This window comes from Ochotona princeps, chromosome 19 (assembly GCF_030435755.1).
Source record: "Ochotona princeps isolate mOchPri1 chromosome 19, mOchPri1.hap1, whole genome shotgun sequence".
Lineage (NCBI taxonomy): Eukaryota > Metazoa > Chordata > Mammalia > Lagomorpha > Ochotonidae > Ochotona > Ochotona princeps.
The window spans coordinates 3,283,677-3,355,267 of NC_080850.1; positions in this window are offsets into that span (position 1 = coordinate 3,283,677).

Genomic DNA, 71,591 nt, shown 5'->3' on the forward strand with positions numbered 1-71,591 from the left:
GGAGCAGCACGAGGACTCCCCCATGCCCCTTAGAAGGCCGAAGGCCCTGTGACAGCCGTGCCTTTGTGGTGATATAGCTGGGACGCCTGGGATACTCGGCTTGTGTGTTTGTCATGCCAGTGTCTTTTGGGCTGTTACTCTGTGCCTCACTCCAGGGATGAGCACCACTGGGGGGGCCCTTCCCTGGGGGATGCTCACGATGACGTCACCACGGCCCAAAGACAAGATGCTCTGAAGAATGTGATACCAATAAGGCAATAGAGGGGAGGAGGCGAGAGAAGAGGGCAGGCGAACTTTTTGCCTGACGGGACAAATCTGCCGTGCAGTAGGAGAGACAGGTGCAAAGGCCCTGCGGGCAGGAATGAATCTTGGTACTTTGGCACAATGGAAGGCCAGTGGGGCCGGTGTGACGTGGGGAGCAATACAGTGAACACCCAGGAAATGGGCGGAGAGAGGCTGTGTGGGGCTGTCGTGCCGCCCCCAAGTTGTGAGTCCCGTGGTCATGGATAGTGGGTTTCAGACCTAGAATAGTGGCTTCATGTACGGTTGCAAGCTGGGGAGGGAAGGTTTCTGCTCTGCTGGTGGCCCCCCCGCCCCTCTGCAGGGTGGCTGTGAAGCCAGAGTGAGGGTGAAGTATTGGCTGCAGGCCTCCTGGAGTCAGGATCCAGCCTGCCTAGGTTTCCTTGTTAGAGCTTCTCCAGGGCCGAGGGGCAGCCAGCAGCCCGACGACTCTGTGCTAGGGCTACTCTGGGGTCTTCCGAGCACCCAGGGGGCTGCTGCATGGAAATCTGCTTTCTGACAGTACAATCCAGCCCTCCACATTGACGATGGTGCCACCTGATCCTCCACACCACATTCTATACAATCTGTGCCTTTCCCTTCTTGGCCAGGGTCTTGTGTTTTGGTTTATACAAACACTCTCCTTTTAAAATCCACGCATATGATTCTGGCTTCACAGTGTCGCTTTCTGTTCCCCGCAGTAGAGCAAGCTTGTTCCAGCTGGAGGGCCTTTGTACCTGCTGTCCCCTTCCTCCTGGGTGTCCCCGGGCTGGCAGGACAAATGCCGACCACTTCCTCAGAGAGGCCTTCTCTGATTTTCCCACCCAGCAAGCCATTCTCTGAGACACACTTAAACATATCTGTGTGTGCTAGCTGTAAGGATGAAACAACCAACTTGACGCGCCCAAAACTGCCTTTGTCTGGAGCTTAAGAACCTTATCCTACAGACCGAAAGTGTTGGGTTGTGCCAGGGTCAGGAGGATGGGGAGGGTTGCTTCTGGCGGGGCACACTTCTACCTTCCAGGATGCAGCCAGACAACCGTGGGGCAGGAGGGATGAAGGGAAGTCTCAGAGGGGGCTATTGGAGAGCCCTCCAAACTTTGCTTCCATGGGGACCCCCTCATTCTGGCTTTTACAGCCTGGGTCCCCCAGCACTCCCACTAGCTAGTAGGGACCTCCTCTCCACGGCGCCCACTTCCTCCCTAGTTGGTAGGGCCCAAACAGAGGCGCAAACTGCCCATGTTAGAAGGACTGCACGGCCCTCTGACCTTGGCTCACATGGAGTGTGACCTTGGGCTCCACCTGCTGCCTCATTAGCCTTTATAGGTGAGACCTGACCTCTCTGTCCCCAGGGGAAGGAAGGATTGGGGTTCCTGTGCTCTGGGACCCCCAAAGCACAGGAAGACATGAAGATTTTCTTTTCAAAGGCATGAGCAGGCAGGAGTCCTGAGTGTGCTGTGGCGGGGGTATGTTGTGAAATTGTGAACTTGGACGACGTTAACACAATAAACACACGTGTGGGCATCTATGTGTGTGTGCACAGGTGTGCCAGGTGACTCGTGTCTATCTGGGTGTGTGCAGGACCATGAGCACACACCCACGTGCCCACTTGGCTCTGTGTACTGTGAATGTGAGTGTGTGTGCCATCTCACATGCTAGGCACAGGCACGTGTGAGTGCAGGGGTGAGGGAACACACTAGATGCTCCAGGGGCCCACAGTCAGCACCTGGGGACCTTGCGGCTGTCAGAGGGATGTGTCTGCACCTTGGTGCTGCCCCCAGGCTCCCAGGAGGAATGGGGGATGGAGACGGAGGGAGATGTGGAGGATACTGGGGGCGGGGCTGGCGCCCGACCTGTTGGTCCCTGTGTGGCTGACTCAGAGACGGGCTGCCAGACACTGGGGCCGTGCCCTCCGCCCGGCCGAGGGCCCTCCCCGTTGCCGGCTGGTTGATCCTGCAAGGCTGGCTGACTCATCTGGCTGGGCCCCAGGTTCTGTAAAGCTGCTCTTAATCCTTGCACAGCCTGCAGGCAGGCGGGTGTGAGCTGGGTGATGCTGCAGCTCCAGATCTCTGAGCTGAGGGAGGCAGAGAGGGTCTGCAGCTCCTTGGCTGCGGGGGAGTCTCATTGTGGCGCAGAGCCAGGGTCATGGCTGGCAATGTTGTCACCAGTTGGCTGTGTGGCCAGAGGTTCTCAGCAGGCAGTGACCTGCCGACACCCACAGGTGCAGGCCGGGGCTGGGGGTCCTTTTCCTATAGCTACCTCGCAGATGTAGGTGAGTAGGAAGGCAAAGGAGCTGGTTGGAGCTGGAGAAGGAGGTTGGGGGTGAGGAGGGCCAGGTCACCCTTCCAGAATGTTCAGGTCACAAGGACACAGTGTGGCTTCCCTGGGAACACAGTGGGAAAAGGCACAGTCAGGTAGAAGGGAGTGCAGGGAGACTGCTTCACGCCTGCCTGCTCCCGTCTCTGTGACCTTGGGCGGGTCACGCCCCCGTTGCTGACTGACTTTTCTGCAAGAAGTGCTAATAACAGCTTCTTTACCACATTATTGGAGCACCGATTCATTAAGCAGGAACACGTGTGGAAGGCGGCTGGCAACGCAGGTGCTTGGGAAGGCTCGCCATTGGCAGTGGTTAAGAGGACTGTTCCCAAGGGTGCCAGGAGAGCGGCTGTTCTCTACAGAAATGTGGCCCGAGCCCTGTCCCTGCCAGGTGGTGTTGGCCCTCACTGCCCTGGATAGGCTACTTTGTGGCTGCCTCCTCTCCTGGGGTTCCACAGGGCCCAGTAGCTCTCTCCTTCATAACCAGTGTGTGCTGGAGCAGCCTGCTTGGACCATTCGTCATCTCTGCAAGTGCCCAAGCTCCTGACTGAATCTGTCTGCTTGTCCATGAGTACTGAAGGGTAAGGTCAAGGGCAATACAGCCAACCCATACGCGCTCAGTTCTCATTATCAGGTCTGGCCCTTTAGAATCATTTCTTGCTAAACCCCATTTTGCAAATAAGACAGTTGAGGCTCAGAGAGAACAGCCTTGCCCCTGGCTGGGCAGGAGTGCAGCTGGGACTCCCCAGCCAGTTATGCCAGCCTAGTCCAGAGGGGAGAGCAACTGCTTGGGCTGTGGGTCTCAGTATCCTAGCCATCCCATGTGCCTGAGCGCCTTGGAGGAGGGGATCCCACATCCTTGCTGAGCTGTGACCTTGATCTTCTGGAGACGGTGGCGTGGAGGAGGCTTGGGGGTTCCTATGTGCAGCAATCCGCTTTAGGGATCCCGCCAGTCACAGGAACACGGGTCCTGGAGCAAGCACTGCTCTGTTTCCACACTGCAGGGATGTCTCCATTGGGAGCTCCCAGGTGTGCACTCCCGACGTGCATGCCCCACTCCCTGGGGGCTCTTTGTGCCTCGCTGCATGCTCAGGCTCACATAAGTCCACCCACTCAGTTGCCCACTATTAGGGGTTGCTGTTACACCTGCTGGGAGTTTGTTCAGGGGAAACCTCGGGGCTGCTCATTGTTCTGACTCTGGGCTTGCATCCCTGTATGAGTTTGTAAGGGTTGGCATGTGTGTGAGTAAGGGTGGGGGTGTGCGAGAAGCTGGGATACACTGGGAGGTGGCCTGAGAAGCTGCCACACTCGCCTTCCCTTAAAGCTCTCTGCTTCTGGGACCAGTACTGTGACACAGGAGGCTAAGCCTCTGCCTTTGGTGTTAGCATTCCATATGGGCACTGGCTCAAGTCTTGGTGGTTCCACTTCTGGTTCAGCTCTCTGCTGATGGCCTGGGAAAGCAGTGGAGGAGGGCCTAAGTGCTTGGGCTTTTGAACCCACATAGAAGACTCAGAAGGAGCTCCTGGCTCCTGGCTTTGGACCAGCCCAGCTCTGGCTGTTGTGGCCATTTAGGGAGTGAACTAGCAGACAGAGGATTCGTCTCTCTCTTCAAGTCTCCTCTCTGTAATTCAATCTTTTCAATAAAAAAGAAAACAAATCTTTCTTTTAAAAAAGTTCTCTCGGGCCCGGCGGCGTGGCCTAGCGGCTAAAGTCCTCGCCTTGAACGCCCCGGGATCCCATATGGGCGCCGGTTCTAATCCCGGCAGCTCCACTTCCCATCCAGCTCCCTGCTTGTGGCCTGGGAAAGCAGTGGAGGACGGCCCAATGCATTGGGACACTGCACCCGCGTGGGAGACCCGGAAGAGATTCCAGGTTCCCGGCTTCGGATCGGCGCATCGGCCTGTTGCGGCTCACTTGGGGAGTGAAACAGCGGATGGAAGATCTTCCTCTCTGTCTCTCCTCCTCTCTGTATATCTGGCTTTCCAATAATAATAAAATCTTTAAAAAAAAAAAAAAGTTCTCTGCTCCTTAAAGAGGCTAGCACTTTCCTGGTGTCTGCCTTAGAACATTCTAGGCAAGACCTTTCACGGGTACAGAATTTTCTGTTCAAATCCCAGGGTTGCCATCTGCTGTGCCGGGGGACTGCTGTGTTCCCTGCTCTCCTGGTTTTCTTGGGCAGAGGGGCAAGATCAGGTGGTGTGGCCCTTCTCCTGTGCCCAGTGGGTTACGGTAAGAGGTCTTGGCTAACATGTGTTCCCCTGCTGGTGTGCCCATGTGCGTAAGGCAGAGGGTGCTTCCTGGACATGCTGGCAAGAAGCCTTCCCTACTTCCTGACTACACTCCCCCGTCTTCGCTGGCACCAACTAACGCAGAGGAGGTGAGACCCTCTCCAACCTGCCACATAACTCGCAATAACCACATGCCTGGGCTCGGCGAGTGGGAATGTGGCTGTGTGGGCCGACTAGGCCCTGTGGTGAGTTCTGCTGATTTTTCACCCTCTGTGGAAGGTGGCACGCGAAGCTCTTCCACTAGGCAGGCAGGCAGGCAGGCAGGCAGGCATCTCTTGTTTTCAAAGTCATGGGATATATCATTTTTTTTTTTGGAAAGTTACAGGGTTGAAGCTGTGAGCTTGTTTTGCCTGCTTCTGGTGGTGGAGTGGCATATTGCAACCCAGCTGTAATGGACCTTGTTAAATACAGAGAAAAGAATGTAAAATTAAAAAAGGGGAAAAGAAACCCGAACAAGTGTCTGCAGAGAGCCACACATGAACAAGCTTGTTGCCTGGGTAGACTTCCTTCCTGTTCTCTGATCAGACAACAGCTCCATTTTACAGCCCCGACCCACTCAGTTGCCCACTATTAGGAGCCAGGGTCTCAATCTTGGTCTCCTAACTTGATTCAGCTATTTCTCTGAAAGAAGTAGAATTCTGTTTTCAGATGATTTTGGTGTGGAAATCAAACAGATGAGAAAATGAGAATGGAGCTAGGGTAACCTTGCTGGTGGTGGGCATGGGGGAGTCCCACCTGCGTGTCCCTAGGGCGCCCCTGACGCCATCGTGGGGCTTCTAAGAGAACAGCTGGCAAACCATGTGGTCATGAAAAAACTTCCCAAGAAAAGGCCAACTCTGTGGTCCAAGTCGGCATAGGAAGCGAGAAGTGACCGACCCAAGAGGGGACACATGGAAGCTGCTAGACGCAGCTGCCTCTTGTCCAGGAATGCAGTGGCAGAAAGCCACCGGCCTTGTGTTCCCCAGAAAGCTTGCAGGCTCTCCCCTATGCATCTCAACAGAGCATCTGCGTTTCTGTCCACCCCTCGGGGGAACATATCTCTAATTTCTAGATACATGTCACAGGAAAAACAGACTCCGCCAACTGGAAGAATGTTTGAGGTGGAACGTGGTTTTAAAAAGACATGGGCAGCTGAAGGTGATAGCTGTGGCGCTGCTGGTGCAGGGGCCTCAAGCAGAGTTGGAAGGGCGCAGTGCCCAAGCACCCGGAAAGGGGAGCCAAGAACTAGTACGTTGGTTACTGGAGAAGTCAGAGATCATGGCTGCTTTTTGCCGGAACAATCCAGCTGGACTTTTAGCTTCTGTGGCAGTCCGCCAACCTGTACTTTTTCGTGTCTATCTGACCTTGCTTATAGACTGGGGTCAACACCTGCACTATGATCTTCAGAAAGGCATTTGGGTTGGATTGGATTCCCAAGATGTGCCGTGGGAGGAGTTGTATGATAGGTTCCAGAACCTTTGTCAGACCGCCACAACTCTGAAAGATGAAGTTCTCACTGCCCTGGAGTCCTGCAAGGTGCAGGATGGAGGGTTTGACGTCCCTGGGCTTAGCATCTGGACTGACCTGCTGGTGGCTCTGCACAGTGATGCATGATGCTGCCTGCGGGTGGAAGGCACCTTTCCGATCTCACCCAGGCCCCAGATCCAAATGGGCCACATCCTGCCACTAATTAGATGTAATAGTTTCCAAGAAGAAAATTTCAGGATTCTCGCCAAGTCCACTATCACCTACATGTGTCCAAAATATCATTGTTTTATTCTTTCAAGTGCTAATTTTGAGTAGTTATAATAATAAATATGTAAACTAATAATAATAATAAAAAAAAGACATGGGCAGGGGCCCGGCGGCGTGGCCTAGCGGCTAAAGTCCTCTCCTTGAAAGCTCCGGGATCCCATATGGGCGCTGGTTCTAATCCCGGCAGCTCCACTTCCCATCCAGCTCCCTGCTTGTGGCCTGGGAAAGTAGTGGAGGACAGCCCAAAGCTTTGGGACTCTGCACCTGTGTGGCAGATCCAGAAAAGTTTCCTGGTTCCCAGCATCGGATTGGCGCGTACCGGCTCGTTGCGGCTCACATGGGGAGTGAATCATCGGATGGAAGATCTTCCTCTCTGTCTCTCCTCCTCTCTGTATATCCGGCTTTCCAATAATAATAAAAATCTTTTTAAAAAAAAAAAGACATGGGCAGAATTTTTTCCTAACAGTCTTCGGATCAGGAGCTGTCATGATCCTGTTTATCTTTTTTTATTTTATTTGTCTCTCTAGCTAGACCGTGAGCTACTCTGGATGCAAGGAGCTTTGTCTAGTTCCAGGTAGAATCCCAATCCCTGGCTCAGCCATGTGGGTGACCCACTGAACCAACACACGACATTCCCATTTTACAGATAGGAAAACCAAGGCTGAGAGAGGCCAACAAGCTGCCCGTGATCAAGCAGCTGGAAGGCAGCCAAGTCAGATTCTGGACCCAACTCCCAGCTTTACCGTTAGCCATAGAGCAATAATGAACTGAATGGATCTGCTTCTTCCTGAAGCCCTCAATCTGGACTTTCTGGTCTACCCCATTTCACTGTGAAAGCCACGGGGCCTATCAGCGGAGTGGGGACACAAAGACAGGGCATCTCTCTGGGGCCTGGGACGGATTAATCAGCAATTAGTGTGCAAAACACTTTCCAGACAAATGTTAAGTATTATTAGTATTTAAATTCAGTTTCATCTTTGCCTGCATCCTGACAAAAGGGAACAGATGGCCCTGGCTCCAGGTGGAAAGGGGGAGGGCGAGGCCCTCCAGGCGCCAAGTGGGGAAGTTTTCAAAGCCCTGGCTTCCAATTAGCCCCAGCCTGATGGGCATGGTGTGCCAGAGCCATCCCTGCAGCCGGCGAGGCGGCCTTTCTTGTAGCAGCCAGGGGGACGCTTGGGGGAAAGCGGGGCCTAAGGGGCTGGTTTCTCCCCCTCCTGGCCCTGTGCCTTTGAGCAGGTCAGGCTCCCCTCATAGTCCCAGTTTGCTGCAGTGGGGACTGAGTGAGACCCAAGGTGGGAAAGCCTTGAGCTAGGTGCCCAGGGACCCTCCCCCCAGGCTCCTTTAGGGGGTCTGAACTTGGGGTCTGGCCGCATCGGAAGAGATGCTCTGAGAACAGCAGACAGATACCCTGAGTGTGGAATCACACAGCTCAGAAGGCAAGCTTTGGTTCCAGTGCCTGTGTGATGACCCCCACCCTGGACTTTTGCTTCCTCATCTGTGAGATGGGCATGGTGCTCCACCTGCTGCACCTGCCATGCAGCGCGAGGATCGGCTGGCAAAGACTGGCAGGAGATGGAAGGCTAGGACTGATGGTAACTAATTTCCTCTTTCTTCTTGGCCCCAGAGAGCCTCTGGGCTGTGCCATGTGGAGGAAGGTAGTCAAAGCGGGAATGTATAAGTGGCCCACCCTGTATGAGCCCCCATTCTGGGCTCCCCCTAGAAGGAGGTCTTCACTGCTCTTGCTGCAGTGGGACACACACCTGGTGTCAAGGTGTCAAGAGCACTGTCCGCTTGAGGCTTGGGCACTGCTCAGAGGTCGGTGGAGCTGGGAGACAGCACAGCTGACTGTCTTAGGCGCCTGGGCCCAGGGTGGCTGGGTTCCAGCAGCCCCAACCAACAAGCCACCACTTTGCATTTGCTTCTCAGGGTGTTTAGAAACCACTTGCTCCCAAGTCCTCTATTGCTAATTTAGCTCCAGCAAATAATTTGATTCTAACAAAACCTTGGGCTTCACCATCAAGAATAGCTCAGACATGAGCACCTGGGAATACGGTAGCAATGTTTGCATTCCGTTTATGAACAGTTTATGAAAAGGTGGGTGTCTGGCTTCCACGTGCGCCTGCCATTTACTTGTAACATCTTTGTCTGGTTTAAGACATAGATCAATGCTGGCCTCCTCAGATGAGCAGGGGAACTTCCCACTCCCTTCTATCTTCTAGAAGACCCCGTGTGCTTCTTCCCAGGACTTCTTCCAAAGTGTTCGGTAGAATTTATCAGAGGAGTGTGATTCAGATTTTTGATGCTATAAATTCCTGGTTATTTTTTTTTTTAAAAAGGAACTGTTTTGCCTGTCTATTCCTGTCTTATGCATTGATTGAACATTTCCCAACGTTTTGTTTCCCAACAGTCTCCCTGGATTCTCGTTTGGAGCTGCAGTAGGCTCCAGTAAAACTGTAATAGGATCTAAATTTATGTGTTATGGTTTTCAGGTTTTCACTCTCTCTTTTTTTTTTTTTTCTTGCAAAAGCAACAAATTGTTTGCAATCTGTTTCAAAGAAATTAGCAGAACGCAGCTGACTTAGAGCTTATCTTGCTGGGCCCCAATTACCTTTGCGTACCCTATCTCCACCCTCGGTGGATTGCCAAACCAGTACTTTGGTAACTGCCTCCCGGCTTTGCGCGCATACTGCCAACTCGCTGGACCACTGCTTCCCTCTGACCCTGCCCTGACTCACTCCCTGGGGAATATCAGCTCCGCATAACTTTGCTGGAATTTTCCAGACTGGGTGAGGGAACTTGCCCTGGTCAATCCACCACACAGCCACCCACAACACGTTATCCTATGGCAGTCATGTATCGCTTAACAACAGGACATGATCTGACATGTGCATTGTCAGGCTGTTTCATCCTAATGTGAACAACCTAGAGCTTACTCAGGCACACTGAGCTGCTGCTGCTCACACACTCATCGTGGCCTCTTGCTGCTCCCAGGAGACGTGGTCCGCGCACAGTGTGTGCGGCTGCCGCCAGCAGAACACAGCGCACTGCTGAACAGTAAACTTTGCTTTTTTTATGAGCAGGAGTATACTCTAAAACAATCATCGGAGACAGGCGTTTGGGGAAGTGGTTACACTGCTGCTTCAAATGCCCCACAGCCCATATCAGAGTGCCTGGTTCCCCTCAGCTAATTCCCAGTATCCTGCTGGTACACATCCCCCAGGAGGCTCCAGGTGATGCGCTCCTATACTCGGCTCTTAGCACCAAGTGTGGAAGACCCGGATAGAGCTCCATGCTCCTCACATTGGTGGGATAGAGGCTTTGGCTGTTGGGGAGGGGATTTGAGAACTGGGAGATGGAAGATTACTCTGCTTTTCAAACAAAATGAAAACACATCAATTAAAATTAAAATTGAAAACAAAAGCAGGTGTTGCAGCATAGTGGTGTAACCCACTGCTTAGACAAAACACTCTCATCCCATGCCATGGTACTTGGTTTGAGTCCCAGTAGCCTCACTCTCAGTCTGATCCTGGCTAGTGTACCTGGGGAAGCAGCGGAAGAGGGCCCAAGGACTAGGGTCCCACTCACCTACGTAGGAGAGTCGAATGGAGTTCTAGGTTCCTTGTTGGCCTGGCCCAGCCCTGTTTGGCAATTGGCGGCCATTTGGGGAGTGGACCAGCGTATGGAAGATCTCTGCGCTCTCTTTTTTTCTGTCATTCTGCTTTTTAAAATCCGTAAATGAATTCCTTAAAAAGTAACATAACAAGTGTATTATAGTAAGTAGATGGAGCGGTGAGGTCGCCATTCATTGTCACTGTCCTCTCTGACTGGTCCACATAGCGACACTCACATATGGCCACTGTGCAGCAGCTGTGGTTTCCCTAGCACTGTCCCCCGCCCTGTCCCCACGCACAGGACAGCACTGGGCCGTGGGAACTTGCCAGCTCCACCATTCTCATATAGGACCACTGACTTGTTGACCACCCAGATCCCTGCTTGTGGGAAAGCAGTGGAGGAAGGCTTACATCCTTGGGAACCTGCACCTGTATGGGAGAGCCCGAAGAAGCTCCTGGATTCAGATTGGCTCAGTTCTGACCCTTGTGGCCATTTGGGGAGTAAATCACCAGATGGGAAATCTTTCTCTCTATATCTGCTGCTCTTTGTAAATCTGTCTTTCCAATAAAAATAAATGAATCCAAAAAAAAAAAAAAAAAAAGGTTCCAGCTCTGAGTCCAGAGCCTGGCTCCGGGTTCTTGATCCATGCTTGCTGTGGGGGTGCACATGTACTTTTTGTTTTGCATTGCTGTCACCACGGTGGTGATCCATCCACGGCTCCATGGCTCTGAAGAGCTCCTCAGCGATGCCTGCTTGCTGCATTGCATTGTCTGTGAGCGGGGTATGTTCCTGTTTCCTTTGCTGTGGACACTGAAGCCCAGGGAGTTGTAGCCACTTGCCAAGCCATGCCAGGGGCAGAGCTGGCTTACCAGGGCTGGCTGTCCTGACTTTACACTCAGGGTCACCTCTACATCTCAGGGAACTGCTAGTTTGGGAACAGAAATGAAATCTTGTAGCAGCCCAGGAGGCTGCCCCAAGCAGGTGTGAACAGCTAATCCCTCCAGCTGGGGCCTGGAGTCAGGTGTCGAAGCTAAGGGCCTCATCAAAGCCTGTGTCCCCAGCTCACCAGGGAAGGGGACGGAGGACAGGAAGACAACGGGGGACACCAAAAGAGCATGACCATGCTGGCCACGGCAGGCAAGAGTGGGACCTAACTGACGTGGGCTATAGGATCAGCTGCCCCCCTCCCTGGCCTCCCATTCCCATCTCACACTCTTGCTGCCCAACTCCTCAGAATACCTTCAGTGGATGAGTCAAACAGGGGCTCCTAGGGTGGAATGTGGACTTCGGGCTGGACATGTGACTCACTGCATGCATTTCCCTCCCACTTCCATTTGCCTAACTCAACCTTGGGTCTCAGCTTAGATACCCCTTCTTCCAAGAAGTCTGCCATGCTTCTTCAGGCTGGAAAAAGGGTGGAGGACGCTGCCTCTCTAAACCCTGCCTGAGCAGCCGGGAGGTTTGCCGCCAATTCACACTTTTTGAGCATAAACCCTTGCAGATGGAGACTGTGCTTTCTCCATCTCCCCATCCCCGGCAACTGGTGCTTGCCATCGGCAAATCAAGGGTTGTGCATCCTAGTCACAGGGGTGGTGATGAGCAGATTCCAGAAAACTCTGAACTTCACGGCTGCCATAGGAATAGGGCAGCAGCTGTCGTACAAGAGGGGCAGCTCTTTCCTCTTGATGGAAGAGGAAGAGGTGAGCGGAGTGCTGAGGGCATCCTGTGTTGGATCCTCCCAGGGCACACTGGCTTCCTGGGGATGCAGTGGCAAGGGGTCCTGGGAGGAGGTGCATTCTGAAAGGTCTGGAAGGTGGAGTAGCCCAGCCACACCTCCTGACTCTTCCTCTCCTTGTCCACTCTGACCTGTTGACCCACCCTGGCTCCTGGTGGTGGATCGCTCATTTTCTTTGAGTCTAACAGCTGGCAACCCCTTTGTTGGCTAGGGCCACCCAGCCGGGCTGTCATTTCCCTCAAAGGAACACAACCGAGAGACGAAGAGACACCTTCGGGCCCACAAGCAACACACACTGTTTCTAGAGCCCATGTTGCTGGCTGAGTGGACAGTCAGCCCAGCTCAACAGACGGAGCCTGGATTCTGAGCCATGTAGACCTGGGCCAGCTCTTACTATGTGCAACCTCTAGCATATAGTTTTGTCTCTGAGACTCAGCTTTATTTTCCAGAAGTGGAACCACCAGTGCTCAGCTGTCTCAACAAGAAGTGATGCGTGCCCAGCCAGGTGTCCAGGAGGCTTCCTTCCTCTTCCCACGGTCTCTTCCATCCCTCTTGGAGCTGAGCACATGGGAAATGAGAAACTGGGCAGATCAAGTAGCATCTCGGGCTAGACCAGGGAGGGGCTGACTCTCTGCAGAACAATGTATCAAGAAATTGATGAAATGTCTGCATGGCTTGCACTCCATGCTCTGAATTCCCTTTCCATGTATGTGTTTGCGTATGTATATGTATGTATATACATATATGTATGGATTTAGTTTGAACTGACAGAGAGAGAGAGAGAGAGAGAGAGAGAGAGAGAGAGAGAGAGAGAATCTTCTATCCACTAGTTCACAACATCCAGAACTGGGCTAGTCCAAAACCAGGAGCTTCCTTCAGGCTTTCCATGTGGGTACAGGGGCCCAAGCACTAGGCCATCCTTCACTGCTTTTCCAGGTACATTAGCAGGAAGCTGGATTGGAAGTGGAGCAGCTGGGACTCAAACCAGTGCCCATATGGGATGCCAACACTGCAAGCAGGCAGAGGCTTAACCTGACGTGCCAATCCCTCACTAGTTTTGTTTGACCCTCTGGGCAGAATCAGTTGCCCTTCTGTCCACGTCTCTGTGGGATTCTGCTTCTGCCACCACCCCTCGGGCATTTTTAACCCTGTATGCCACAGTTTGGGTTACCTGTGCATTCTCTTGCCAGACTGGGGGCTTCCCCTCCTGGGGTCTCTCAGCTCAGCTCGTGGCCCCTCCCCTGACAGCAAAGATTCTCCACCAATCAAAACCTACTCAGCATGAGTAAGTGATGCCTCTTGGCTGGGCACCTCCCTGCTCTCGGCAGCCAATCTGAAACATGCTGGGGTGCTAGGCCTGCCTGGTCGGAAGGAGGGGAGCTGCCATCGGCCTTGGAAACCTGCCGGGAGGACAGGGGGTTCTGAAGCCAATCTGGGGTCAGTCACTCTGCAGCTGGCTGGCTCTGGGAAGCCTTCCTTTTTCTCAGTTGAAAGATGTATGTGCTTATTTGAAAGGTAGAACATCAGAGGTGGGGGTGGGGCAGGGAGAGGAAGATTTTCCACCCACTCATTCACTCCCTGGATGGCCACAATGGCTGGGGTTGCGCCAAGCCAAAGCCAGGAGCCAGGAACTGCATCCGGCTCTCCCACAGGGGTGGCAGGGGTCCAACAATTTGAACCATTTTTGATGCCTTCCCAGGAGCAGAACAGCTGGGGCTTGAACTTGCACTCTGATGTGGGGCTGGCAGCATGTCGCACAGCCACCATGCCAGTGCCTGGGTCATGTCCCCTTTGTTTCTCGGTTTCAGTTTTTCCCTCGGTGCCTCGAGCATCCGGACTGGGTCTTGGAGACAGCCGAGGCTCCTCCTGCCTCTGCAGCTGTGTCTTTTTTCTGTCCTGGATTTCTTGGAGATTGACAGATGGCCATAAACACTCCTGCTCCACACACCTACACATATGCACGCGGTAACAAACAAATTCAGATGTGCCCAGACACATACACGTGCACACACAGGTTCCCAGCAGCATGCCCTGGCTTTCAGGTGACACCGAGATAAGTACACTTCATGCTTGTATAGGACCTGGAGACATGGGGGCTATTATGAGTGCACACACACACACACACACACACACACACACAGAGCTACCCGGCGCCCACAGTGTGTGGGCACACACACACTCCTTAGGGCTTGGTATCTAAGTCCCTTCCTTCAGGTGTATAGCTGGAGTCACTTCAGCCAACCCGCATCGCATCTCTTCCCTGGAAGGTAATGTGCCCCCTCACTCCTGTCCTTCACTCTCAGACCTGGGCCAGATGTGGCAGCTGTGGGGCAGGGTGAGCGCAGCCTCTTGGCACCCTGGGGTGAGGATCTGGGACTTGGGGGTGGGGTGGGAGGAGCCTCATCTCCCAGGTTACTGCCTGTGGATGCTGCATTTTAAAAATAGCTTCCTGCTGCTTCCAGGAAAGCTCTGGGGAATGGCGACTCCAGAGACTGAATTCTACCTGGCCCTGGCCTGCGTCTGGAGCCATGTGCCAGGATCTTCACCAGGAGACCATGAGAGCCCCTGCAGGTGCCCGAGAGGCAGAGGCTGGGGTGGTCCGCATGCCTCCCCACTCCTGGAGGGGAGGCTGCCTCGCTCAGCTTCGGTGCCGGGGTGCATCACGTGCCTGCAGCATACAGTTAAGCTCGGGCTGCGTGGCTTTCTGGCTGTGTGACCTTGGTCAAGTGCTTCCCGCCTCTGATCACCGGTGTTTGCAAGTCAAACATGGACAATTGAATCTAATCTCTGTTGAGTTGTACAAATCCAGGGACACAAGATAGATCCCATCACCAATCGATTAATTGATCGATCAATTGCTTGCCGCTCAGCTGTGCCCTGACCTGGCTGGCCTCTCCAGGCCTGCACCATGGTGGGTCTCCTGTTTGGGTCTCCTCTCCAGCTTCTTCTACCATGCAGCTTGCCTCTACCCTGCCTAAACCAGGCTCCACACCTTCCTGTCTTCAGGATTCGAGAGGGGATAGGGGCACACAGCATCATGTCGGGACAGAGAGACAGAGAGCCCTTCAAGAAGAGATTGGAGCCTGGCTCCTGTCACCAGCAGCTTCGATGGTACAGAAACTGAGCAGTGGGGCTAGCACTGTTGCACAGCACATTAATCCTCTGGCTGTGGCGATGGCATCCCATTTGGGCGCCGGTTCAAGTCCCGGCTGTTTCACTTCCCTTCCAGCTCTCTTGCTAAGGGTCTGGGAAAGCAGTAGAGGATGGGTCAAATCCTTGTGCCCCTGCAGCCACGTGGGAAACCTGGAAGAAGCTCCTGCCCCTGGCTTTGGCCTAGCTCTGGCCATTGTGGTCATTTGGGGAGTGAACCAATAGAGAGAACTTTCTGTTTCTCCCTCTCTCTCCGTGGAACTCTTACATAAACAAAATACACTTAAAAACAAATAACTAAACTGAGCACCAGTGAGCCCAGGTTTCTAAGTGTGTCCCAAGCTGACCTTTGCCCCCCAGGGAGTCCCCAGAAGTGCCCTGGGGAGGAATGATCTGGGGTTCAGAGTCTGGGCCTCACTCATGGTCTCGCACCTATCTGACTATGTGACCTTGGGCAGGGGCAGACCCTCTCTGTGTGTCCCATGGCACCTCAGAGCACACAGCACAGCAGGAGGGTGCTTTATAAGACTGCATGTGGCCAAAACTTCCAACCACCCTGCCCAAATGGAGACCCAGACAGGGGCGAGGAGGCTCGGCATGACAGACCCTGGAAGGTTAGTGGTGGACACACCGGGTCCTTCACTCACAGAAGGGAGGCCCAGAGAGGGCGAGTGACTTCTTCAGAAGGCCCAGCAGAAGTCAGAGGGCAGGCGGAGCTCCAGGTCGGCTGTCTTTTGGCAAGCAGGTAGCGAAGGGATGTGAGGAGCAGCTCTGGCTCTGGCTTACCGATCTGTTTGCAGTGGGGGAGAGTGGCCTCCCTGGGGATTCATCCATGGGACTCAGACATCCGTGGACTTCCTGAGCCTCCTCCCTACAAGCTGAGGGTGGTAATGACTGCTTGAAGCTGCTGGGGGGAGGAGGGGCGCGGAAATCCCCCGGGGAAGGCTGTCCCAGGGCCAGGGGGTCGGGGACCTGGCAGGGGGCAGCGGCCAATTCCCAGAATCCCGTGTGGATCAAGGGCCAAGCAGGGAGGTAGCAGGCAGGTGAGGGCCATGAGGCTGGGTTAGCATGTCGGTGTCCCAGGCATCACGTCCCCATCTGTGAGATGGGGGCTGGGGGGAGGGTCACGAGGCAGTCTCTCCAGGGACAGAAGGAGTTGCCTGGCACCTGCAGATGTGGCGGGATGCCCTGCTCACGCGCTGTGAGCCGCAGCCTGTGAGGCAGACACTGTCTGAGTGGGAATGCCCAAGACAGGACAAAGTGTTTGGCAGAGGAGAAAAGCTCCAGGGATTATCTGGGTCACTGAGACACGGGGGCAAGGCCACACAGCTGAACAGGGACCTAGCCGGAACTATACAAATCTCTTGGTTTGGAAGAGCTGGAAGCTATTTGGTGCAACTTTACACCAAAGAGTCCTGGTTGACACACCCCTCTGTGTGGGGAGCTCACTACCTTACACGACAGCACATGCATTCTGTTGACACTTCTGGTCTTTAAAGAGGACAGTGAAATGGCCCTTCCCAGCCACTATAACCTCTGTCCTGAGTGCCCCATAGAGATCCTTGTTGGCTTCAGAGACCCTAACCCCTGAGTCTTCTCTTGTCCTTTCGCTAATGCTGCAGTTCCCTGTTCTTTTTTAAGATTTATTTTTGTTTGAAAGGCAGGGTTACAGAGATAAGGTGAGAGAGAGAGAGAGAGAGAGAGAGAGAGAGAGAGAGAGAGAGATAGATCGATAGATCTTCTTTGGCTGGTTCAGTCCCCAAATGACTGAAATAGCTGGTGTTGGGTCGATTTGAATGAAAGCTGGAGCCAGGAGCTTCTTCCAGGTCTTGCATGTTACCGGGGTCCAAGCACTTGAGCCATCTTCAGCTGCTTTCCCAGGCTATAAGAAGGGAGCTGGGTGGGAAGTAGAGCAGCTGGGACATGAACCAGCACCCGTATGGGATGCCATTGCTGCAGGTGGGGGTTTAGCCTACTCTGTCACTGGTCCCAGTTCCCTGTTCTAACAGAACACTCCCAAAACCTCACTCTCCCAGCCAGTGAAGAAAGGCCCATGGCACCTTTCAGGACCCAGATCCAGAGAACCAGCCACCTAGCTCCCAGCGTCTCCTTGGGGAGGTTGTCCCCACCATGTCCAGACAACCGGCCTTCTGACTGGCAAAGACAACCCAGACTCAGCAGTCAGGGAGATGTGAAAGGGTTTTTGCAAGGCGTGCGCTCCGCACGAGGCAGTTCATCTAAGAGCAAATGCAAGCATCCCAGTGCCAGGAAAAAAAATTGCAGTGAGATGTATTTTTTCCACAATGAGTCTGACTGCACTAAATTATCGGAGAATTATACCTAAAATAGACTGTGCTCACTGCGCACTCCCTGGGGGCAGGGGCACAGTCCGGGTCTCTCTGTCACCAGCGACAGCCCGAGCTGGCCAGTCGGTCCCTTCTTCTTCTGCCGGGAGAAAGGTCAAGTGCATCTCTGCTCACTCATCTCCTGAACCTTCGGATTGGCTGGAGGAGGCCAGCTGTGACGTCACCCATGGCAGGTGTCACTGGCAGTGATGGGGGCGGGGTGAGGGAAGGAAGGGAAGGACCACCTGGGATGGTCCCAGGTTGCTGCTGAAGAGTCCCCAGGAACGTGGCTTTTGTACCCTGCACGCTCTGTTCCTTTGCTAGCAATCAAGTCAGCCCCTGTTTCTTTTGTGGCAGATGCTGTTCCCCCAGTCTCCTTCCACGTGATTTAGGCCTCGGTTGGGGGAGACCCCTCGTGACTGTGATTCACGCAGGGATGTGCCTGGGCTCCAAGACAGAGGCGGATGAGCCGCAGCCCTGGGAGTTGGCTGGAGCTGGCGGGAAGCCTCCAAGGTGGGGGCTGTTCAGCCAGTGGGAAGAAGCTTGGAGCTGCAGGGGCCAACATGGGACCGACAGAGTGGAAGGCAGCATGGGCACTTTGCAGAGAAACCCAGCTCTGCCTGGTCTAGCTGTGGTGACGACCAGCCATCCCTTGATCCACTGCTCACACCCTCTGAGCCGTTCTTAACTTTGGCTAAGTCAGTTTCAGTTGAATTTCCCTGTCCTTGGAAAGGGTGTGGAATACAAGAAGCAAGCTCTCTCTTCAGTTGGAAGCGGAGCCTGGCGTCTCCAAGCTTCCCTGAGAACCTGCACCTCATTTGGCACTTGAGTAAATAGATCCCTTCTCACTGCGAGCCAGGCAGAGGGGCAGGGAGGGCTGTAACATGGACTGCCCCCCCACAGACCTCCCTTCCTACCTCTTCTCATTGTCACGTCCAGTCAGCCACCAAACCCAGCCCATTCACAGCTGTCCAGTCTCGCTCAGGGCCTGCGTGTTTTCTGTCACTTCTATTTTGGGACATCAGTCATTGTCCTTGTTAACGTCTCCTCTGCAGAGAGGTGACTCTTAAGCCCCTGGCTGACCACTGCTGCTTAAAGCCCAGAGGCCATTTCTGCCAGCAATGTCATTCAAGATCTCTGGCCTTACCTTCCATCCTTGCGCTCCAGCTACAAGCTCCTTAAACTGCTCTTCAACGGCCCCAGCTGTCTGTCTGTAGCTCTCCAAAAATCCCTGCCCGTCCATCTTGTACACATGATCTGAACGTGCTACTCTTTCCCCAGGAGTCTCCTCTTCCTACCTCCCTGTTCTCCTCATGCCAAGGCTGGGCGCTCCTGGAGAGCAGCGCCGGGCTCCAGTCTAGCCCAAGTCCTTAGCACCAACCCACGTTGGCACAGGAGGGTGCCTCCCGGGCCTCTCGCCTATAGTTACTGTCTTACCCACAGTTCGCTTTCCTGCAGCCGCAGTTACCCACAGTCACTTGTCTTCCAAAAATATTAAGTGGAAAATTCCGAAGATAAACAATTCTGAAGTTTCAGCTCATGCATCACTCAGGAGCAGGAGGAAATCGCACGCTGACTTGATCTCTTCTTTCTGGAACAGGAGTCTTCCCGGTAAGCCATGTTCAGTGTGTCCAGACTGGCCTGTCTGTCCATTCTCAGCTCTCAGAATAGTCCTGCCCGTGATGGCCTGGCAGCTCCCATGGAGGGTCCTGATGCTGTGGCACATTGCCTGTGCCTCTCATCTCGCTGCCTCTCATCATGTAGGCACTGGAACCTCTCACAACATCTCCAGACAAATGCTGAGTGCAGCACAATAAGATATTTTGAGAGACAGAGGAAGTGAAAACACATTCACTTTTGTATGTTTTTGCATACGGATTCACATGCTTAACTTTTGTGAGTTTGCATTTTGCTTCTTGTTTCACTTTATTAAACATTATTGCTAACTCTTTGCACCTCATTGGTAAATGAAACCTTACCACGGACATGTACATATGCAAAAATCATAGTCCATTCTTAAGATCTGATACAGTTGGAAGATCACAGGTTGTGGGTATATCCCTCCTCTATGAGGATATTGCTGTACATGGAAATCCCACCCAAGCAACTGTTACAGTGCCCTGTCACCGAGGTAGGGGTGTGTGTGTGTGTGTGTGTTTTAATTTATTCATTTAAAATCATGCCGGGAGGAAGACTGGGAAGTTAGTTATTCAAACTCTACCTAATTCTAGCGGAGGAACATGTGTGGTGAATCCAGCAGGGGCACCCTCTCCACTGTTGGGAGCTGGGGTTTCCTCTGTAACCTCATGAGACATGTCCAGGAGTGTAGAGGGAACTTTGAAACCCAGTCTCTGATCCCACATCAACAAAATTGACCGGGAAGCAGATGGTGGGAGCAAGAGAGCCGTCAGCTGCTGGAAAAGAACCTTTACCCTTGTCTTGGAATCACTGGCCCACAGGAAAACAGTCCACCTTGTTGGTGACAGAGTGAGGTCAAGGCTATTGTCGCCCTGGTCCATGGTCCAGGACACCCTCACAGACACAGATCTCCCTGGCTTCTGTTGGCTTGGAGAATTTTACACAAGGAAGGAGAAGAATGGAGACAGAGAGAATACCATTCGCAAATACAGTGCCCCAGTGGCTGCTTGGGTGGCTCTAACCCCACTGTCTCCTTCATGTCTTCCACCACTGCTCCAGGACCAAGAAGTGCTGCCAGTTCCTCGCTCAGGGAACACAGGACCAGAGAGGTGACGTCACCCACCCCCATGCAGCTCTCAAGTGGGGAGCAGAATGCCACATCTGCTCTGAGGGACCCCTGCCTCCAGCCAAGCCAGACCAGGGAGGGGCTGAGTCTGCCAGAATCATGAGCCTTGACCTCCCAGGCACACGCACAGGTTATGCCAGCCCTGGTGCCTCCTTGAAGCTTGGTGGCAATGACTGCCCTCACCTCTCATGGTGGCTGCATGAAAACAGTGCAGGAGAAGGCGTCCAGTGGGTCTGGTGCAGCGTCAGGGCCCGGTGAAGGTGGCACATTGTCCTGGTTCTCTTTCTTCTGTTCTTGCCTTTTAGGACCCCTGGAGCAGTCTGCCTCCTTGCCAAGTTCTAGCTCGGATGAAAGTGGTGAGGCCAGGCTGGGGACTCCAGATCCCCACTGACCTTGCCTGGGATCCCACCGAAAGTCCAGTGGCCTGCTCTGCGTCTCCCAGTGTCTTCCTCTGAAGAATCAGCGTGTTGGGTGGAATTCCCAGTCCCTAACCTGGGCTGCTTCTATTTCTGGGTTTTGCCAGGGACTGTGACGGGTGGAGGTGGGAAGCGAGAGGGGCATGTTCTGGCTGCGGGGTGGGCCTGACTCAGAAGGCCGTCCTAATTCTTAGCTTTGGGTTGGACTGCGTCTCTTTGTGGCTTCCTCTTGCTGATCAAAGCCCTGACTGGCAGTTAAGTGTCTTTGATTAATAAAAAATGGAGGGTATGAATTAGTCATGACTTAAATGCAGCATGTTTGGGAAACAGAATCTTTAAAAAGTCAAATCCACTGAAACTGGGAGCAAAAATAATAATAATAATAATAAGGTGTCACACAAAGTGAGAGGCCAGTGATGCCAGGGGGAGAGGGGTGGATGTCCAGAGTCCCCCAGGCCTGTGTGGCCACCACAGGGGACCCTGAGAACTGGGTCCCTTTAAGGCTGGTCTCTCCACCCCCCCAACCCCCTCAAGCCCCAGGCCTCTGCAGAGGCAGGCATGCATTATTGAAAGCGCATTTCAATACCTATTCACTCTCCTCCTCCTCCTCCTGTGGGTGGCAATCACAGTTTACATAATCTGCCTCACTGTCCTCCCAGGCAACTGCTCCCTTCTGGCTAAGTGGTTTGAGGAGGGGGAGGGAGGGGAGAAGACAGAGGCATTAACTCCACGTGGCCAGCCTTGCCTTGGAGCCAGGGGATGGGAAGAACGAAGGAAGGAGAGAAGGCTTGGGGGGGTGGGGGGCACACGGTTCCCAGGTTCAAGTGACATGTATGTGCTGTGTGACCTTGGGTGCGCCACTTTGCCTCCTTCTCTGCTTGTTTTGACTAGCACCCATGGCCTTTGTTATAGTCTCCATAGGTGATAGCACCCAGATCTTTATCCAGTTCAGGCCTTCCCTAACTCTTAGTTGTTCTATCAGCAGCTTGAGGGCAGCTCTGTGTGTCCTCAGACAGCCTGGGCTTAGCATATTGAGAAGTCATCTCATTAATTTTTTCCCATATCATCCATCCACCTATCCATTCACCACCCATTATATCCATTGACCCATCTTTCCATTCATGCACCCACCTATCCATCCAGCCATTTATTGGCCTATCCCTCAACCCTCTTACCATGCAGCTATTCATATACTCAACCTATCCATTATCTATGCACCTAACTGTTCATCCAACCATCCAAACAATCACTTACCCATTCACCATTTACCACACCAGGCATACTGCAACAACCACGGGGTTTGTACTCCAAATAATTAAAACCACGTGAAGGCGACAAATAAGTAAACAGTTTGGGATCAGCATGAAGATAAGGAAGAGTAAGGTGCTGTAGGACCACAGCTGAGGAGATGACACCTGAGTTGTGAGCTAAGAGCTGGGCTGGCATGAGCCTGTTCCTTGCCTTCAGTTCTTGTTTCTCTCAAGCAAAGACACTAATTCCCACTGAATCGGATCATCTTCTTCCTATAATGGTGAACAGGCACCTCTTGGGTGATGGTGGGAGGGGGGACTTACACACACTCCTGGTTTATAGACAGTTTGGGGGAAGGATCACATCATCAGCAGTTCCTGGTGGTGGCAAGTGACCCAAGATAGGCTCTGCGCATGGGTTGGGTAGTCGTAACCTTACTCTTGACCCCAAAGCTTTTCTTGAACCATAGGAAAAACAGAGCTGTAATTTCACCAGAGTTGCCCAGCTAAAGGGGAGAACCTCCCCTGATAATGAGAGCAACACAGAATCCAGTGGCAAGAAGACATGTCTTGAGGTCATCACCCAGATCCCTGGGCTCAGGTCAGAACCTCCTTTCTCCCATTTCAGGGCATGTGGAGTTGGGTCACTTGCAGGCAAGTGAGCCCTGATTAGCCAGAGACAGGCTCATTCACAGCAGGCAACATTTCCATATCCTTTGTCTTGCTTGAGTTTCACAAGGGGTCAGGGAGGTTGCTGATGGGAGAGGAGAGGGTTGAGTCAGTATGCTGAGCCCCAGGTCTGTCAGTCACAGGAACATGAAGAGGTGACGGAGGAAGAATGAACGGGAGGGTGGGCGCCAAAGGGGATTGAAGGCCAAACTCCCAAGTCCTGTCTTCCAGTGTCTGAATGGAGGACAGGAGAATGATGGGGAAGGTGGGGAGATCATTAGGCCGTCAGATCTGAGACTGTGAAATGGCAGAAAGAGAATATTCAAATTCCATACAGTCCATCCAGATGAGTTGGTTGGACACCTAGTTGGCTGCACAGGACCTTGTCCCCCGCATCCTGAGTGTACTGTGTTCGATGGCCATGTTTCAGGCTCTGACTAAACATGCCATTTCCTCCAGGAAGCCCCGGTCCACAGCTCCCATCAATGTCTCTTTTAGAGCACGGGCCATTTCTCACTGCACTGCTTCCGGTGTGTGACTCATCTCCTTCCGGAAGAGTCCACGTCCTGCTCATCTTTGATTAGATCCTAGCTCCTCACTCCCTACCTGCCACTCAGCAGGGGTTCGATGCTTTTTGTATTTGACAAAAATGAATGTCCAGGGAAAAATCAAATTAGGAATATGAAGGAGACAGGTTGGAAAAGAGAGATGAGACAAATTTGGAGAGACCAAATCAGCAAAGAGGTGTAAGACAGAGGCAGGTAAAGGAGGCCTGAGGAAAGACAGAGTCCTGGTGTGCAGCGCAGAGGGGATCCGCTGGCCTTGTCTGAGCTTGACCTTGTCCCTAAGTGTTTTACCGGGAGACCCTCTGAACTGAACTCCTTAGGGCTCCAAAGACAAGTTGATGCAACAAAGAGTTTCTGCAGTTCTCTTCCCAGCCACTAGGGGCAGGAGATGCAAAACACCTGCTAAGGCTGATGGGTGGGGTGGGCGGTGAGGCTGGGGGTTCCTCACCAAGCAGCTGGAGCAGTCAGGAGCCTGCAAGAGCGGCCACAGCCTAGGACACGCCTCTTCCTCTGCAGGGTCTGTTGTGGGACCCTTCCTTTCCAGGTTGACTTGGAAACTCAAAGTGGAGAAGGACACCCCCTTGCAGGCAGTGGCCCTGAGGCTCCGGGCTCTGCTGAGCTATCTCAGCGCCAGCCCACGGTACCTCTTGGACAGAGTTCTCTGCACAATCTCCAGGGTCCTGAGCACCATCTAGTGTGATCCTGCTGACTGTAGCCAGAGGCTTGTTTACCAACCAGCTCTCCTGCAGAGAAACTCAGTGAGGGTAGTCTTTGTGGGTCCCCCAGCGTAGTGCACGTGGACAATGCTTGCCAAATGCCGAGCGGATGAATGAATGGAAGAGAGGCGAGTTGGGGAGTGTGTGTGTGTGTGTGTGTGTGTGTGTGTGTGTGTGTGTGTCAATGGGGAGTGGTGGTGGTAAGGTAGGGTGGCGGGGGTGGGGGAGGGCGTTGCTTGGAGGTGGCATTGATGAAACACTTTACCAAGCAAGGCTCCCAAAATAAAGGCATCTGGGCTCTGAGAAGAGAGCCCTTGAGAAGAACAGGGCCCTTCTGGGGCTAATTGTGTGGCTGTCAGCCCGGGTGCAGACAGCTGCAGGGAGCTGCGCGGAGGAATGCCGGCCCCGCCCCGCCACGCCTGCTCTCTGATGGCGGTGAGAGTCTGAGGTAACAGGGGACCAAAGAAGGCTGACCCTGCTACACAGTGGGAGGGCACCCAGGAAGTGGGGGGGAAAGGGGCCCTCTGGGCCAGCCAGGGAGCCTTGCCCCTCCTGGAAGTGTCTGGGGTGAGGGGAATGGGATGGGAAGGAGTGAACAGGTACCAAGAAAGCCCAGGGCTGCCTTGAATCGGGCACCCCTCTGGGCTCTGCATTCATTCCAACTCAGTCGCTCTTTTTCGTACAGGTTCTGGGTTATTGAAACAGAGTCTGGGCCCGGCGGCGTGGCCTAGCGGTTAAAGTCCTCGCCTTGATCCCATGTGGCTGCTGGTTCTAATCCCAGCAGCTCCACTTCCTCTCTATCTCTCCTCCTCTCAGTATGTCTGACTTTGTAATAAAAATTAAAAAAAATAATTCTTAAAAAAAAAAAAGAAACAGAGTCTGGGCCCGGCGGCGTGGCCTAGCGGTTAAAGTCCTCACCTTGAACGCCCTGGGATCCCATATGGGCGCCGGTTCTAATCCCGGCAGCTCCACTTCCCATCCAGCTCCCTGCTTGTGGCCTGGGGAAGCAGTCAAGGATGGCTCAAGGTCTTGGGACCCTGCACCCGCGTGGGAGACCCGGAAGAGGTTCCTGGTTCCCGGCTTCGGATCGTTGTGGTCACTTGCGGAGTGAATTATCGGATGGAAGATCTTCCTCTCTGTCTCTTCTCCTCTCTGTGTATCTGACTTTGCAGTAAAAATAAATAAATCTTAAAAAAAAAAAGAAAAAGAAAGAAAGAAAAAGAAACAGAGTCTAAGGCTCAGAGAGGTACCGGCACCAGCCCAGGGGCACACAGCAGTCTGCCGTGTCAGAGCCTGGATTGGACTCAAGGTCGTCTAATTTCTTCACAGCTCTGGGTGTATAGAACAGGGTCCCAGTTGGGGCACGGTTCTCAGACGGCTGCCTGTCTGTGCAGGATCTTCTGGTGTGAGGTAGGGAGGCAGGGGAGGGGAAGAAGGAAGAGGGAGGAAGAGAAGGAGAATGTCTTTTGCAAACTCTGCAGGATGATCATGTCCACAGAGCTATTCCTTCGCCTTCCATTCAGCTCCTCCCTGCTCTGCCCTCCATGGGGACTGCCTGGTCCAGGGGAGATGGGAGCGGAAATGGACCCATGGCTCTTGGTCTTGGGGGGATATGAAGGAGAGGAAGTCGATGAAGCCTGGTGCTTATCAGAGAACCCATAGGTATGAGGTTTTTGGGACCCTGTTCCCACAATCCATCACCCTGTGGGCCACTGGACTCCCTAAACTAAAGTGCTGGCCATGTTCTGCCCCTTGTAGGGACCTAGTGGACAATTCATGAAGGAGAGGCTTCCCAAATGGCCAGTAAGCCTATGGAGAGGTATTCAGCCTCATCAGTCATTGGGGAAATGAGCCAATTACACTTCATGCTTACCAGAATGGCTAACATGGAACAGTCAATACCAAGTGTTGGTGAGAAGATGTAGTTTCTGGAACTTAGAACGCTGCAGGAGCAAGTGTCAGTTGGCACTGAAATTTTGGGATAAAACATCTGACATTGTCTGCTAGAGCTGAACCTGCATCTTGGCCGCCCAGCAGCTTTGCCCCTTGGCAGAAAACAAAGAGAAGTGTGTGTGTGTCTGTGTGTGTGTGTGTGTGTGTGTTTTCATCCAGAGTCATGGACAAGGATCCCTGTGGCAGTTCTTTTCCCACGAGCCTCACCCTGTACACAACCCAATCATCCAACAACACTAGCGCAGATAAGTACGTGTTGGCACAGACACTTAGTAGGGGGATTACAGCCACCAGAATGAGTCATGGCCAAGGGCAACAATGCAAATGAGTCTCCAGTGTGATGCCCAATGGTACAAGGCAAATCCTCCAGAGTTCAGTGAACATGTGATTCTGTTGACAGAAAGCTTAGAACCAAGGGCCCGGCACGATAGCATAATGGTTAAGGTCCTTGCCTTGAACGTGTCAGGATCCCATATGGCCACCGGTTTTAATCCCAGCAGCTCCACTTCCCATCCAGCTCCCTGCTTGTGACCTGGGAAAGCAATCAAGGACGGCCCAAAGCCTTGGGACTCTGCACCCACGTGGGAGACCAGGAAAGAAGTTTCTGAATCCTGGCTTCAGATTGGCGCAGTACTGGCCGTTGCAGCTACTTGGGGAGTGAATCATTGGATGGAAGATCTTCCTCTCTGTCTCTCCTCCTCTCTGTACATCTGCCTTTCCAATAAAAAAAAATAAATCTTAAAAAAAAAAAAGAAAATTTAGAACCAAGCCAGCAAAACTTTGGGGTTAGAAGTTGGGAAGGGGTTTACTTGGGGGAAAGTGGTACCTGGATGAAGCGGGTAAGTGAAAGAATGGTTTTCTAGAAGGTTCTGTTTCCAGAAGGCCAGTGCTGTGGCATAGCAGATAAACCCATTGTTTGTGGTGTCATATGGGTGCTGCTCAGGTCCCAGCTGCTGTGCTTGTCATCCTGCTAAGGTACCTGGCAAAGCAGCAGAGAATGGGCCAAATGCTTGAGTCCCTGCACCCACATAGATTGGAGACCCTAAGGAAAGTCTTGGCTCTTAACTTGGGACTGTCCCAGCTCCAGCTGTTGTAGCCATGTGAGGAGTGAACCAGCAGATGGAAGACCTCTCCCTCTCTCATTCTGCCTTTCAAATAAAATAAAGACAATTTAAAAAATGAGGAAGAAGAAAGTTCCGTTTCTTGACGTGCTGTGGGTCCCGTGGGTGTGTTCACACTGTGAAAATTCACTGAGCCAGCAACACTACATGACAACTTTTACAAACATAGATTATGGTTTAAGAAAATCGGAAAACAAAAGCGGAACACGGCTCTTCCATGTCTCCTGCTGGGAAGGGGTCTCCCTGCTGCCAGCTGATCATGTCTGCCTCAGATGACCGTGGGCAGAGTGGGTCTCCTATCTCTCAGGCTACTCCTCACTCCGAGCCCAGGTCATGGCGCCCCTCTGCCTAACAGCTGTGCCCAGACCCAGGTCTCTCTGCTCCTCCCAGACTGGCAGTCTTTCTGATGCTCAGATGCAATGATTCTGTCGCCAGGGCACAGCTGTTAGGGCTCCAGGCCCAGGCTGATGAAGGCCAGGGTCTTGGCACCTTCTGCAGCAGGGCCCACTAATTCAATCTCAGCCATGGTCTGGCTGAGGTCGGCAGTGCACACAGTGCCAGGACTTGAGAGCACTTGCATTGGATCATGGATGATAAGCGCTCTGCACAGCCACAGTGTTGCCAGATTCCCATGTTCCCCCAATGAGAGGCAGAGGAGGACAGGGGGCGATTTCAGTCCAAATACTTGCCTCATTGACCATTTGATCTCTATTTTCTATCAACCTGATTTTCATTTCTCAGTGTTCACTTGATTGGAAAAAGGAAGGCAGGTGGAAAGCTCAGGCTAATGAAATTCTCTCCCTACTCCCTTTCCATTGTTCAGGATGTCTGAAGTTCACTGCGCATGGGAAGAGGCAGTTCCAGGCACTGAGCGTGAATGGTCCTATTGGGACCTGTGACGAACTGGCTCTGGCTGCCAGGGGGTCCCCAGCAGCAGCTTGAGTCCTCCTCTTGGACCCTTCAGCTCGCCAGCACTGCCAGCTGCAGCTCACAGACTCAGCAGACACGCCTGCGTTCCCACTGAATTTTTTTTTAAATATATATTTTTATTATATTATTTATGTATCTGAGGTGAAGGGGGATATTGAGGGAGAATCCCCACCCAGTCTCCCACCTGCCCAAGGTCCCAGATGTGGGGCATGCTGAGATACTTGCTCAAGTGGTCTTAATAGTCTTCCAGTTATGGATCGCTGCCAGTCACATCCCTCCCAGCTCGATTAGGTCATTGAAGAAGCCACTGATTGTCACAGTCCATCATGGAGTCTTCGTTTGCCCAGTATTTCGCTGCCCAACGTTTAGCTGAGGTGGTTGATTGACCTGTTCCGTCCTCCGTCCTCTCTTAGCCAGGGCTCTGAGTCCAGCAGTTCGATTGGGGAGATCACCAAAGAGACTTAGAGGTATTTCCAGATCAGATTCCCGCATGTTCCAGCTAGCACCGGTTCCAGCACAGTCCATCGCCACAATCAGTTGGTGGTTGCAATCGCTGGGCTGGCTCCGTTCTCAGTCCCGACTTGCACTGGAACCAAGGGTGTTGCAGTCCAGCCTGGTTCTGTCCAGCATGCACTCGACTCTTTCATCAACCAGTGGGGTCTGCAGCCCAGTCGGGGTGACCCACAATAACCGCCACCAGGCCCGCCCCTCACCCTGGCCTGCCAGTATACATAGCAGACTAGTCCAGTCTGTCCCGCTTCCCATATGGCTCCAGTACCTGTCAATGGGCATTGAAGCTTAGTTCCCTCCAACCAACTCAACTCTCCAGCCCTCACGGATATTGCTGAGTGCCTCTCCTTCTAGCCATCCCAGCCCCCCCTCCTAGTTTTCATGCCCTCTCGCGGGAGTAGTGACCCAAGAGGGGGAACCCCACCACTTCCCTCTTGGGTCTCTCTCAGCCCCGGTTTATGATCTCTTTGGGTGGTTCTGTGGTTTGACTTGACAGAATTAGCTCCCAGTGCCAGCTTCTGCCAGCTGTCTGCGGTTAAGCCCAAACAACATTCACCCACTCCAATTTATGCTAGAACCGGCAGGAATAGTCAGCCCAACCTGGCTTTTCCCTGATCTAGTCCATGTGCGGCGCTCAGGTGTTGCAGCCCTGCCCAGTCTGGTCTGTCCCCATCCCATCCCACTCTATCCAGTGAGAGTAGCTGTCCGGCAAGGGGACCAGCCCCTCCATCCCCCCGCTGCTCTGCCCTCTCCCTTCCTGGTTCTCACGCATGTTGATTGGGTGCTGCATTCTAATCCAGTACAGGTAATCTCACCCTGGAATTCCATATCATGCACTAGTTTTAGTCGCGACCGAACCTGGCCAGACCCACACTCTCCTACCCACTGAGTTTTTGACTGTTTGTCCTAAGACATGTCAGGTGAGGGCGCAGTGCGATGGCTTGGTGGCTAACACTCTGCCTCTAAGTGCCGGGATCCCTTCTGGGTGTCAGTTCGTGTCTGGGTTGCTCCACTTCCCATCGAACTCCTTGTTTATTGGGAAAACAGTGGAGAATGGTCCAAAGTCTTAGGCTCCCGCACCCAAGTGGGAGACTTGGAAGAAGTTCCTGGCTCCTGGCTTCAGATTGGTTCAGCTCCAGCCATTGTGACCATTTGGGGAGTGAACCAGTGGGTGGAAGATCTTTCTGTCTCTCCTCTCTGTAAATCTGCTTTTCCAATAAAAATAAAATAAATCTTGAAAAAAAGAAAAAAGACATGTCAGGTGACTAAATTAGGACTGTTAAAATGATGAAGGATGTCACTTCCGGGCCCAGGTGTCTAAGTGCTTTTTCCCCTAGTTCATAGAAGTTCAGAGCTGGCTCCTGGCTTCAGACTGGCCCAGCTCCAGCCATAGCAGCCATGTGGGGAACGAACCAGCGGATGGAAGACTTTCTCTTTCTCTCTCCATAAATCTGCCTTTCAAAAAAACAATAAAATCTTTGAAAAGGTGCAAGAAAAATGGAATTCACGGATTATTTTGATGCATATTTTTCTCATGATATGTATTTTTCATGAACTTTTTGAGGATTGCATGTGCTTTAACACTTTTACTTGTTGGGCCCGGCAGCGTGGCCTAGCGGCTAAAGTCCTCGCCTTGAAAGCCCCGGGATCCCATATGGGCGCCGGTTCTAATCCCGGCAGCTCCACTTCCCATCCAGCTCCCTGCTTGTGGCCTGGGAAAGCAGTCGAGGACGGCCCAATGCATTGGGACACTGCACCCGCGTGGGAGACCCGGAAAAGGTTCCAGGTTCCTAGCTTCGGATCAGCGCTCATCGGCCCTTTGTGGCTCACTTGGGGAGTGAATCATCGGATGGAAGATCTTCCTCTCTGTCTCTCCTCCTCTCTGTATATCTGGCTGTAATAAAATGAATAAATCTTTAAAAAAAAAAAAAACTTTTACTTGTTTATATTGAGAGAATGGAAGACAGAGAGGGCTTCTGTCCATTTGTTCCCTCCCTGAATACCTACGACTGCTACCCAGGATCTCAATCCAGGTTTCCCACTCAGGAGGCAGGGACCCAACTGCTTGAGTAGGGCCTGTATCAACAGGAAGCTGGAGTCAGAAACCAGAAGTAGGCGTCAAACCTGTCCATTCCCATGTGCAATGGGGCCGGACGTTCACCGAACGTTTCAAGATTTTTTTTTTTTTCCCACCAAAATACAGTTGTGTTTTAATTTCATTTTCCATGTACTTTTTGAAGTACTTTTGCATATTGTTCAGTTAGCACAGTATTGATTTTTTTTCCCCTCTGACTTAACAATGTTTAAAAATTCTGAGTTTCCTACAAAAGCCTGGATGGAGGGCTTTTCTCAAAAAAAAAAAAGAAAAAATTCAGGGAGGGTCTCTACCAGCATTGGAGCTACTTGCTTGTACAGCAACTGTGGCCTGCAGCTGGCTGTGGCCACCGCGTGCACAGGCTTGCATATTCCAGGTTACCGTAGCTTCATCTGCTCCCTGCCTGCCCTATGGACGATGGGGTTTGCTGTCCTTGGGTGAGCCTAAGCTCCTCAGACTGTGTCAACGCAGCGATCCCTTTCAGCCACGAGGCTAAGGACCACCCTCCCACCTCAACAGCCCCCAGCCCCTCCGAGGAGCCAGCAAGCCCAAGGGGAACCTGCTTCAGGCACAGACTGGCATGGAGACAGGAAGGCGGCCGAGGACCACTCTGGAGGGCCAGGCCCAGGACTTTCGCTGGTTTGGGCTGCCCAGCATTTGTTCCTTGGGTGTTTAACTTAGCTCCTACAATGGCTTCCCGGACCTCTCTGACACTTGATCCCAGAGCCTGATGCCAGCTGTCCCTCCAGCTGTGGCCACCACTGCCCTTCTAGACTGGATTCCCCAGCATACACTATGTTCTAGGCTGTCCAGGTCTGGGCACTTGCCTTGCCCAAGTGGATGAAGTTGATTCTATATCTGGTCAACCTAGGGGATTCAAATGAACAGAACAATCCAAGAACGAATCTTGAGCAACCAACACCGAGATGGGTGTTCTGCACGGATGGTTTCAGTTCCTCTCATTCACTGCCAGCCGCACGATCCCACCCCTCTCAGTACTATTCACTCTGAGTGTATCTCTTTAAATCGATTTGCCTTTAAACGAAGTGCACAATTTTATTTTCAAAGAAAATGCTGTATTATCTCCATAAATCACTGAGTTTGGTGTGCTGGTTATTTATTTCTAACATGCATCAATTGTGAGCCATTAAGATAATAAATATTCATCTGTATACAACATAAAGCCATCTCACACAGCATCCATCACGCATGTGCTAGCCCCCTGGGAAATCCTGCTGCGTCTTAGCGGAAGCGCTCACCTGCCGAGGGCCACAGGTCGAAACGGGTGGGGCTGAGATTGGACGCCAGGCAGAGCTCCCACAGGCCTGGGAACGCTCAACACCAGGGCTTCCCAAAGACATAAAACAAAATTTTAAAGTGAAAACAAGTGTATCTGGAAATACAAGCCATGGAAGAGACAGAAGCAGAGCTTTTGTGATTGAAATGGGGAGCTGGTGGGGTTACAGAACGTCTTTGGGGTCCCTCCTAAAACAGCCCTGCCTCTAAGCCCAGGACTCCAAGAAAGGTGGTTTTAAACCAGACCTGAACCACCCTGTCCCTTGGTTCCATTTATCCCTAACTTCCCCATCAGCCCAACTCCCAGGGTGGAACCACCTGCTGGGTCTGTGCTACCCTATCAGGTTGAATCACCCCCTTGGATATTTTTTGATGTCTTCCACTAGCTTTCCAAGCCTTATTCTGACCTAACTATTCATTCATCAAATGCTGATGCCTGTCCTTCCCCCACTCTCCCCCCGAGTTTTAGAGGGTACCCAGGGGGACTGTGAGGAACAGAAGATAATTTATTTTTTCCAGTTTCTCAGAGTAATTAATATAGGAGGCAGGTACAGCCATGACCAAGTGCAAGACAGGTGTGAACAGCTCCCACTCACCTGGAGTTCATTGTCTCCACACTCCCTGTCTTCCTCAGGTGCCTGGCTGCCTTCTGTGTAGGGACCAGCCAAGGGGCCCCAGGACAGTTGTTGGCAGCCCTGCACATAGAGATGCCAGGGTTCTTGCTCAATTCCTCAGCATGTCTCCTAGATCACTTTTTTTTTCACGGTGTGCCTTATTAGTTTGGGTGTCCCCCAAGAATCCACGTGTTACATATTTGATCTCGAAAGTCTTAGGTTAACGGTAACAAGGGATAGAAGCTTAATTCAATCATGGTGCTTAGAGTGGGGATGGGGATCTTGGGAGGGAATTAGATGGGTTTAGGTTGTTAGGTGCATTTGCACGGAGAGACACACAGCCATCGATCGCTCCCTTTAGTTGCAGGTTATGCTGCACACCCTCAGGACTCTGCCCAGCCCAAACCCCATCCTCAGAGTGTGAACTGACGAGTCCTAGAGATCACAGACTGTGAACCTCCAAAACAGCGAGCCAGAAGAGCCCTTTTCTCTGGATAAAGTTAGTTGCTCTGGGGTTCGTGGCTGTGGTCATCATGACACTTGGATTGACACGAGTTTCCCTTCTACCAACACTGCCTCCAGTGCATCTGGAGTTAGAGCTGCCTCTCACTTAGACTTCCAAAGCAAGGCTCCAGCAGGAAGAGCAGTTGACAAGGGCCCCAGCATCTGAAACACGAAGCTCTGCTTGGCGCTTGGCCCCAGCCTGTCTCCCCCACCTCGCTGCTGAGTCTGCTTGTCTCCCTCACACGGAGGTCAGCCTCTCCCTGAGGTGGGTACCCACACAGGTCCTTACAGGTCAGCACACAGACAGTCACCACGTGTGGTGTGAGATGTCACCACGTGTGAAGGGCCCAGAAGTGTCCCCTGGTATCATCCTTAGGGGTTCTAAACTCAAACTCCAGGAAGCCTTTTTCTTGTTTGGCTCAAGCAAGAGTTGCATCCATTAGCAAACTCAAATTCCGACCCAGCACTATGGCTCGCTCACAGGCTAATCCTCCACCCTGTGGCACCAGTACCCCATATGGGGAATGGCTTCATGTCCAGGCTGCTCCATTTCCTATCCTGCTCCCTACTTAAATAAGGCCTGGAAAGGCAACGGAGGATGACCCGAAACTTTGTGACCCTGCAGCCATAGCCTATAGGAGACCCTGAAGAAGCTCCTGCCTCCTGGCTTCAGATCAGCTCAGCTCTGGTCATTGTGGCCTTTTGGGGAGTGAACCAGCAGATGAAAGTGAGTGTGCTCTCTCTCTCTCTCTCTCCTTCTCACTGTAATTGTGCCTTTCAAACAAAATAAATAAGTGTTATAAAACCTCTCAAAACCACTCCTGTTCTAGCCAAGTCAACTTGGGTTAACAACACTGGGCCCAAGCCAAGCCTGTCAACTGAAGTGAAGACCAACCAGCCCAGCCCAACCCAGTGCATGCCACTCTGGCCCTCCCTGCCTTATGCCGGACTAGCCAGATGCAGGCTTTGGACAGGGTGAAGTAGCAACGAACAGCAAACAAGACACAACCTTGGCTCTCAAGGAGTTTTGTGTTTTGAACCTGGATTCCACACTCTACTTTTCCTTGAGTCAAGAAAACAAATCTCTTGCCCTTGGGGGTGAAGGAAGATGCTCCTTTTCTGCCTTGAGACAGCCCAACCTGCAGCCCAGTCCCTGGAATCTACTTCCCAAGGTTTTCCAAACCATCCTTCTGGAGATGGGTGACCTCAACACCACAGGTCACACTTCAGGAGCTACTGCCTATGGGTTCTAAGCTACGCATCCACTCATTTGTTCATTTAGTCCCAAACCTGCATTTACAAGCTTATTTATGCTTACAGACACCTGGCAGATATTTCACTTCATTTCCACAGTAATCAGGCTGCACGCAGAAGCAGTGAAACAGCAAGGATTCAACCCGATCATAATTCCAAAGCCTGTGCGCACCGAGTCCCCTCCCACTGTCTCTTAGCACAGAATCTTTACAAAGGGTGGGCATCACCGAACGCTTGAAACACACATTCTATATGGGAAGCAAGAGTGGGTTAATCAATATCTCATGTGAGGACGAACCCCATCTGACTAATTTATTAGGATTCCTTGAGAAATAAGCTATGGAGAGAGTTAAAGGGTAATGCGCAAAAAGCCTTTGTTCAGATTCCATCCCAAAGCCTATTAATAAAATCGATTCATGATAGAATTGGGCAGAGGTGGGTGGTGAGTGGGAGGGAGCCTATTTTTTGCCTGGATAGAGAACTGGCTCTGAGACAAGAGAAGAGAAGGTGGAGATACCCGGGTGTTGTTTCAAATACAGAACCAGGGTTCCCCAGGAACAGGGACTGAGTTTGGTTTTCTGTAACTCTGGGTTACATGGGCACTGAGCAACCATGCCCTAAACATGGAAGTGCATAGCGAGAGGACCTCAGCGACTCGGCAAGTGACTGCTCAGTGACACCTCCAAGTGGGCAGTGGACACGAAGCTTCCCCGCGGGCCAGAATGCTGAGACACTGGGGAGAAACGTGAAGCCAGCAGGCTGGGGGAGGGGAAAGAACGCCCAGTAATCTTCAGAAGACCAGAGGGGCAGACCCGTTCTCTTTGTGACTCTGGGCAAGCTCCCCTCCCTCTCTAGGACTCTGTTCTCTCTCTCCGCACAATGAAAGAGTTGGACGAGACTGGCATGGGTGTTGTGTCCTGGCTAATTGGCAACGACTTGAAATAGAAACTTTTCCTGTGGCCAAAATGCCCCCCTTGTGTCCCTGCAGTGATGAGGGCTCTCTCTTTGTCTCACTCTCATCTGTGAACAGTGAAGATGAGGCAGACAGCCGAGAGGTCTGTGACGCCGGGGCTCAGAGCCCAGCCTGGAATTCCTTAGTGGCATTCGCTGCAAATGACTCAGCATCATAAATAGCTCCCATCTGGATGAGCAAGGCTAGCTATAGCGATCGGGCGATCTCTACATCCACACACATTCGCTCTGTGCAAATATGTGGCTCACTGTATGCTAAATACGAGGTGGCCTGGAGACGTGCCTCCTCTTAAAAGACTATTTGGTATGAAACTCAAGACTGTTTATTTAAAGAAACAAGTTTACAACTATGCACACTGGATTGCTGGGAGTGGGTGGTGGGGAAGAGGCGACAAGGATGAAGGGATGCTGGGCATGATCCAAGCCTGGCCAGCCACCTGCGTGATGGTCCTCTACCAGATAGGTCCTGTCTTAAGAGGAGGGGGTTAACAGATGCCACACACAACCCTTGAGATCTGGGGGGGGGTGCAATGCTGGAGGATAGAAGGGGGAGTTGGGCTGACTCAGTGATACCGAAAACCGGGGTTTGGGAGACAGAGCCCAGAACCTAGAGACGACAAGAGAACCAGCTCACCCTGGCTCACCATTGATTGGGAACAAGGGGGGGGGGGCAGTTCCTCAATTCACTCCTTGATTCGCCAAACGTGCACCAAGCACATGCACTGTGCCAAGACCCTGGGACTAACAGACCTCAGAACTCAGCCTTAGCTATTGCCTAACAGTCACGTGTTCAGGGCAAAGCTTTTCTTCTCCCTAAACTCCACTTACAGCATCCTGAGACTGGGGAGCCATGAAGAAGATTGTGCCCATTATCAACAGCTGGGAACAGGTGCATTTTCAGCCTCCTTTCCAATGGCACACACAGTCTCATCGCAACTTTCAAGGTGCTCCTGGCGAGCTCGGTGGGCGTCGGGGGGTGGGGGAGAAAAAGTCATTTGCACATCGCACAGTCAGGGCCTCAGGGATGGGCCACCCTGAACACCAGCCAGGGATAAGGCTCTGGGGCAGTACTCTTACCTTTGCTTGCTGGCTGAACTGGGAGACAGGGGTCTTCAAGTCACTGAGCAGAGCAGGTGGACATGTCAGAGGCACGGCTTCCTGGGGGGAGAGAGAGGATGCTTGAGTCTCAGTTTCCTCATCTGTCAAATGGACCTTCTCACGCCGTGTGCTCTATTATGTGTATGCATCACTGTGGCTGTTGCTGCTAAGATCACATGGGTGGAGCTACCGATGCCATGGGAGCCCCACAAGCTGTAATCCCTCCCTTTGCTTGACTCTAGGGGTCGGCCAGCATTCAAGAAGAGGCTGAAACGTCACAGATTCCCAGACAGACTTTCTTGAACACTGTCCTGCAGGTTTGCCAGGTCTGTCTGCACCTGTCTGGGGTGAGGGAGGCCGATGTTTCCCCCTCCCATCCCTTTGGTCCTTCATCCATTCACTTGCATGAGAATCCAGAAGTAGAGAGGAGGGTAAGCTGCTCCTGGTTGCACAGGAGAAAGTGTGGGCTGGACTGGGAACCCAGTGTCCTCACTCTTGCTCTTTCTGCTGCCTGGCCCTGTGTGGCCGGCCAGGCCTAGGCCTTAGCTGGCCACTGACCAGGCCTGCAATGTGCCAACACAATCTGTCATCGTCTCCTCTTCTTTCAAGAGCCATAATCCACTCCCAGTGGCCCCAGGAGGCAGGTCAGATTGTCTCTTTTACAGAGGTAAGGGTTGGAGTATGGGGAAAGCAAGGGTTTGTCCAGCCTACACAGGTGGTACCCAGTGGAGCAGGGATTCCTACAGAGACAGCCGACCCCAGGCACCCTGTGTAGATGGAAGACTTCAGCGACTGCCCTGGGCAGCACAGTAACCTGACCCCTTGGCCTCTGACACAGGACTATGCTTCATTTTTCCCATGGCTTTATGACCCTACACCCTGCTCCCACTGCCAGAACGGGGAATCTGTGAGACAGGGCCTGCCTGTTCCCCAGAGGCTGGCACTTAGCACGGCTTAGAAAGGACCTGTTGGAGCAAATGACTCAGTGAGTGAATGAGTGACTAAGTGGGTGACCCACTGGGCCAGGTTGTGTTCTGAACATCCGCAACACAGCAGTGAACAGAGCAGGCACAGTTTCTGCTTTCAGGGAGCTGGCAGCCGATGGAACTGCGAGTAGCCAGTGCAGTTGGAAATGGGGCAGCTGTTTTCCAATTGGCTCGGGAGCAAACGTGGGGTAGGAGGCCAGAATGCCAGCTCCTCCATCCTCAGACACAGCCACCCTACTGCAGGGTCAGGAGGCTGACCTTGGAGAAAACAATGCAAGAAAGAGTCTGATGGCAACCTACTGTGGAACCCTAAGCTAGCAAATTGCTGGTCTGTAGCGGGCATTGCCTGGCACAGCGTAGATGCTTGGCAAACTTCCACTGCATGAATGAATGAAGGTGGGCAGAGAGTGTCAGGGTGACCTGGATCTTGGGGCATCTATGACTGTGGATGGCTTACATAGGAGAGGCCTTCACTCTGTTCTGAGCTGGCACACCACTTTTTTTTTTCTTTTCTTTTTTATTATATTTTTGACAATCTTCATTAGTTAATTTGGGTAAAAAGGTCCAAGAGCTATAGGAAAGTGGGTACGACTATTATTTCCATATTGTTTCCTTCATGTTTAAAGGGGGATATTAAGGGAGAAGGCCCTCCCAGTTTCCCACCCTCCCCAGGTCCCGGATGTAGGGCATGCTCCGAGGTTCTTGCTCAAGTGGTTTTGATGGTTCACCAGTTATGAATCGCTGCCAATCTTGCCACTCCAAGCACGATGAGGTCTTTGAAGAATCCACTAATTGACATAGTCCATCATAGAGTTTCCGTTTGCCTCGTATGTCGCTGCCAACATATAGCGGAGGTGGTTGATTGACCTGTTCTGTCTTCTGTCTTCTCTTGGTTAGGGTGCTGAGTCCAGCATTTCGATTGGGGAGATCTCCAAAGAAACTTTGTCTGAGGTGTTCTCAGACCAGATTCTTGTATGTACTAGAAAGTACAGGGCCCAGCACAGTCCATTGCCCCGATCAGCTGGTGGTTGCAATTGCTGGGTTGGTTCTATTTTTAGCCCCGACTTCCACTGGAACCAATGGGTATTACAGTCCAGCCTGGATCTGCCCAGCACATACTCGGCCCTCACATAAACCAGTGGGAGCTGCAGCCTAGTTGGAGCAACCCACAATAACCCCCACCAGGCCCGCCCCCTACCCTGGTTTGCCAGTATGTGTAGCAGACTAGTGCAGTCTGTCCCACATCCCATTTGGCTCTCGTACATGTCAATGGGTATTAAAGCTTAGTTTCATCTAACCAGCTCCACTATGCAGCCCACACTAATTTTGTTTGCACCAGTAGGAATAATCAGCCCAGCCTGGCTTTTCCCTGATCTAGTCCACATGAGGCATACAGGTGTTGTAGCCCTGCTTAGTCTGGTCGGCCCCCATCCCAGCTCACACTCTCCAGTGGGAGTAGGTGTCCAGCAAGCGAACCCCCGCTTATTCCCCCTGCCGGCTCCGCCCCCTCCCTTCCTGGTTCTCACATGTGCTGGTTGGGCGCTGGCACATCCAGTACAGGCAACCTCACCTTGGCCTTCCGTATTATGCACTGGTTTTTGTCGCAACCGAACCTGACTCGACCTACACTGTTCTGGTGCTTGGATTTGCCAGTGGATGACGTGAACTGATTCAGTCTGGTCTTCCCCCAACCCATGCCAAATGCATGCCAGTGGGTAACTTTCCATGGCCTATTCTGGGCTGTTTCCTATCATGCTTCTTGAGCTTACCTGCAGGGTCTGTGTCCTACCAGAGGAGTTGCCCAGGCTCCTCCATCAGAACCTCTCCCAATGCCAGATTTTGCGCATATCAGGGGGTCCATGAGCCAGCCCTACCCAGTTCACCTCCTGTCCTAGCAGGGACAGTGGCTTTTCCTGACTGGCCTTCAACCCAAACTGGTCCTTGCTGTTGCAAGCTTCTCATCTTGTTCTAGGAATGAGATAGTGAAAACTCCCAGCTGACTGCGGACACCAACATCACCAAAGCCCGTGGTGAAAATGCAATGTGATACCCCTTCAAACTCAGGGTCCTCCAAGTGCCACGCTCTGCCCCTGAGTGGCGAGTCAGGAGCTGAGGCGTGGAGGAGGCCCAGGGGACCGTGGTGCCCAAGGGGCTTTCTGGGTGGAAGGCACAGCTTCTGCAAAGGCACAGAGCATAGTACCTAGGGCACTGGGACGAGGGAGGTGCGGCTGGCTTGTTGGAGCCTGACTGAACCAGTGTGGGCTCAGCTCTGTGCCCGGGAGGGGTTCCCCACTGGGTGCCATGCAGATGAGGGCTTCAGAATGGGAACCCAGGACTTGGTGTTGTAGGGAGAAAGAGTAAGTCAGCACTCCACCCCCAGGGGGCGGAGTTTGGGGGAGTTTGTGCTCCTCCCCTTGCATGGGTAGCCCAGTGAAGCTGGAGGCCCTCTCCCAATCCTTAGGAAAATCACAGTAGCCGATTGATTCTGCTCCCTGCCCCAGTCCTGGCTCCAGCGAAGTCTGCTGGGCCCCAACAGGTATCCTAGCAACTGCAGCAATCACCTTGGTCAAACCAGCTTTCACACCCTCTGCTCCTGATGGGACTGGAAGGAAGGAGGAGCTGGGATGCCTCCTGACTGCCACCCTGTGCCCCCAGTTCTCTTCCCAGGAGCTACGCAAAAGGGGAAAGATCCCTGGAGGTACTCTGGGCTGACAGCCTTGCCGGTTGGGCTCTAGCTGGGGGAGCCTGGCCAAGCCTCTGGCCCGCTGGTGGTGTCAGTGTTCTGTCTGATCAAGAAGCAGATTCAAACACTGACCACCACATGGAGCCCAACACCATCATTGCCGATTTTTTTTTTTTATCTTTCCCACGATTCTCAGTTGGATAATTTGTTGCTGATCCAAGTTTTAGCATCAATTTTCAGGAACTTAAATCCTGGTCAACCTGCGCAGGTCCTTTCACCTACAGTAGAGATTTTTTTCTTTATAGGATGGTTTTCTCTCCTGCTGTCCCAAAGGGGGTGAAGCTCCGCTTAACGAGCATAAACGAAAGCGTTGTATACGTGACAAAGATGGAGACAGATGCTACCATTTCTCTATACAGACTTCTCAGTAGCGGCTGAGCTGCCACAACCACCAAAACCAGCAAGCCACCCCCTGGACACGTGCCACACATTGCGATGAGTATTTTCCTCATGTGCCCTCAGTTTACCTGCACAATCGCCACCATGTACGTTACCTGTCGTCACTACTGTCTCATTGTACAGGGGGACAAAGTTGAGTTCAGAAAGCACTTGGCCAGACTCCTCGGCTTCAAAACTTGAGTATTTAAAGTTTCATAAGTCAGAATCGAACTGAGGGTTTGGCTAAATGAGCATCTTTTATGTGCCACTAAGTAACCAGCTTCTCAGAGGTTGACAGGTATGCCGATCACCTAGGCGGGCTCTTGCCGCACAGCAGGTTCTGGTCCAGCAGGTCTGAGATGCAGCAGTTTCTGGGCAACTCCCATCCGTTCTAGTGCTGATGCTGTGGACAGTTGGTGGGCCACACTTGGGGAAGGCAGGTGCCAGCATAATTTGTTAAGTCCTAGAAACTAAGTTTTGTTGGCGTTGCATCCACAGCAGAGCAATTGAGGCTGCAGAGGCAGTGCCATTTACACAGCCTCCTGCAGCCTGCAGGGTTGGGTGGGGACTATAGCAAGGTCAGCAGATGCTACCTGATGGGGCTGCAGTATGGTGGCACTTTCTTGCCATGTGGTCCCTGCTCCAAGCAGTTGAGGCAGGGAACAGTGTCTGAGGTTCCTGAAGGACTGTATTTGATTCTCAGTTCATTGTCAGTAGACTGGCTTGGGTGGGAATAGGGCCCTGACCTAGCAGGTGGTACTGAGGTCAAAGTCTAGCTAATCATGACCCACCCTACTTGCTTTGCCTGAATCCTGGCTTTTTTATAGTCTGTCTCTCTCACTCTCTTTTTTTTTAATCATTTTGATATACTTTCTTCATCATGAGCCATTTTCTCTAAATTAAAACATTATTCATCCAGGAGACTGAGCTTCATTTAAACTTCACAACGCTTGCCCCTTCTCCTGGCCTCACCCCAGGCCTGTCCTGTCCTATGTCTTTCTGTCCCTCTGTTTCCAGCCTATGGCATTAGGCTGCTGCCTGCCTGGCTCTACAGTGCCCCTGCAGCCAGCTGGCCAGCCGGCGGATTGATTGCCCAGCAGGTGAATCCTGCAGGTGCTTTGGCTGGCCTGTCCTCTGGTTGACCTCCGCTGGTGGCAGCGTGGACTGCGAGCCTGAGGCCAAGTCCCAGGGATCTTTCTGAACCCTCCAGCTGCTAACTGGACATAGGACTGGGAGAAGTGCCTTGGTCACATTTTAGGTTAAACCATTTTCCTGCCTCCCATGGAGGACCCCAAGGCCCTGTCTGACCTGACCCCTCAACCTCTCTGCCCTCATCACTTACCAGCCCTTACCCCATTCACGAGAGGTTTTTGTCTTGTCACTTTCTTTTTTTTTTTTTTAAGATTTATTCATTTTATTACAGCCAGATATACAGAGAGGAGGAGAGACAGAGAGGAAGATCTTCCGTCCGATGATTCACTCCCCAAGTGAGCCACAACGGGCCGGTGCTGTGCCGATCCGAAGCCAGGAACCTGGAACCTCTTCCGGGTCTCCCACGCGGGTGCAGGGTCCCAATGCATTGGGCCGTCCTCCACTGCTTTCCCAGGCCACAAGCAGGGAGCTGGATGGGAAGTGGAGCTGCCGGGATTAGAACCGGCGCTCATATGGGATCCCGGGGCGTTCAAGGCGAGGACTTTAGCCGCTAGGCCACGCCGCCGGGCCCAGTCTTGTCACTTTCATTCAGCTTCAATAAATTCCTCCTTGAAGCCTCCTACTTCCTGTTTGACACTTAACCCCCGCCCCCACGACCCCTGGCCTTCTGTCCTGGATGGGTTCAACTTGGTGGAATTCTTATTTGTCTACTTGCTTGCCGGCTGCTTCCTGCAGCAACGTGGGCCCTGTGAACACATGGCTCCTGGTCTGTCTGATTTGCCATTGTCTCTCCAGCCCCTAAACCACATGGCCCATAGCAGGTGCTTCAGTGAGCCATTCTCTGGGCACCAGCTTGCACATTTGGGAAGTGGGGTGACAACCCCAATCCTACAGGATCATTGTCAGAATCACAAGTGCTTTCGCACTAAAAGTCAACCAGCTGACCCGGGGTTGGTAGGCCCAGCAATATACTCCCACTCTACAGATGATGAACTTGAAGTTCAGAGAAAAGATGGGATTTGCTGAGCCTCACCAGCTGGGCCATGACCAGGCTGTGGCCTGTTGGAGACGCGTCTGGCTCAGGTCCCTGCTCCTGGTAGGCGTTCAGCAATGTCAGAGTGGAGCTGAGTTCCCCAGTCCTCTTGCCATCTGCTGCCTGAACTGTAAGACCCTACTTGCCTGCCTGGCTGTCACAGCTTCCCAACGAGTCAGAGACAGGAATTCTAATGGATGCTTTTTTTTTTGGCGGAACACAAAGGCCTGCCTCTTGCAAATGTAGATACATTTTCTCCGCATTGGCAATTACCACGCGGAATGTCTGGGGAACGGTTTTCATCTTCCAGGCACTTTAGCAAGATTAACTTCTGAACCCTGTACAGCAAGGCTTGTTGCGGGTTGAGGGGGTGGGAGGGAGGGGAGGGGGATGTGTGGGCGGTGATGTCTTTTGTTAACTGGAGAACCTGGGATTTAGAGGGGTTTAAGAATCCTCCCACCCCAAGTCAACACCTCTAGGAGTTTGTTCTGTTTCCCCGAATTTGCTCATTTTCTACTGTGCAAACGCTCTGACCTTCTCAAGGATTCAAGGTCTCTGACATTTGCTGGCTCCCTTTGGACCGCGGGTTCTGTAACATATGGAACAAATATTTATCAGGAATATTCTAGATGGTGAAGATGCAGAGCATTAAGCACTTGGCTCTTGCCCTTAGACAAATAGCACAGCCCTGCCTGTGACTAGCTGTGGGGCAGGGGGCAAGTCCTTTCTCTCTCTCTCTCTCTCTCTCTCTCTCTCTGGGCCCTATGGGGGTTCTTCTTACTCTCCATATGAACTTTCTTGCTTAGCAGCCTTTGAGGCTGCTACCCTGTTTACCTGGCAAGATGGGCGTCTCCAGCCTGGGACCCAAGGCCACACCTTGCTTTACTGATCAAGGCTCATGGACAACATTTTCTTAGGGATGGTGGATGTCTCACAAGTTGTAACTTGTTCAATCCTCTCGGAAATGCCTTAAAATAGAGATCTGGATTCTCACTGGTTTCAGGATGTAGTCGTGGAGGCTCATGGAGGTACAGAACTTGCTTACGCGCGCACACACACACACACACACACACACACACACAACTACTAAATGGCAAGGCTTGGATTTAAACCCCAGGCACTCTGGCTCCCTGACCATGGACCATCACCCACCTCCACCAAGTCTTCCCTGATGCACCCGTCCCATGCTGAATTCATTCTTGTCCCTGGATTCCCACAATGACTTGCACTCCCTCTCCCCGACTGCCAGGGCCTCTTTCATCTGTATTTTGTCTCATCCGCTGAATGGTGAGCACCTTAAGGTGGAGGGGTGGCCCGGAAGCTGTGCCTAACCTCCCTGTCTGCTCTGTACCCAGCCCATCAGCTTCTGTTGTCCGTTCTCCAGTTCGCAACCGGGGCATCCTTTAAAACCCAGATCTCTTTTTGTTGCCGCCTGCTTCTAATCATCCGATTCGAAGAATCCCAGTGGTGGCCCTGACCTAGGAGGTTCTGTGGTCCACTCAGCGCCCCCTCCCTGTCCTCATCTGCTCTGCTCCTCCTATCCCCTGCTCACTGCGTTCCAGCCACACTGGCACCCTGCCTGTCCCCCAACAGGGCGGGCTCACACGAGGGCCTCTGCCTGCCCTGACCAGTCCTACATCCAACCACCATTGACTCTTCCTTTTGCATCAACTCTAACAGCACCATTTCCTCGCTGGTTGGTCTGTCTGCCTGCCTACGGGTGTTCATGTTTACTTTCTGATTGTTATTAACGACTGTCTCAACTGTCAGTCCATCAGCCTCGCAAGAGCAGGAATTAGAGGAGAGTGGTTCTGTTGTTATCACCAGGCCTGGGAGCAGACAGAGCCCGGCTCAGGGCAGCCAAATAGCTGTATTGAAGATAAAGTTGACGCTCACTAGGTCCCCTTGGGACCCTGTGTGTTGCAATACAACCAAGCCCAGGTAATATAATACATTTAAACCGGTCTCATCCCAGGCTAATAGCCAGGATCATTTCACAAGCTGAAGTTCACTATCTTTATCACCTTCTTTTGTCTTGCCTGCAGCCACACTCCCGAGAAGTCAGTCAATTTTATTGGCTGTTCTCCTCCTGGCTTCCTTTCGCCAGGGATGCTCAGAGCATCCTTGTGTGTGCTCTTGGGAGGTGGGGGAAGCTGGCGAGATACACGGCCCTCCCCAGGTAGCTGGCACTTCCCTGAGAAATAAAAATGCTGATTTGTGGAGTCGGGGTTCCAGAGCCCAATCGGGGCACACACACTCACCCATCACAGCTGTCACATTTTATCAGCTTTCAGTCCCACCACAGCCCTGGGCCAAACACAAGTGATTTAACACCCCTTCAAAGGAGCTGCAATCCCAGGAGCGTTATGCATCCACTGGGGGCTGGTGGGAAAAGGGAAGCTTGACGTGCAGCTGGAAGGACTGCCAAAACCTCACAGAGATGAAACCAGGGTGTCCCATGGCAGGGCCCTTTGGAAAATCAGCACGGTGACCGGAAGCTGCCAACAGGAGCAACTTACTTTGAAAGCACTTGGAAGGAAAACTTGTCAAAGAGTTTTGTGGTTTTTTTTTTTTTTTTTTTTTCCAAGACCAATGGTCTTCCATCGCACACCTGTTGAGGATCAGGAAGGATATTTCTTGTCTGACACTTTCTTCTTCCTCTCAGCCTTTTGGCATCTCAGGTTTCGGGCTCAGGAACCATGAGGCCTAATCTCGTTGGGGACATGGCGAATTGGAAGGAGCTCCGCTCGCCGCCCCATGGCACCTGGGGCACATTCCTCCCCTTCTCTTGCGCTTGTCTCCTCCATCTATATACTCTGACTTGATGTTTTTCAGGGCAGTGGTTTTACCACCTGGAACCTTCCACCCTGATGAGCTCACGGTTCACATGACTTGAAATGGGAAGATCCCACTTTTTCTTGATGCTGCCCTATTTGTCTTCCTGCTTGTCTTGCATAACCATTGGCCTGTGGTCCACTGAGGGCAGAAGAGATAAGCAACCCTGCTGGGGGTGGACACACACCTTTTGTTTTTCTGATACAGCTTTTTCCCATGCTTATGCTTCACTTCCCTAGCCTGACTCCTCTCTTAAAACTCTCGGTGACAGCCTGCGTGATGACTCAGTAGCTAAATCCTCACCTTACAAGCGCCAGGATCCCATGTGGATGCTGGTTCGTGTCCTGGCTGCTCCACTTCCCTTCCAGCTCCCCGCTTAAAGCCTGGGAAAGCAGTCGAGGACGGCCCAAAGCCTTGGGACCCTGCACCCATGTGGGAGACCTGGAAGAGGCTCTGAGCTCCTGGCTTTGGATCAGCTCAGCTCTGGCTGTTGGGGCCACTTGAGGAATGAACCAGTGGATGGAAGATCTTTCTCTCTGTTTCTCCTTCTCTCTGTAAATCTGCCTTTCCAATAAAAGTAAATAAATCTTAAAACAAAACAAACAACCCCCCCTCCCAAGTAAAACTTTCTGTGAAGGCCGGAAGACAACAGGGGTGAGGGTGGGGTTAGGGTTAGGGTTAGGGTTAGTCAGGGTTGCACCTTGAGCTCATGGCTTCCAAGGTGGTGCAACATATAATGATGCTAAAAATGGTTCTGCATAAAATAATAGGATGTTTAGGGTTAGTTTCAAAGTCGGTGTGTTGGATGTTGATGGTGATAGCGCATTGAGAAATTATAAAACCGGCCCATTGTTGCGGCTGTATGGGGTTTGACTCTACCATTCTTCCAATATTTCAAAATATGTCTTCCACACGCCATCATCAAAGGGCCTGGCTTCTCTCCCTCCTGTCATTTGGCAGGCTCTGCGCTGTGGGCACAGTGGCACCACCCCAAGCCTGGGTCCTCTCTCTCCGTCCTCCACAGTTTGTCACTCTGCCTCCGAGACACTTCCTTACTTGCCTCCATATGTATCACACTACATTCCAACCCTCTCTTCTGCTCATCTGTGACTTCCTGGGGACACTCCTCTGCCCCACCCCTCGCCCCGTGCACAGCCAAGTCCTTTGTGTGGTTAACAGAAGCAATAACAGCAGCAACGGCTAACTATTATTTTTTAGGGGTGCTCAGTACGTGCCAGGCACTACACCAACCCGGCTAGTGAGCAAGCCCGTTGGATCTTCAACAGAAGTGGGTCCGATTATATCCCCCCCCTAGAAAGCTGAAGATGGTTTCAGAGGTCACTTGTTCAAGGTCACACTGAACTGAGACTGGGCTCAGACTCTAAAACACTCTGCCCTCCTCCTTGCCTCTGGGATTTGGAACTTCTCTGTGCATGTTTTACCAGGCCCACTAGCCAAGGAGCCCGACTTGGCTCCTGATCTGCTGAGCGACCTTCGCGGGTCACCCCTGCCCCTTGGGCGCGATCCCGGGGAGACAATCAGCTGGCCTTCTCGGGGCTCACGTGATCCCAGGACCCTCCCACCTCACCAGCTGCGCGAGCCAAGCAAGCATTCGCGTCCACGTTTGGCTCCCTGCAGGCGAGCCGGCTTCCCAGTTAGGGAACCTTTCAGTATTAGCACACCCGCCTCAACCTCTGTCTTTTCTTGCTGATCGCCGTCTCCCAAAGCTTGGCTGCGTTTGCAACATGCAGCCCGGTCGCCCCTCCCCCCTTTCTCCCTGCCGGGCTAGGATTTCTTAGGAGGTGGGGGCGGAACCCGGGGCCAAAGGGAGGGGGAGCGTGTAGCTGCCCGGTTCGCTGGTGCGGCTTCCCCGGGGTTTCTGGGCGCCCTCCTTCCCTCCCCACCCCCCGCCATGGAAACTCAGCTTGACACTTTCTAGGGATGTTCCGGGGACAGCTAGAGTCAGCGATCGCAGCTGCCAGCCAGTGGACATTTATGTTAAGGCTCTCGGAAGTCCTTGGTTCCAGGCTCGGGTGGGGGTTTGGGAGTATGCAGGAAATAGGGGGTGGTGCACTCCTTCCTCCCGGCCAGAAGCTCAAACTAGGCCTGGCGCGTCCTCCTGAGCGCGGGACCATCCTTGGCAGCCACCTGCCGACTCCCGCCCGGGACCCGCCATTGCACAGCCAGGCCTCGGCTCACGGCAGAGCCAGGGACGCGCGGGCTCCAGCTAGGCCCTCCTCCACGGCTCGCCCCGGACCCGGCTCTGGGAGAAGCCGCTATCCCTCTATCGAGGCAACCACCAGTCCCCGGGATCGCCGGGAGCTCTCAGCCCTTCGCTGGGTCGGCCGTGGCTGGCCGGAGCTGTCCGCCGCCGCCGCTGCGGGGCTGACGCGAGAGCCGAGCCAACAGGGCAGGGGTGGCACCGGGAGCGGCGGAGCCCCGTCCGGCGGCTGCTGTCCGCCAGGGCGGTGCTGACCGGGGGAGGCCTCCCACGGAGCTCGGGCGCCGTCCCCCGGAGGGGTGCTGACGGGGAAGGTGCCCACCGCGCCCTCCGCCTCGCCCCGGAAGAACCGCCGGCGGCTCAGCGCTCCCGGGCGCTGGAGAGGCCGGAAGGCGCCGGCTGCGCGCAGCGCCGCAGCGCGGGGCCCATGGCGAGGGTCTCTGCGCCGCCGGAGCAGGTGGCTGCCGGGCGCGAGAGCGAGCGCGCGTTCTACGAACCTGTTGGAGGCTGCAGCTCCTCCGCGGCCGATCAGGGCGCCCGGGACCGAGATGCCGCCGCGCCTTTGCCTCCCCCTCTTCCCTGGTTCCTCCGCCGAGGCGCTCCCTCCTGCCTGGGCTAGCACACGTGCAGGCGGGGGACGCCGAGCCCCTCTTCCGCGCGCTCGGAGTGCCAGCCGAGCTGCAGGCACTCCGAGAGCCGAGAGGCCTCCCCCAAGGGCAGACCCGCTCCCCGGGAGACCCGAGCTTCCTGAGCAAAGAGGCGGGGGCTGGCGGCGGGGAGGAAAGAGGGCGCCAGCAGAGGTGGCTGTGAAATCTGGAGGGAGAAGGGGCAGGTCCCCATACAGGCGGTTCTGCTCTAAGTTTAGGGACACAGGAGGTTTGTGACTAGGACGTGTTGCCTTGGAAATCTTTCTCCCGCCTCTCCATGTTTTCTATGATCAACCGCCAGGTGTGGGTGTCCTACCTACCTGCCCTGTTGCAAACTCCACTCACAGTGGACCTCATTTTTTTTTTTTTAATTGTTTGAAAGACAAAGTGATCCATCTTGCATCTGTCAATTCATCCCGCAAAAGTTCACAAGGGCAGGGCGGGCCCAGGCCAGAGGTCACAAGGCAGGGCGGGCCCAGGCCAGAGATCACAAGGACAGGGTGGGCCCAGGACAAAGGTCAGGGTGGCCCAGGCCAGTAGTAACAAGGGCAGGGCGGACCCAGGCCAAAAGCTGAATAGGGACTCCACCTGGGTATCCCACGCGGGGTGTGTGTGTGGGGGGAGTGGGCAGGAGCCCATGTCCCTGGGATATACCCAGGTGCATTTAGGAGGGAGCTGGATCAGAACCGAGCAAACAGGGGCTGCAGTCAGGGCATAGGGTATGGGGTGCTCATGTCCTAGGCAGCAGCTAAGGTTACAGTGCCATAAGGTTGGCCCCAAGTACCTTATTCTTACCCACCATCTGCCGTGACTCAGAGGGGTCTTCCTAGATTCGCCCCCCCCCCCGCCACACACCCCCTTTCTTTGATGTGCCATTTAAGGCCCGTCATCCACAAGCCCCTAGTCCTCCCCGTGTGTCCCCGCCGCAGCAGCGCAGGCTCACCGCGGTGTGTTAGCACTTGAGGCTTCCCGTGACTGCAATGTGCGTGTTCTTTATGGTGTGTGTTTCACCTGCAAGGGAATCTCCTCTCTCAATGAGCCTCTTCCTGACCCTTGCCACACAGTCAGCCCGGGCTCCCGCAGCCTTTCCCTTGCTGTTGTTGACTTCTTATCCCATTGTATGTGATTACTTATGCACGTGAGGCCTCAGCTGCCAGGCTCACCGCCTCTGTTCCCGTGTTCTGCTTTTCTATCTGTCTCCTGGCGTGGTGACTGACACACAATAGGCGTTGAATTATATCTGCTGAATAAATGTACGCAGGAGAGGCAGAGGGCAAAGCCACTTCCTTCTCTTCCTGTGACTGCTCGTTTGATTCTCGCCTTTTTGATCGCAGCCTGCAAGGCCCCACACGGTAGCATCCCTGCCTCTACAGCGCCATTCTGTTTTCCTTTTACTCCTTATTACTCTCTGAAGTCATTTGATAGTCATCCCTTGTTTTCCATGCGGAACCAGCTACAGGACTTCCTGTACATCCCGGTATCTGTGGATGTAATATTTGCATATAACCTACCCACATGCTCCCACACACTTTAGCTCATCTCTGGAGTTCTTATAGTGTTGAATGCAACGCAAGTGCTGTGTAAATAGTTTCTGTACTGTATTAAATAATGGGAATAATAACAATAAAGAAGACTGCAACATATTCCACACAGATGTAATTCTCTAAATATTTTGTTTTGATCCGTGGCTGGTTGAGTTTGTGAATGCAGAAACTTTGAATACAGAGTCAGTGTGTTTGCAAGGTGACTGCTTAATCATTAGCAACTTCTCAGCTGAAATGGAAACTCCACTGGAAAAAAACATCATGTCTGTACTACCCAGTGCAGGGCTCTCAGTGGTTAGCCTTCCGGAAGGAACAGAGTCTTACAGCAATGCACCCATAACTTTCTTTTTTCTCTTTGGAAAGGATGCAGTTAGTGTGTGAGCCCTTGAGGAGTCTTCTATGAGGAACACACCAACAAAGAATATTTAAGGAAGGAAGGTCACGTTGATATTCCATGGAATAAGAAGGGAGCAGTAGGGGTCATCTTAGTCCGTTTCAAGCTACTGTAACAGAGTACCCCAAATTGGGGAATCTGTAATGAGCCATGGCTCTGGATTTCTGAAGTCCAGGATAAAGGGGCCAACATCTGACAAGGTGGAAAGGCCAAGAGACATAGAACAATGGATTGAATTAGTAGCCTGAGGCTCTTTTATTGTAATTGACATTAATCCATTCATGGACATGGAGCCCTGTTGATACAAACATCTCCCATCCCTGGGATTCACCTCCCATCACTCTTGTATTGGGCATCTCAGGGGTGCCATAGTCACAGGCAGGTGGCTGTGAGGTTATAGGCTTGAGCCACAGCCCCTTTTCTCCTTGAATAGCATAGTTAGAACAACTCGCTTTTACACCCCACTCTCACACTCCTAATCTCCTTTGTTGCTTATGATGAGCTTGTCCGTTAGGCTTTATTCTACCGATTTCACAGTGAAATATCTGAGGCCAACAGAGGCTGACGAACTGGACCAAGGTCAATGGGTGTCATCGCTCCTGATTTAGAGCTACATGCTGAACTAAGAAGCAACTTCCCAAGCAAAGACATGTTTCCCGTCTCCATGATCTCATTATTAGGAGGCACAGGCACATCAGCAATGGATTGTGATATGATGTGGTAAATGCTTGGCAGTGGTTCTCAGCCTAGAGGGGGTACAAGCAGAAAGGCTCTCAAAATCAGAACAAAACCAAACTCTCCAAAGCCAGCCGGGTGCCCAGTACTATGCTGGGTGTTTGCTCTCTGTGCTGTCTCAGTGAGTCATTCTTGCTAATTCCTGCACCCATTTCCCACAGGCTAAGAAGCCAGAGAAGTTAGGCAGCTTAACCAAGGTGGGGAATAGTTGAGTTTATCCTGACTTTATTTGTTGACTCATAGAAACTGAACTCTTCACCGTTACTCACGGCAGACAACCTGCATCCGGTTTCCTGGTGAGCCAAGACGGGCCTGAGACTTGAGGATTGTTCTTGGGTCATCCTTGTGTGTTTTCCCCACCACTGGGAAGCACTCAGGTATAGAACGCATTGAGATGAGGGACAGAGGTTAAAACTGAACCTTGAAGGATCAACTGGAGTTTCAGGGACAGATAAAAAGGGAGAAGATATTTCGGAGTGGAAAACAGTCAAGGATCATGAGGTGCGAAAATGAAAGTTAGGAGTTTACTGTGACCAGCATGTAGGACTGATGGAGGGATTGGAAAAATAGGCTGGAACTAGTTTGCATTTAGCTGTTCAACTTAATATCGTAGGCAGTTGAAGAGGCATGTAAAGGCTTTAACCACCACCTCTGCTACCTTGCTTAGCACCAGCAGCAATGCTGAATTGATCCTCCACAACTTATGGGATGCTTTCTGCTGACACATCACTCTAGCAAGATGTGGACCCGAAGCTCCAGGAGGACACCATACCCATGGGCTTGCTTATATTGTTCCTTGACATCCAGCAGAAAACCCAGAAACAGGGGACATGTTCAGGAAACATTTGCTGAAGAGAAAAAAGCTGGATGCCAGGAGTCTAGACGCTGTTAGAGCACTTCAGTTGGGAGAAACATCATGTAATCCAGAAATGTGCAGCTATTTGCACACAAATGCTACTGCCTCTGATCTCTGAGTGCCTTGTGGGGGTGAGGGAGGGGTGGAATTAACCTCTCCAGGAGGGTTAGTAAATAACTTGAACAGTTTCCCCTCTCCAATATATAGAAAAACATATTGGCACTTGGACAGCCAACAGCCAGCCACAATCTCCTGCTGTTCCCTCCATTGTTTGGGCCCTGATGGTCTCAATTATGTAGCAATAACATTATATAACATCATTTGTTTCCATGTTTTAAACAGCATTTACCATGCTAATGACACAGAGTTTCCATACCGCTGGAAGTCCTCACAGAGCCTGAGAATAACAAACAGAGAGAGATGCATTTTTTAAAAAAGATTTATTTGAAAAGCAGAGTTACAGAGAGAGATGGAGGAAAGGGAGAACAGAGGCAGACAGAGAGAGAGAGAGAGGAGGGGTGGGGAGAGGGAGAGAGATTTTTTTTTTCATCTATTGGTTCACTCCCTAAATGATCTAACAACCAGGGCTGAAGTGAGGAGCCTGAAACTCCATCCGAGTCTTCCATGCGGGTAGCAGGCACCCAAGGACTTAGGCCATCTTCTATTGCCTTCCTGGCTGTGTTATCAGGGAATGTGGAACAAGTGGAACCGGAATAGGTGTTCCCATGGATTGTATTGCGAGCACCACGGGACTATCCCACAATGCCAGCCCCAGAAAGGTATGAATGCTATGAGGTAGGTATAACTGTCACCCTATTTTTCAGATGAAAAAATAAATAAATAAATAAGAGACCTGAGCAGGTTGTTCTCCATCAGAGGAAGGCTTTGAACCTTGACTTTTGAACTCTGAAGTCTGCAGACTGCAACACTACACCTAATTTTTTCCTAGGTGAACTGTTTCTGTTCTCTTCCCTTCCAGACCTTGAGAAATCACTGTTTGCAGGACCCCGTTTCCTCTTCTGTAAAGTGGGGCTGTAAAGGCTTTTTTGTAAAAACCAAGAAAGGCTTCTTGGAGAAATAGGTGAGGCAGTGAGTGGCAGCATCTCACAGAGCTCATCCCTGCTCTGGGCGTCTGGACGAGGCTCTCCTGTTGGGTGCCCAGTTCCTTGCACTAGAAACGTAGGGGCCATGGTGGAATTGTCTCTCAGCTTCTAAACCATCAACAAGTCATTTAAAACCTTTCAGTAAAAACACATTCTAAATGAATCTACTTTCCCTTTTTTAAAAATAAAAATTAGTTTTATTGGCAAGATAGATTTACAGAGAGGAAAAGAGGCAGAGAGAGAGAAAGATGTTACATTTGCTGGTTCACTTCTGAAAGGGCTGCTATGGCTGGTGTTGAGCTGATCTGAAGCCAGCAGCTTCTGGGTCTCCCACTCAGGTGCAGGATTCCAAGGCTTTGGGCCCTCTTCTGCTGCTTTCCCAGGCCACAGGCAGGGAGCTGGATAGGAATTGGAGCAGTCAGGACATGAACTGGCGCCCATATGGGCTGCCGGCATTTCCACGTGGAGGATTAGCCCATCAAGCCATGGCACTTGGTCCTATTCTCTTCCCCTGGTCCACAGTCCTTCCAGTTCACATCATCATTATCAACTGCCTGAACTTTTGCAACACCCTCTTACCTGGTCTTTGTTTCCATAAGCGCTCTCTCACACTGTCTGTAAGATGTGTGTCCCATATGGGAAAAAATAGGAATCATGAGAGCCAGCTGATGAACTGTGCAGCCAGTACCCAGGCAAGGAAACAACACAACTAGCCTCCCACTTAATGTCTCGGGGAGCTTTTGACTCTTCTTCAAAGGGAATCACAACTCTGACTTCCAATGCTCTAGGTTAACTGTCCTGATGGCTGGAACCTCATCAATTAGAATCAGCCAGAAGTCCCTGGTTCAGCTTAGGGGACATGTTCCAAGAGCTCCAACGGATGCTGGTGACTCAGTGCTTTCTGGCACCTCACGTTGATGAGAACATGTTTGCTGTCATGTTTTCCACCCACAAATGAAATGCCTTTGCCATGTTAACTAAGCAATCATCATGCATCATCCTGTAACTTTTACAGTTTGAGATGTGACAGCGAAATTAGCACAAATTTCTTTTTCCTTCACAAATTCCCAGATAAAAGACTCGTGCATAACATGGATCTCGGCAAGCTCAATGTATGATTATTTTTCTTTCCTTAGTAAGCCAAAACCTGAATCTTTCACTTCATAGCTCTCCTCTGTGTGTGTGGGCTGGGGAAGTACTATATATATATATTTTTATATTGACTTATTTTGCTTAATTCTGTGTTTAGAGATTCATCTCTATTTATGCCTGTGTTATTTTTCATTCCTGTGCAGTATTTTACTGTACAAATGCATATCTAAATTCATTGATAGATCTTCGTGGTGTTTTCAAGTTGGCGTACATATTTGGATACATATATGTGAACACTTTAACTGAGCATGTTGTAGAAGTGGAGCCTCTGGGGAAGGAGCACTTATCATCAGCTTCCAAATAGTTAACAAACTCATTCTCCTAAGTGATGCATGAATGTTCCAGATTTTCTTTTTATAGTTGACCTTAGTCAAAAGCTTGAGAAACGATTCCATATTTTCTTTCTTTAAAAAATGTTTATGATTTTTTAATGTGGAAGGCAAAATTATAGAGAGATGGGGGAGAGGATAGAGAGAGAGAGAGAGAGAGAGAGAGAGAATTTTCTCTCCCTTTTGCTTCACTACCCAAATGGTAGCCATGGCTGGATCTGGACTCACTGGAAGCTGGAAGCCAAGAGCTTCATCCAGGTCTCCCAGTTAGGAGGCAGGACCCCAAGCATTTGGACCAGCTTTCTGCTGCTTTCCCAGGCACATTAGCAGGGAGCTGCATTGGAAGTGGAAGCGCTGGAACTTACGTTGGTGCCCACATGGGATTCTGGTGTCGTAAGCAACAGCTTAGCTTGCTACACAGCAGTGCTGTTCCATGCTTTCAACACTCTTGGTGTTGTCCATTTCTTTTAATTTATAAATATTTTGTAAATATTTAGTTTTGATTTATCTGATGTCTAATGAGTTACTTTTCCCCATCTGGTTGAAGGTTAGTTGGAAAACTTGTGAAGTGCTTGTTCATGTTTTGTCAATTTTTCTATTGAGCTCTTTTACTTGTTTGTAAATTTTTTAATTAAAAAGGTTTATTAGATGTATTTGTTTACATTTATTTGAAAGACAAAATTTCAGAGAGAGAGAGAGAGAAAGCTTTGATTTGCTGGTTCACTCTCCAAATGGCTACAACAGCACCAGCTGGACCAATCTGAAGTCAGGAGTTTCTTCCAGGTCTCCCACGTGGGTGTGCAGTCCCAAGGTTTTGAGCCACTCTTGGCTGCTTCCTAGGTCATTAGCGGGAAGGTGGGTCGGAAATGGAGCAGCTGGAACGTGAACTGGTGTCCATATGGGTGCTGAAAGAAGAGGCTTAGCCTACTACACCATGGTTCTGGCCCCGGTTGGTAGAATTTTTTTCTTTTTTTAACATATTCTGGATAGGAATCAGTTGAGATCAAGTGCCTTGAGTATCTGCCACTTGTTACTTCCCCCTTCTCTCTGTTGGTGAACAAAACCTGCCAACTTTATATTATAGCCCAGTTTATCTATCTGTAAATCCCTTTTAGGGGGCTGATACCATGGTTTGGCAGGAAGTTGTCATCTGTAGTGTCCACCTCATGTAAGACAGGTTGACATTTTGTGCCTAGGATGGCCGTCCTAGGTGCACATGTGGGAAACCCTGACGTTCTGAGCTCCTGCCTTTGGTCTGGTCCAGCCCTATGGAGGCTGAACAAGGAGACGGATGTTCTCTCTCTGCCTCTCTCTCTCTCTTTCTATCAGTCTGCCTTTCAAATAAATAAATGAGCTCTAAAAAATGAGTAAAGTCCTTTTAGTATTCTGCGTAAGAACCCCTTGCCTACTCAAGGTCATGAAGACACTCTCGTATACTGCTTCTTAGAATTTGTATTGCCATTGTCAGACATTGTGTAAGCCGCCAAGATCTGATGTTAGTGTATGGTGTGAAGTAGGGGCTAGTCTACACTTTGAAGAACAAGGTTCTTTTTTTCTTTCTATTTGCTGTGTGTTGAATTCTTTACCTAACGGAAGGTCAAGCCTGTGAGAGTGAAGTGAACTGAAAGTATGTCATTGTAAAAATTAAAAAGAAAAGAAGGAAGGAGAGAGGGTGAGAACATGGTGGGGAGGGAAGAGTGGGTGGGAAGCTTCAAGATGCTCCTAAATCGTTGTTATAAAATACCTGAAATTTGTTCACCTTATGTAAACAAAATAATTTTAGAAATACAAATACAGACAAATATAGATGCTCTAGTTAAGACATCCCAAGATTTAAAAAAATTAAAAAACAAAAATATTTATGCATTTGCTTATTTAATACACTTCCATCCATTGGTTTACTCCCCAACTGCCTGCAGTGGGAGGGGCTGGGCTGGAGCTGGGAACCAGGAACTCAGGCCAGGCCTCCCATGTGAGTGGTATGGACCCAATGACTTAAATAATCACCATGGCTCCCCAGGTCTACCCTGGCAGGAAGCTGGGATTAGGAAACGCAGCTGGATCTGAACACTCAGGGACTTCTATATGGAACACAAAAGTCTTTTTAAGAAGCTTTGTTTGTCTGAAAATTAGAGAGAAGGAGCGACAGAGGGAGAGAGAAAGGTCCTCTCTCCATTGGTTCACTCCCCAAGTGGTGCCAGTATGAGATGCAGGCATCACAGACAGTAGCTTTACCTGCTATGCCACAATGCCAATCCTGATGTGAAAGTCTTAACCAACATTTTAACGGCCAGGCTAAACACTTGTCCCAAGACTTTAAAGCTGTCTAATGGAGGTGGGCCTTCAACATGGCAGTCAAGCTGCTCTAGGAAAGCCTGCATCCATACTAGCGTCTGCGCTTAGTCTAATTCTATCCTCTCACCAATATACATCACCCACGGGAGGCTGCGGATGACAGCTCACGTACCTGAGCTTCTGTCCCCTGCATGTGGGACACCTGGATTGAGTTCTGGGCTTCAGCCAGGCCTAGCTCTGGTTGTTGCGTGCATTTGATGGGTAGCTTTCCTATTGATCTTAGAATAAACCCAAACATCACATTCCAGCGTTCCAGGTTTTATATACTCTGGTGTCTCCCCTCCTGCTGGTCCCATGGCTCCATGTCCAGCCTCTCCTCTGACCTTCTTTGTGTTCTTGGAATACACGCCTTTCATTCTTGCTATAACGACCATTCCTCAACAGTTAAGACTTTGTGTCATGTCCTTTTCTCAGAGGAGACTGACCTGCCCACGCTCTGTGACATATTTTTTTCTTGCCCCAAGCTGCACTACTACCTCGTTTTATTTCTGCTAACACTTGCTGCCCCTCAGGTCATCTTATTTATTTATGGCTTATTTTCCATTTCTTTCACTGGGATGCAATTTCCATGAGAGCAAAGGTCAGAGATCTGAGCTCACTGTCTTAATCCATTTTGGGCTACTCTGACAAAACATTCCAGATGGAGTTTATTTTCTCATCATTCTGGAAGCAGGGAAATTCAAGATCAAGGTGCTGGTGTCTGTAGATCTGTGGGGGCCTTCTTGCTACATCCTCACATGGCAGAAGGCAGAAATGCAAAGGAGATAAACTCTGTTTCCCCCCCCCCCCCAACCCTGCCCCAACCCTGCCCCAACCCTGCCCCAGCCCGGCTCCAACCCTGTCCCAACCCTGTCCCATGTCCCATTGCAGAAAAACAGAAGACAGAGCGCCCCCTGCCGCCCCGCTGTCGGACAGCATTGGTCTATTTAGGAGAGCGGAACCCTCAGATCTGGAACACTGACTCAAAGGCCCCACTGTTAGAAGGGGATTAATTTTCCAACACAAGAGTTTTGGAGGGCACATTCAGACCGTAGCACTCACAGTGCTTGCTGGGAAAGCCGACTCCATCCATGTTTGTTGAATCAGTGAGCATGCCCTCTTCCTCCCTGTGTTTCCCACTCCACCCAACTCGAGCACCGGAGCAGAGCACAGCATGACGTGACACGCTAAAGAGTTAGCTAGACGATGTCCGACATGGTCAGTTTTGCACCTGGCTTACTTTCCTGTCTTTGTGGAGTTTTAAATTCATAATCTCATGCTTTTAATACAATGATTCATATTAACTTTGGGGAAGAAAGGAAGAAAGATCACTATGTTTGGAATATTTACTGTGTCTTATTTGCTGCTCCAAACAGCTAGTGGTGGGGAAATGTCCTCAGACCCAGTGTACAGAGGAAGAAGCAGGCGCAGACATAGTACATGCCACCAAAGCTTGCCATCTGATCGCTTGAAGACTGCTTGAATGAAGCCAAGATCAAGCCATGGAACTCATGGCACATGCCATGGAGGCATTTGGCAAAGGGTTGATGTATTTATTGATTGTGCAAATTTGCACTTTTTTGGGTAAAGCAGCCTGGGAGAGAGAGAGAAAGAGAGAGATTGTTTTATCTGTGGGTTAATTCCCCAGGTAGCTGTAACAGCCAGGACGGAGCCAGGCTGAAATCAGGAACCAGGAATTCCAGCAAAGTCTCTCCCACATGCCTGTTGAACTGCTTTCACGGACGTGTTAGTTGTAAACTGGATCCTAAGTGAATAAATCAGGCCTCGAACCCGTGCTCACAGGTGGTAGCTTACCCACGGCACCACAATGCCAGCCCCTAATTTTTCATTTTTAAAATTTTCTTTGTTTGAGAGACCAAGAGGAAAGAAGAGACACGCAGAGACAGGCAGAGCTGGGGTTCTCCGATTCACTGCTCGAATGTCCATAATAGCCACGAGGTAGGAACCAGGAGCCAAGAACCCGATTCAGGTTTCAGCCAAGGCTGCAGGCACCCAACTACTTGAGTCATCACCACTTCCTGTCAGGCTCCACACTAGCAGGAAGCTGCGCTCAGGAACTGAAGCTGGGAGTCGAACTCAGGCCCTCCAGTGCAGGACACAGTGTTCTTGCTGGCATCCCACGTGCCCACCCCTAGTGGATGAGTTGAATATCAGCTTTGGGGAAATCTTGACTGACATTCTAGACTTGATCTTGCCCCTTCACCGACTTTGAAATCCTGAGCAAGTCACATGAAACCAAGTTTGTGCGTTGTACCACGGTCATAAAATAGGACCTAATTGCTAGGGTGATGGAGAGGACTACATAGTAGCCTGCTTGTGGAAGCTTTGCTCAGATGCAGAACTCAGTAGACGCTGGCTGCTGTTGAGAGTGCAACTGTGTACAGTTGCTCCTTCAAGTTGTTCCTGGGGATCTATCATGAAAGATGCTTAGAGCTAGTGAAAGCAGAGCTTTAAAGTTGCCTAGGAAATCCTGTCACCTTATACAGCCACCCGCTTCGAACAGCAAAGAGCACATCTTAGCTGGTCTCCATTTGCTCATGCAGAAGAAGGTAAAAGGCTCAGAGAGGTGAAGTGACTTGCCCAAGGTCACAGAGCTTGCATTCAAACACAAAGTTCCCTGACTCTGAAATTTTGGTACAATTCAAGATTTGAAAGTACCTGGTTTCCTCCCGTGGGTTCTGAGTCACAGCCCCTCCCCTTTCCACGCATCAGACGCAATGATAGAGGAAATCCCCAGATAATCCCTAAACCTCATTTAAGGCCAATAATCAAATCCATTTACTCCTAGTCTTCCCAAGCCGCTTATTGCCGCGGTGGGCCAGGGGTCTAGCCATTTAGAGTCAGGCCTGTCTGGGCTCTGTCTGATCGGAAGCAGGGGATGTTCTAAAGACAGGTGGGAGACAGAGCGCTGGAGTGAAGGCAGTAGACCGTAGGTGGAACCCCATTCGCTGTACAGGGTGGCACCCAGGGATGGGACAGCAGTGTCCATGACTCCCTGGGGCATCCAAGACGCAAGTACTTGGTGAGCGGTTTTCCAGTCTTCCAGTCTCAGAGGAGGGCTTCTCTGAGCCTCGTTTGCAAAATGTAAATGAAGATATCTGCATATCAGGGTCCTAGTGAATATTTAAGTAGAGGCTCTGTGTATAACGGGTGGGTCAGGAACTGCTTCTGTCACAGTCAGCTGAAACCAGGGTTGCTTGAGGTACCCTTTCAGGTCTCGTGAGAGGTCAATCCGTTTGTGAAGATGTATCACTTGGATCTGAAATCGTTTTGGCCAGCCCTGAAGACCTCAAAAGCTGAGACTATTAGAGAGAGAGATAGAGAGAAAGAGTGAGAAAGAGGCAGAGTTTGTATTTTGGAGCCAGTGGAGTGCCAGCTATTGCCCCATCCAACCTCTGCCATGAAAGAGAGCAATCGGGCCCGGCACCATAGCCTAGCAACTAAAGTCCTCACTTTCCATGCACTGAGATCCCATAGGGGAGCCAGTTCTTCCTCTTTTTTTTTTTTTTAACCTTTTTATTTTGATGATTACATAGTTGATTAGGGCTGAAAGGGTCAAGGGCTAGAGGAAAGTGGGTAAGACCATTGTTTCCATATTCTCTTTTTTCTTTCCTGTATCTGGGGAAAGGGGAGATACAAAAGGAGAAGCCATACCCTCCTGACCATCCTAGGGTCCCCAATGTGGGACATGCTGTGGGAGAACTGCTCAAGTCGTTTTGATAGTTCAACTCTTCTAAATTGCTGCCAACCTCATCATTCCAAACTCCATGAAATCTCTCCAGAATCCACTGGCTGACATAGTCCAACGTAGAGTCTCTGTTTTCCCATATTTTCACTGCCAACACTTGACTGGGGTAGCTGATCAATTTGTTCTGTCCTCTTTTCTGGCTCTAATGTCCTCTGTAGGCTCCAATATACTGCCATATCCCATATGTGCACCTGGATATGCTGTCCACTGCTCCAGCTGAGCCACTGAGGAGGCTCAGCTTTGACACATGCACTCCATGGTCAACTGGAATTCTCTGGAATTCTCTGGAATTCTCTGAGGTGACCTCAGACTAGATTCTTGTTAGTGCTTGCCAGTATAGGGTCCAGCACAGTCCGTCACCCCAATCAGCCTAGGCTTATACTGGTCGTTGCAATTGCTGGGTCAGTTTTCCCTTCATTTTCTACATAAGCCAACGGGTATTGGAACCCAACCCAATCCTGCCCATTACACACTTGGCCCTCATGCAAACCCATGCCCAGTGGGAGCTGGGCACCAGTTCTAACCCCGGGGGCCCCGTTTCCCATCCAGCTTCCTGCTTGTGGCCTGGGAAAGTAGTCAAGGTCTTGGGACCCTGCATCCACATGTGGGAGATCTGGGAGAAGCTTCAGGATCCTGAATTCGGGTTGGCTTAGCTCCAAGCGTTGCGGCTGCTTGGGGAGTGAATCATCAGATGGAAGATCTTCCTCTCTGTCTCTCCTCCTCTCTGTATATTTGCCTTTCCAATAAAAATAAAATTAAAAAGAAAGTGGAGAGTCAAAAGTGGAGAGTCATTAGAGGGTCTCATCTGTGTCTCTGGACTTTGTGGGGCAGAGGGCACTTAGATGGATGTCACTCATGTCTGGAAAATATGAAAATAGGAGAGTTCAACTAGTTGACAGCATTCATCATTTCAACAAATGTTTATTGAGCACCAGCTACATAGCAAGAATAGTTCCAAGTCATTATTCATCCAGGAACAAGGCAGGAATAGTTTTGGAGGTGCTCAACCTCTTGTGGGAGCAGGGAGTTGCTTGGTAAAGGCATGAAGGTGGAAAATGTTGGCTGAAACAATTACTGCAGAGAAAAGGGAAAGCAGCTAGGGCCCCTCCCCTTGCCTCACCATCCACAGTTCTGAGGACTTTGATTGACTGTTTAATCCCCTGAAGAGTAAGAGAAGATCTCACTTGTAAGGGATCCTTAAGCAGAAATTTGAAGGGAGTGAGGGAGGGAGCTGTGTAGGTTGGAACAGGGACTGCAAAGGCCTTGATGTAGGATGTGTCTGGTATATTTGAGGCTGTTGGCTAGGGAGGATTGGATGAGGGGTATGTGGTTGGAGGGGCGATCTCAGGAATATAGTAGCCGGTGGGGGCGTGTTAATGCCATGGTGAGGATGCTGGGTTTCCATAGGCAGTCAATGAACACTGGATGAAGAAAGGCAAGAAGAGAGGGAGAGGGGGAAGTAAGAGACTTGTGGTCTACTTGGAGTTGGTTGGACACAACCAGGGAACCTGCCAGTGGGACCCGAGGTTGAGCTGTGTCATCAGCCATATTCACAGACAATAGAACTTAGCATCAAACGGGCTGTCCTGGTGGTTGTATTTGTATACTGACCAGGGCTCAGTGCCTTGCAGTTTTAGGGGGACTTTGAGTCTGGTTTTATAGAAACTATTTTTCTTAGAGGTCAGTCATAATATATCAAGAAAAAAATATATACAGGACTTGGGAAATCGGAGCTCCCCTGCACCCCTGTCCAGTTGGATATTCTCGGCTTGAAGCCCAGTTTGCTCCTGTGGACAGTGGAGTCACCTTTCAGAGAAAACGTGAGGTTCCAAGGAAGTAATGGATGAAAAGGAACTCGGCCAACTGCAGAAAGTCACGTACGGAAACTCCATGTCCACACCAAAACCTTTCCATGCAGATGTTTATAGCAGCTTTGTTCATATTTTTGCAAAAATCTGGAAGCAGTCAAAATGTCTTTCAGTAGGTAAACAAACTGTGGTATAGCCACACAAGGCAGCACTATTCATGCTGGAAAGAAACGAGCCATCAAGCCGTGAATAGACACAGAGGGGATTTAAATGCATATTAGTCAGTGAAAGAAGCCAATTTGAAAAGGCGGCAGAGTGGATAATCCCAGCTCGGTAGCATCTGGAAAAGGCAAAACTATGGAGATAATAAAGAGTCGAATAGTTTGCCAGGGTTTGGAGGAAAGAGGGACCACTGGACAGAGGCTAAGGGACCTTTAGGGTGATACCACAGTGGTGGATAGATTTCCTGTGTGTTTGTCCGTATCTATGCAACAGAGAGCATGAAGAATGAACCTTGAGTGACAAGAATGTGCCAGTGCAGGTTCACCAGAGGTAACCAATGTCCCCTTTTGCTAAGGGCCCTTGGGGGAGGCTCTGCAAGGGTGGGAGCAGGGAGGATTAGGGATCTCTGCACCTCCGGCTCCGTTTTGCTGAGTCTGAAATTGCTCTAAGCAATAAAGCCTGTTTTTAAGAAAAGGTGTGTTGGCAGGTGTTACTCTCACCATCTTGGAGACCTTACCATGTCTTGTAGGAAGCATGTGGAACTTGTAACCGAGGGTCAGTTTCCAGCTTTGTAACCTCCCCTTCCCCTTTTGGAGAATACTTGGTGTTTATCCTCCAGATGGGTTTAGTGTTAGCTCTGCCTCCAAAGAATGGAGCCAGTTCACTTATTCCAATCAGTACCTCTCATCTTCCTGGTGAGATTCCATGAAGACCAGCCAATGGCACGTGATCCCGACAATTACTTTCCCAGGCCACATGCAGGGAGCTGAATGGGAAGTGGGGCTGCCAGGATTAGAACTAACAGCCACATGGGATCCCAGCATGTGCAAGGCTAGGCCCTTAACCACCAGGCTATGGCACCGGACCCAGTGAGACTCAATTCTAAGAACTATAGCCAGCTCACAGAAAGTGAATTGGTAAAATCCTTGGAGGTACTGACACATGTCCCGTGAGCAAAAAGGGGGGTAAGCTGTGGAGGGAGGTCTTTGTGATGAGGGTGCTGCTATAGAAAGCAGACAGCACAGATAAAAGGAAAATAAATTCTTGATGGCATCACTTGAATGTTTGGATTGAGCCTTATCTGACGTGACACCCACTTCTTGTCAATCCTAGCAGGCAGCTAATTCTTTTTCTTGATTAAACTAGCTTGAATTGGGTTTTCTGATACTTTCAGCATAGTGAGTGCTAGCTATTATACAGAAGGTTCTGAGTCCCCAAAGTTTGGTGAGGAAAAATGTTTAGTCTTGGACTATCCTAATGGAACGTTGTATCACTTAGCTTCCCGCACCCACACCTAACCCCAAAGCAGTGTGAATCTTGTTATGATTGGGTTCCCTTAAGTACAGTTTGGTCGACTCCTGTCGGTTCTCTTTGGGATCACTGGGGCCGATCTGGCAGAAACGTTAGCTTTGTGGGCTGGTGTTGGGAACTTGCTGGAATTGGTTTGGGCTATTTCATGGGCGAGGTTGACACATATGGAATGCAATATACATATGTAATTAAGATACACGTCCAAGTCCACAGATGGGATGAAGAGGAGTGTCAAGGACAACACAAGGGAAGAGGGTGAAGGAAGGTGGAGAACCAGGGAGGTGGAGACGTGGAGAAGCAGAGTGGGAGGCAGGCTGGGCCTTGGAATGAGGCCGCTGCTCTTGCACAGTGGGTGCAAGGAGGGCCTGGCACTCGTGGAGAAATGGGAAAGCTAGGGCGACAGGGGATCCTGAGAGGTTGGGGAACATATTCTTCTCTCGTTGCTAAAGATAAAGCAAGTCTGGCAGGCAGGACAGCACCATAGCAGTTACGGTTCAGGCGCACGGAAGAGGTTATCAGTTCCTTTTATGGTTCAATTTATGGTCACTTGTTTAGACCTGGAGGCACACAGATAGTGCCTTAAACAGTCCGGTGTGTGTCAGTGAGATGTTTTTGGAAGCTGTTTTGAGCTGATGGCATACTCTCCGGTGTGAGTGGAGCCTTCTACCCACCCGGAGAGGGCCTGGCTGCTTGGGTTCAGGGCACAGCACTCCTCGTTCTCAGGCCTGGTCTCGGCACCAACAGCTCTCTAGCCGCCAAGCCTTCAGTCTATACGAGCAGCTCTCCTGGTCTCCAGCTTGCAGGTGACAGATTGTGGGACTTCTCAGCCTTCATAATCCTGTGAGCCAATGCCTTATAATAAATCTTTTCATATGCATGCAGAAATGGAATTAAGAGACAAAAATATATCTAGTAAAAAAAAAAAACCTACAAACTTAATTTTTCCATCAAGTTTAAGGCAATTTGGTGAGTAATATCAGCCATTTCTACCTGGGAGTTTAACCATGTCACTGTAGTCATTTCACATTTTTAGTTAAAGAAGAAAGGGGATCTTTAAGGACTTTTTTTTTAATATTGGAAAGTGAAAGCAAAACAAAACAAAACAAAACAAAACAAAACAAAACAAAACAAAACAACAACAACAAAAACCAAACAAAGTCAAACCAGGGTTACCAGGGGGATGTCCAGCGATTTCCCAATGAGCCTTCCAAAGTGGCTCTTGTTTGATGAGACCAATGAGGCCTCTTGCTGAGGCTTCCAAGTGTGCTTTTCTGTTAGAACTTTGGCAAACTTTCTTCAAGCACTCATAATAGCCAGCTACCATCCTTCTTTGTTTCTCTGGAAAAGTCGACGGGCAGGATGGTTTGTGCACCCCCAACAGCTGTGCAAGTCTTGGTTCTTCACTGGACCCATTTGTCCACAGCTGGGCCACTCCCAGCTCTCGGAGAACACTGCTTTAGTGTCTGCAGCATAGGGCTGATAAAGCCACATCTGGTCTCCTATTGCGGTTCCTTGAAGGGGTCCCTCGGGAGCATGATTCTACTTGTTCAAAATTTCCACTGAAAACTTTTCTCTGGTTTACAGTTGCTCTGGCAGGCAGCAGTTAGCTCCCCCCCCCACACACACCCTGCAAGAGTTCTCTCAACCTCGATTTTTCAGTCCTATTTGTGTAAGCTAAGTCATTTTGATGTCTCTGGGGGTTGGCTGTTACTCCAGCTGTTAATCATGGGTCTTCTTCAATTAGGGCATAAGCATGCTTGCTCCTTCCCTTGCAAAGTGATGGGAGTCGCTGCCACAGGCTTCTGCCTCCAAAGCATCTCATCCATTTTTTAAAAGATTTTTTGATTGACACATAGCATTCATGGGACACAATGTAATGTTTTGAGATACATTTTTAACGGATATACCCATATATATATATCCATTTAAAAAACAAATCACTGATTTGTAAACTGGTGGGGGACAACGTTAGTGATTTTTCTGATTCTTCCACACAAGCTTCATTATAAATTTGATGTTTATTTTTTATTTTGATACTAGCAAAATGTATTGCTCAGATGGGGGCTTTTTGAAAAAACTAATGTCTTATCTTTTCTAGTACCTCAAACTAGACTCTGTTCAGAAATGTTACAGCAAGCTAATATTGAGTATATTTGGGGGTAAGAAAAATTACAATTCATGCAAAAGTTTTTTCATAATAGACATTTTTCCATGAACCTTTGCAAAGCACACATATGTGTGCGTTCTGTTTCTTTGGAGAACTAAGACTCATACAATTTCCTAAGAACAGTTGGGACCAGAAAAAAAAATTTTTAACTCAATATAAACCACTTAATAGATTAAAATTTTGGTGAAATGGCTGGCACAGTTTTATAGTAGGCTAGTCCTCTGCCTGCAGTGTAGGCATCCCATGTAGACGCTGGTTCAAATTCCAGGTGCTCCATTTCCCCATGAGAATGAGGATGGCTCAAGTCCTTGGGACCCTGCACCCATGTGGAAAACCCAGAAGAAACTCCTTGCTCCTGGCTTTGGATCAGCTCAGTTCAGATTGTTACAGCCATTTGGGAGGTGAACCACTGGATGGAAAAATCTCTGCGTCTGTCTCTCTCTCTCTGAACTCTGACTTTCAAGTTAAATAAATAAATATTTGAAAATATTGGTGTAAGAGCAAGTTAATCGTTTTAAATAAGACTTTGTCAGGAGTTAAAAATATGAAGTAAGAGTAATGCTATTCTATATCTAAAAATATGCCATAATTGAGATTATATGCTAATTTTAAGAACAAGGAAGAATTAAATGAAATGTTGATTTGTTATATATTCAGTAAAATGTTGTCAGCTCATGACTTTATCTTCCATTGGGCTTTTTTTTTTTTCCAATACATTTTATCAAGAAGATCACTTTTGCACAAAATATTCATGAACTTTCAAAATTCCCCCAAGAGTATCCGTTGGATACTTCGAAATCAAAATGATTCTCCATGAACTGTGTTTTCATTCATTTGCACAGTGTTTCAATTCCTTTGGCTATATGAGAAACCACCCCAAAACTGTGGTTAAAAAAATAAACACCATCTACCTCTTTTCCAGCTTTGCAGCATAGGTGGGGATTGGTGGGTTTAGGCTGGACTGTTCCAAGTGAGAAGCTTGATTGGGTCTGGAGAAGACCTGGACATTGCCGACAATTTGGTCCTGTGGGCTGGGAGCTGGAAATAAGAGGAACCTCATTTCTTCCCCAACTTAGGTCTCTGCACAGATAGGTCATCCTTTTGTCTGCATCCCACAAGGGAGTATCTCTAGAAAATCAAACCCAGTTTTAAGGTCATTTCTTTTTCCTAAGGACTCATTCATTATTATTGGGAAAGCTGATTTACAGAGAGAAGGAATAACAGAGAGATTTTTCATCCACTGGTTCACTCCCCAGTGGCTGCGATGATTGGAGCTGTGCTAATCATAAGCCAGAAGCCAGGAGCTTCTTCCGGGTCTCGAACACGGGTGCAGGGTCCCAAAGCTTTGGGCCATCCTCTGCTGCTTTCCTAGGGCCACAAGCAGGGAGCTGGATGGGAAGTGGAGCTGCTGGGACATGAACCAACACCCATATGGAATGTAGGTGCTTGTCAAGGTGAGGATTTAGTCATTGAGCTATTGCGCCGGCCCCTGCATGGACTTTTCTAACACAGCCTCAAAAGTCAAACCCTGTTGACCCTTACTAAGTTTGTCCCCACTTTAAGGGAAGTGGACACTGATTCTGCCTATCTATGGGAGAAACCTAAAATTCCTCAGGGGCCATATTTTCAATCCAATACTATCTATCTTGAGATTGAAGAAATTCTGGGATAGTTTGTACTACTCTTCCTGTGTTTAAAACAACACTTTTGCCCCAAATCTCATCTGTTTCAATATGAAGTCAGTGGCTTATTTCCGGGTGTCTCACATGAGTGCAGGGGCTCAAGGACTTGGTCCATCCTCCGTTGCTTTCCCAAGACATGAACGGGAAGCTGGATTGGAAGTGGAGCAGCCAGAACTCGAACTGGTGCTCACATGGGATGCTGGCAGAGAAGAGCCTGCAATGCTACCATGTCTGCCCCACAAATCTCATCTATTTTGTTGCTAGATATAGGCTCATGTTTCAGGATCTGGTTATTTAAACCAGGTTTAGCCAAGAGCCCCCAGGTGCAGGGTCTTGAGGAATGTCTTTCAAGGTAAGTGAGCTACCCAGACACTGCAGGTGTAGCTAGATACGGCACTGCACCAGCCCCATTTTTATTGATTGATTGATAAGATGTTGAAGGTGATTGAACTCATCATGGCTTCTTAAACCAGCCAAGACTGGGATTTCACCTGGTCCAGTGAGAGTGATTCTGTTACAATTAAACAAGAACTATGCGACAAACAGCAACTCTCCCATGACGCACACAACAGCAGAAACCCCTAGACCTGGGGGTCTACTGGAAGATATCTTGGGACTAACACAGAAACAGCCTTGGGATGAATTCAGCGCTGAAATAGCTGTGGTGACAGAAGGAAACCCGGTCCTTGGAGGTGCCATTGGCGTGCAGCTCTAGCTTTACCTGATGCTGGAACTACCTGTGGAGTTTTTAAGATGTCTACCAGTCGATAAAGTGCTTTTATTTTGTAAAGTCAGTTTGAGTGAGGTTCTATGCTATTCTTTTTTTTTTTTTTTTTAAAGATTTTATTATTGTTATTGGAAAGCCGGATATACAAAGAGGAGGAGAGACAGAGAGGAAGATCTTCCATCCGATGTTTCACTCCCCAAGTGAGCCGCAACGGGCCGGTGCGCGCCAATCCGAAGCCGGGACCTGAAACCTCTTCCGGGTCTCCCACGTGGGTGCAGTGTCCCAAAGCCTTGGGTCGTCCTCGACTGCTTTCCCAGGCCACAAGCAGGGAGCTGGATGGGAAGTGGAGCGGCCGGGATTAGAACCGGTGCCCATATGGGATCCCGGGGCGTTCAAGGCGAGGACTTTGGCCACTAGGCCACGCCGCCGGGCCCAAGTTCTATGCTATTCTTACCCAGGAATTTTCTAATGCACTTGCTCAATGCAAGTAGCCACAGGGGAACTGGAGATACAGAGCCAAGGAGCCAAGGATAAATTCCAGTAACGAAAACAGCTCCCCCATGGTGTAAAGATCAGAAGAGTGGGGGCAGTGTGTGATGAGCCCTAGAGAACAAGGCTGGAGTTGTTTCAACTTTTTTGCTCAGGCAGCAAGGGGAACCTGAGAAGCCCTGCTCTACCTGAGTGCTGGAAGATCCCTCTACAACGCACAGGGGTTGGCGGAAGAAGCTTGGGGGCGGAGAGCGCGCAGGTGCAGAGCCTCACTCACCTGTGGTGAGGGCAGGCAAGATAATGACAGTGATAAAGATGATACTGTTAGGTCAAAACAGACTTTATTTTTAATGATGTCTGCTATTTTGGCATGCTCAATAGACACCCCCTTCCCCCTTTTTTTCTATCATAGCATCTTGATTTTCCTTTCATTATTTCTTCCTCTGCTATCAATTTCTAGTTCTGAATATGGAATTCAGAGGTACAGATATGGGCACACACCTCCACACTGGCCGCTGGGAATGTGGAATCTCTTGAGGCTCAGGAATTGGTTGAGACATGAACATAAAATCTAAAGGGGTCCACTCAGGGTCAGTAAAGACCACCCTTCAGACTTTTCAGATCATTGGAAAATCTCTCTCTCTCTCTCCCTCTCTCCTAGAGGTGCTTGTAACCATCCTGTTGTTTTGAAGATAAGGTCGTTCTGGAGAATATGAGGATGGAGGGAGGGAAGAAGGGAAGGAGAGAGACGGAGACTAATGTTTCTGATGTTGTTTGAACACCCAGTTTCAGCTATGTCTGAGTCAGGTCTGCTTTTGAACTTGTCAGTGACACTTCGACCCACTGAATCCTGTTTTTGCTTAGCTTGTCACTGGATCGGTGGCTACCATTTCCAATCAGGAGACCTACCAGCACGCATGTGCCTTCCAAACCTTTCAATAATCCTCCAAGGCAGAAATTTTTTTTCCCCTCTTAAAAGCGGGAAGATGAGGAAACCGAGACTCAGGGTGAACAGTCATTGCTTCAACCCAACAGTTAGCACAGAGCCAAGTGCACTAAAAAAACCAAACCCGGGCCCGGCGGCGTGGCCTAGCGGCTGGGGTCCTCGCCTTGAGAGCCCCGGGATCCCATATGGGCGCCAGTTCTGATCCCGGCAGCTCCACTTCCCGTCCAGCTCTCTGCTTGTGGCCTGGGAAAGCAGTCAAGGACGGCCCAAGGCTTTGGGACCCTGCACCCGCGTGGGAGACCCGGAAGAGGTTCCTGGTCCTGGCATCGGATTGGCACGCACCGGCCCGTTGCGGCTCACTTGGGGAGTGGGGCATTGGATGGAGGATCTTCCTCTCTGTCTCTCCTCCTCTCTGTGTCCGGCTTTCCAATAATAATAATAATAAAAAAAAATCTTAAAAAAAAAAACAAACACCAAACCCTTTCCTGGCCCTGGGCCTGGCGAGTGGCACACGGCAGGCACTGGGTGAGCTCCAGGCTCCTTCCCAGCTCTGATTCTCCTTGTCCTCACTGCCTCGGAGTTGGACAGGTGCCGGGTTGGGGGCAGCAGGTAGCGGACCAGCTGCTGCCTGGGTCAGGAGCCCAGCATGTTCTCAAGGACACAGATGGGCTGGCAGCCTTGTGCATGGGCAGGGAGCCTGAGGCGGGGGTGGGCACTGGTTCCTGGAGAAAAAAGCTCATTCAAGACTCGCTTATGCCCAGCACTGGGCTTTAAGCCTCCAGGCCCAGGTTTGGCGCGACTCCTCTTTCTGTGCTCAATGCCAGCGTGGAATGTCTGTTTTACTGAGCTCTTGGGAGCTCCTACGCAGTGGAGGAACCCTCCTTTGCTCATCGTGACTGCCTGCTTGGTTGCAAGGTGGGTGGGGAGTGGAGGGAAATCAGGGGAAAATCTGGAGGCTTCTCTTCTGTCCCCAGGCCCCTAGCACACCAGAGGAACCCGGAAATGTCTCGTGCAATTGAGTTGCATATGTATCCTTCTTACATCTCTTCAAGCTGGTGGACTTCCCACTCTAAAATTGCAACTCCTAGTTTTTTTTTTTTTTCCAGTAATAAAGCAATAGATAAGACTTTATTGATTACAATGAAAAATATTAACAGGTGGGCATCTGGCCCGGAGGTTAATGCACAGATAATATATGTCTTTCCTGCATGACAGTGCCTGGGTTCCATGCTTGGTTCCGCCTCCGTGTTCCAGCTTCTTGCTGGTGCAGGCTCTGGGAAGCAGCAATGATGGTTCCGGTTATTGAGACTCTGCCACCTACATGGGGTACTTGAGTTATGCTCCTTGATCCACAGTATGGTCTCTGCCAGGCCAGCTGCTGTGACCCAGTAAATGGGGGATCTCTCTCTTTCTCTCTCTCTAACAACAACAACAACAACAAAGTATTGCCATTAACTACTGTAAATAGAAAGTTAGCTCCATTTATAAGACACTTAGCCGGTGCCAGACACCAACTGGGCGGGTCACATCCCTGTCTCCGATGATTCTCAATACAGTCCGCGTAGGACATCCCTTGATCTCTACTTCACAGATGAAGAAGCAGGTGTCCAGAGGCACCAAGTCACATATCCAAAGTCACACAGGACGTGCATCAGCAGGGCCGGGAGTCTCCACCCAGAGTTGGTTGCCAAGCAGTGACTTCCCCACCCTACCTGTTCTGCTGCCAAGTGATTAATAGTCAAACAAGAGCAATTGGAATCCTGAAGGCAAGACAAGGCGGTCTTCACCTTGTCCAAGCAGCAAGAACAATTGCGTTCTAACATGCTGTTTCCCCTGCAGTT